Here is a 72,089-nt window from a genome sequence, read left to right as displayed (position 1 = left end):
AAACAAATCCATGTGAAGTAATTCCAAAGGTCGATGAGTGGACATTTGACTTTTATTTGGATGAGTGTTTGCCACTTGCTTCCCGGCTTGACAAGAGCTACACAATTTGTTCTTCTCAAACTTCACATCTTTTAAGCCACGAACTAAGTCATGCTTGGTTAACCGATTGAGTTGCTTCATTCCAACATGACCAAGTCTTCTATGCCATAACCAACCTAGTGAAGCTTTTGAGAATAGGCAAGTTGTGAGCTTTGCCTCATTAGAAGAGAAATCAACAAGATAAAGATTTTCATGTCTAAAACCTTTAAACTTAAGATTGCTACCATCAACACTAGAGATAATAACATCTTCAACCGTGAAATTGCAACAAAATCCTAAATCACATAATTGAGCTACGGAAAGTAAATTAAAATTCAAGGACTCAACCAAGAGCACATTTGATATAGAATGATCATTTGAGATAGCAATTTTACCCAAACCTTTAACCTTTCCTTTGCGATTATCTCCAAATGTGATACTATCATAATTTGAGCAATCTTCCTCACTCATTTGGGTAAACATTTTCATATCTCCGGTCATGTGTTGAGTGCATCCACTATCTAACACCCAATGATTCCCTCCCGCCTTGTAGTTTACCTAAAAAGGAAATCAATCTCTTTTAGGTACCCAAACTTGCTTGGGTCCTTGGATGTTAGTGACCAAGGTCTTTGGCACCCAAATAGCTTTCTTTTTGTTTCCAACAATTGAAGTACCAACGAATTTAGCATGAACACCTTTTGCATTATGAGAAAGAACATAACAATGCTCAAAACAAGTGGAGGATACATTTTTGAACTTGGGACAATTTTTCTTAACATGTCCCTTTTTGTGACACTTGTGACACACTTTGTCACATTCTTTCACAAACAATGTCTTTTGCTTTACAAAAGCATTCTTTCCTTTCTTGGGAACATATCCAAGACCTTCACGGTTAAGAGAGCATCGTTGACTTCCCAATATGAAATTTAATTTGGCCTTACCACCATATGCTTTTTCTAGGTCATGAGTTAGAGTGTTTACTCTATCTACTAACACTTCATTCTCAACAATAATTTTTGATTCATCAAGAGCAATGTTATCATTGAGAGAAATTTTGCATTTATCACAAATAGAGTTAGTAGATAGTGATTCACTTGTAATACTATCAAATAAGTCACAAGTGACTCCACTATCCTTAGTGACCACCTTAACTTCATGCACAATAGATGACTTTTGAGCATCCGCAAGCTTCTCACAATTTTCTTTTAGGTCATTGTGAGAGGTCTTGAGCTCCTCAAAAGACACTTGAAGGTTTTTATACAATTCCTTCAAGGTCTTAAATTTTTCTTTTTCTTTGTGCATGTAGTCATCGGCCTCACCTAACATTCTAACAAGATCATCATATGAATAGCCATCATCATCAACATCATCGATATCATCATCATCTTTTATATCATTTAAATCGGTGATGATTTTTACCTTAGCATCTCCCTTTGCCATGAGACAATGGGGGGATGAGAAAAGTGAGGGAGCTTCCTTTATGGCAATTCCGGCATTAAGCTTGGATGAGGTGTCATCATCATCATCATCCGAGCTATCATCCGAGTCCCATTCAACTAAGTAGGCTTTGCCATCTTTCTTCTTGTTAAAGTATTTCTTTTTCTTCTTGTCACTTTCATCTTTGCCCTTCTTCTTCTTGCTTGGGCAATTCATGGCAATGTGACCGGGTTCCCCACACTCAAAACACTTTCTATCATTGAAAGCACTTCTTCTAGATGTTTGACCTCTTCTAGGTTGACCTCTCTTCATCTTCATGAATTTATTGAATTTCCTTACAAATAGAGCCATGTCACCATCACTCTCACTTTCATTTTCTTCATCATTACTCTCTTCCTTTTCAATTGCCTTTGAGGCTTTAGCTTTTAGAGCAATTGATTCATTTTTCACCTTCTTTGCCAAACTTAAAGCATCGGCTTGTGACTTCTTAAATATATCTTGAGTGAGAATTTCTCCCAATACTTCGGTTGGAGAAGTTGTAGATAGATCACTTCTTACTAACATTGTCACAATGGTCTCATATTTCTCCGGAAGTGATCTAAGGAACTTGTGAGTGAAATCCACATCCGGTACATTAAAACCAAGTCCCTTGAGTTCATTTACTATCTCATTTAACCGATTGAACATATCGGATACACTCTCATCTTCTTTCATAATAAATTGCTCAAACTTCCCTTTGCACACATATAGTTTGGCACTCTTCACAATTATAGTTCCTTCATGAATTTCCATTAGCTTAATCCAAATCTCATGAGCGGTTGTGAGATTCTTGATACGATTGAACTCATTTATATCAAGAGCATCATAAAAGACATTCATGGCTTGATCATTTGTGAGGATATTCTCATTATCACTAACGGATGGTTCATCTTCTTTCAACACAACAAATCCATCCCTGACAATTGGCCAAATTTTTCCACCCATTGCTCTAAGATGCATTGACATTCTTATTTTCCAATAGTCATAATTATTCCCATCAAAATGCGGTGGCTTCCCAATGTGCACATTGTTGTTACTAGCCATTTTGTTCCACTCCGGGATGATTAGATCCACAAACAATGGAGTCCTCGGCTCCGATACCACTTGTAGGATCTAGGACACCGGCTAGAGGGGGGGTGAATAGGCGGTTTTGACTAAAATCAAAAACACTAGGTAAATTTAATCAATATAACAAGAGGAATAAATTATCTAGTGACAATAAGTAAACAATGTGTGAGAAACAACTACGGTGATTGAATACTTGAGGAACAATATGCAAAACACTAATTACTTGCAAAGCAATAAGTAATGCAAGAAGGTAGAGACACCGAAATTTATCCCGTGGTATCAGTGATTTGCCGATCACCCCTAATCCACGTTGAGGTGGACTTCAAGCTCTCACTTGCTCCTCTATCAAGTCACGGCTTGATCTTTGAGCCAAGTGGACAAGAAATCACTCAATACCTCGATTCCACTAATGTCACCTTTGCCGCTCCGGCGAGGTAGGCGCAAACCCCTCACAATCAACACCGCGGCTTCTCCACAATCTTCTTGGAGAGCTCGACGGAGACAATCACCTGAGCCGTCTAGGAGGCGGCAACCTCTAAGAGTAACAAGCCAATGACGCTTGCTCGGTATACCACCTAGTGCCTCAAGAATCACCAAATGATGCAAATGCACTAGGAACTCTCAATCTCTCACTAGAATGCAATCTCAAGCAAAGAGTGTGAGAGAGTGAGTTGGAGGATCACAAATGAGCTCAATGTGTGCAAGGAATGGCCAAGAGAGGTCTCTCACACGAGCTACCCTTCTATTTATACCCCTCCATCAAAATCCAACCGTTATGTGCAGAAAGCACATGTTCTGCGCACACGCGGACGGTCCGCGCCCTAGGGCCGGACGGTCCGCCGTACACATAACGACTATAATTCCCGTTTGAAAACTACCAGAACTGTCAGAAAAGGTAGGTCCAGACTGTCCGCCTGGCCTCCAAGGCCGGACCGTCCGCGACCTGGCAGCATGAGACACCTGAGCCTCGAACCAAGAACAGTTAACACGCGCGGACCGTCCGCCTATAAATCCGGACGGTCCGCGACCTGAGATAGTACTGTCCGGACTAGTCCCCCGGACAGTCCGTAGTACAAATCAAAGAAATCGCACAGTCCCTGATCAAAAAACATTTTGACACCTGCGGACTGTTCGCCCTGCATGGCCGGACGGTCCGCACTATAATTCAGGGACTGACCCGAAACCAGCCTTCTCTGGTCAGGACTGCGGACGGTCCGCGCCCTAAGGCCCGGACGGTCCACAGTGCAAAGTAACAAGGTGGCCCCCCGAAGAAGTCAGTCTTCGGACCCTCTGGTGGATCGCGGACAGTCCGCCCTCAAGGCCCGGACGGTTCGCGCATCCAAGACTTTGCAATTTTCAAACTTGTTTTTGAAAGAACTTTTAACTCACGAGTTTTGAAGCGCTGTTAGTCCTCATGCAAATGCAACTACTTGATGCTCTATGAGGCACTAAGTTTCACAAGATCAAAGTCATTGACCCCTCTTAATAGTACAGCTATCTAGCCTACTAATTCGGTCAGGTATCTTCTCTAAACTCCTCAAGACCGGCAAAAACAAAACCTATATTATACCTTTGCCTTTATCTGATCCACAACCAATGTTTATGATTCTCCAACATTTCCTGTTTTATGTGGTCCAACCCTGCATTCTTATTTCTCGAAGAATCGTTAGTCCACAAGCAGTTGTCATTAATTACCAAAACATCACCAAAGGGGCCTAGATGATTCACGGGGTTGCCCTCGGGCGAGTCATGACTGCCTGTCCCACCCGAGGGTGGCCTCAGGCGAGTCGTGACTGACTGTCCAGCCAGGGCTTAGCCTCGGTTCAGTTGTGACCGCGTCTCCAGCTAGGGGTTGGCCTCGGGCGAGTCGTGACTGCCTGTCTCGCCCGAGAATGGCCTCGGGGCGAGTCGTGGCTGCCTGTCCCGCTCAGGCTTAGCCTTGAACGAGTCGTGATTGTGTCTCCCGCCTGAGGGTCGCCTCGGGCGAGTCATGACTGCCTCTCCCACCCGAGGATGGCCTTGGGCGAGTCATGACAGCCTCTCCCCCTGAGGATGGCCTCGAGTGAATCGTGACTGCCTCTCCCACCCAGGGTTGCCCTCGGGCGAATCATTGCTGGCTTTCTTGCCTGGGGTTGGCTCAGGCGAGTCGTTACTGCCAGTACCGCCCGGGGTTGTCCTCGGGTGAGTCGTGTCTGCTTGTCCTACCCAAGGGTGGCCATGGGAGAGTCGTGGCTGCTTGTCCCACCTAGGCATGGCCTCGGGTGAGTCGTGCATGTGTCTCCTGCCCAAGAGTGTCCTAGGACAAGTCGTGACTGTTTGTCCCATGTAGGCTTGGCCTCAAGCGAGTCCTCACTGTCTCTCCCACCCGAGAGTGGCCTCGGGCAAGTCATGATTGCGTCTCTCACCTAGGCTTGGCCTCGAGCGACTCGTGACTGCCTATCCCATCTGGGCCTGGCCTCGAGCGAGTCATGACTGCGTCTCATGCCCAAAGGTGGCCTCGGGCGAGTCGTGACTGCGTCTCCTGCCTGGGCTTGGCCTCGGATGAGTCATGATTGTGTCTCCTGCCCGAGGTTGGCCTCGGGCGAGTCGTGATTGCATCTCCCGCCCGGGCTTGGCCTTGGGCGATTCTTGACAGTCTCTCCCACCCGAGAATGGCCTTGAGCGAGTCGTGACTACGTATCCCGCTGGGGGTTGGCCTCGGGCGAGTGGTGACTACCTGTCCTGCCTAAGGATGGCCACGGGCGAGTCGTGACTACTCCCGCCGGGGTTGTTCTCGAGTGAGTCGTGACTGCCTATCCCACCCGAGGATGGCCTCAAGCGAGTCGTGGCTAACTGTCCAGGCAGGGCTTGGTCTCGGGTGAGTCGTGATTGTGTCTCCCATTGGGGGTTGGCTTCTGGCGAATCGTGACTGCCTGTCTCGCCAGAGGATGGCCTCGGGCTAGTCGTGGCTGCCTGTCCTGCCTGGGCTTGGCCTAGGGAGAGTCGTGACTGCCTCTCTGACCTGAGGGTTGCCTTGGGCGGACTGCCTATTCTGTCTTGGCTTGGCCTCGGGCGAGTTGTAACTTTGTATCCCACCAGGGTTGGCCTCGGGCGAGTCGTAACTGTGTATCCCACCCGAGGGGTTGGCCTCGGGCGAGTAGTGACTGTCTGTCCCGCCCGCGGATGACCTCAGGCGAGTCATTATTGCTTGTCCCACATGGGCTTGGCCTCGGACGAGCCATGACTGTGTCTCCCGCCCGAGAGTGGCCTAGGAAGAATCGTGGCTTCCTGTCCCGTTTTGGCTTTGCCTCGGGCGAGTCATAATTGCCCCTCCCACTAGGGGTTGGCCTCGGGCGAGTCGTTACTGCTTCTCCCACCCGATGGTGGTGGTGCACGTGGGGGCGGTGGAGGTAGGCCGATCGTGGGGGCGGCGCTCTCATCTCCTCGAGGAAGCTGTCACCGCAGGATGAGAGGGAGACAAGGAGGCACTACATATTTGTGACATGTCTTTAATTGGATACACCTACAAAACAATTATAAATATTGCATAAAAAATAAAATACATGCAAACAATAACCGTGTAAATTTCAAACTCATATTTACCGTGTCATGGTCTAGGTAAAGTAAAACCCTTCATTCAGCACTACATATCTGTGACATGTCTTTAATTGGATATAGCTCATTTGTTTTAGTTTCAACATCACCGTCTCACTTTATAAAGTTGAACCAAAAAGCATTTTCTATGTGGACACGACCTCTAGATCGACACTTTAGATGATCTTGAGATTTTATTAAATTTATGCAATAGTCTATCACCTGCAAGTGTGTAAGTTGTTAAAAAATACAGGGTGGGTAAAAAATATACATACTAGGGTTACCAAATGAAAAACTAAGCATGAATTATCTCATTACCTAGATATCGTAGTTGAGGTTGAATGTAATCCAACATGAGTCGAGTAGGCTAGTGGGTGGGAGTCTAGGCGTTCTGTTCAAGGCATCTAGGGTTCGATCCCTGAGATGGTAGCAATTTTTTATGATGCGAGCGGAACAATAACGGAGGGGGAGGGCAGAACGAGGTGGAAGCCTACCCCTTACATTCTTCATAGTAGTAGAGATTTTTGTCAAAATATGTGCTCAATTACTATTGAAAGGGAAATAGGGTTAACCATTTCCTATAATTAATTTTGGTGGTTGACGATCAACACAAACACATGGACTAACTAGTTTGTCTAGAATTCATGTATTACAGGTGTATAAGGTTCAACACAAACTAAGATAGAATTCAGTTAAGGGACATAATTTAATTGGAGCAAAGAACTTGAGTGTGCTGAAAAATGGCGCACCAGACTGTCCGGTGTGCCACCGGACAGTGTTCGGTGCACCAGGCCGTACAACTCCAAACCAGCCACTCTCGGGAATTCTAGGGCGTGCTCCACTATAATTCAACGGACTGTCTAGTGTGCCACTGGATTGTCCGGTGAGCCAGCGGAGCAACGGCTCCCTGCGCGCAAACGGTCACCTACCGCCGTGAACAGTGCATGTCAGAAGTCAGAGCGTAGAAGTCAGAGGGCACTAGACTGTCCGGTGTGGCACCGGACTGTCCGATGCAGCAAGACGACAAAGGCTCCAATGGTTGACTAGCTCTGAACCCTAACGGTTGCGCTGACGTGGCGCACACCGGACAGTGGCGCACCGGACTGTACGGTACGCCCATCGCCAGCAGCCTTCACCAATGGCTATGGAAGTGGTTGGGGGCTATAAATACCCCCAACCACCTCATTCATATCCATCCAAGTGTTCTGAACATCACATTCAATACAAGAGCAAAAGACTCCACTCCAAGACACATCCAATAGATCAAATCCTCTCCAAGCCACCAAATCAACTTAATTCCATTAGGGACTTGGGAGAGGGTGTTTTGTGTTCTTTTGTTGCTCTTGTCGCTTGGATTGGCCTTTTTATTTTCCCTTCTATTTCTCAAGTGACTTGTAATCGAAGCAAGAGACACCTAAGTGTGTGGTGTCCTAGCGGGGTCTAAGTGACCCATGAGATTAAGGAAAAGGCTCATTCGGTCTAAGTAATCGTTTGAGAGAGGGAAAGGGTTGAAATAGACCTGGTCTTTGTGACCTCCTCAACGGTGACTAGGTTCTTTGGAACCAAACCTCGGTAAAACAAATCATCGTGTTCACTCGCTTTGATTCTTGTTTGATTTGTTTCCCCCTCTCTAACATTTCCTTGCTAGTGTGATTTTTGAGTTGGCTCCCATACGTCATCTAATCCTTGAGCAACTCCTAGCAAGAAAGATATTCTTTTGGACTTGAATTTAATTCTAACGCTAACCCCCGACCTTAGTGTGTGTTTAAGTTTATAAATTTCAGGTTTCACCTATTCACCCCCCTCTAGGTGACTTTCAATTGGTATTAGAGCCAGTACTTCATTAAGAGTCTAACCAACTCGAAGTGATGTCTGGAGATCACGCCAAGAGGGAGATCATGACCGGCGAAAAGGTCGCAAGCTCGGGGAGGACTCTCTCAAGGGAGTCCAGCAACAAACACAAGGAGGAATCCTCTTCCTCCATCAAGTCACATTGGAGAGGTGACAAGAAGAAGAAGATGAAGAAGGTGGTCTACTACGAGACTGACTCTTCGTCACCCTCCACATCAAGCTCTGAGTCGTTCACTACTTCTAAGCGCCATGAGCGAAAGAAGTATAGTAAGATGCCCCTATGTTATCCCCGCATTTCAAAGCACGCTCCATTACTTTCCCTACCCCTAGGAAAACCACCATATTTTGATGGTGAAGATTATTGTATGTGGAGTGATAAAATGAGGTACCATCTAACATCACACCACGAAAGCATTTGGGATATTATTGAGTTTGGAGCGCATGTACCAAAGGTGGGGGACAAGGACTACGACTCGGATGAGACCGCTCAAATTAGACACTTTAACTTCCAAGCCACGTCTATACTCCTCGCCTCCTTGTGTCGAGAGGAGTATAACAAGGTGCAAGGGTTAAAGAGCGCCAAATAAATTTGGGACTTCCTCAAAACTGCGCACGAAGGGGACGAGGTGACCAAGATCACCAAGCGCGAGACGATCGAGGGAGAACTCGATCGATTCGTCCTCAACAAAGGAGAAGAGTCGCAAGCGATGTACAATCGGCTCAAGACCATGGTGAACCAAGTGCGCAACATCGGGAGCACCAAATGGGATGACCATGAAATGGTCAAGGTTATTCTAAGATCTCTCGTATTTTGTAATCCTACTCAAGTTTAATTAATACTTGGGGATCCTAGATATAAACTATGGGGGACAGATATCCCCTGGGTCCACTGGAAGGCTAAAAGACCTCGCGAAAGGCCTGCGGGCCCAATAATTCGCAAGGTCATTCCTTCGTGGGCTTGGGGAGGCACGTCCGGTAAAGTGGATTGACATAAGATTGGATTGACGCGGGCCCAGACGGCCCGATGAGTTCGAACGGCAACCGCAACAAGGATCCGACCTTCCCGCGCAGGGGCCCCATACATCGGAACAGAACAGAGATAGGTTGGCGGAATTATAGGAAGATAGGCTCAGTCGGTTCACTATTACTTAGGCTCACATTGTTATCATATCCACATGTAATGCCCCACGGTCGAGTATATAAGGCCTAGGGGGCATCCCCTCAAAAATATATCTCACTACTTAGCCATCCACCCAGTTCTCTAACATCCTCGATACTAGAGAACCCCCTTGTAACCCACCACACAAAGTATTCATGCTAGGACGTAGGGTATTACGCATCTCAAAGCGGCCCGAACCTGTACAAAATTGTTCACTGTCTCTCGTGCATCTAGCGCGAACCATCGAGCTACAGTCGGTAACACCGTCCTACTCCAAAAAGCACCTCGAGGGGCAACCCTGGGTGCGCGGTCGGACCCAAAACACCGACAGCTAGCGCGCCAGGTAGGGGGTGTGTCACTGATCCAAGCTAGCTCAATGGCCATCACTTTCCAGCGCAAGATCGTCCTCCGCCCCGGGTCCACATTCTGCTTCGGAACCATCTCATCCGTGGCAGATGAAGAAGGAACTCTACATCGCATCGCGGATCCACCGGAGAGAGCCTTCCTCAACAAACTCTGGAAAAGCCGGAGTGAAGCAGGAAAAAGCGCAGCCTCCGGCGCCCCGAACAAAGACTCCAGGGGCAGAGGGTCCGTCAACCCGGAGAACTCCGCAATCCACCTCTTCCATAGAGACGTGGACATAGATCACTAGGAGAAAGGAGGCGAACAAGGTCAAGGATCGTCAAACTGCTCTTCTGGTACCTCCGCCCTCAAAGGAGAACAGAAAGAAGCTCGTCACTACAATGGTTCCGTTCTACCCCGACGTCCTCTTCATTGGGGGAAGAGTAGAATCGAATCCTGTCTCCGACGATGAACCAACCGCGCCAGGAGAAGAACGTCTTCAGTGGGAATCTCGCCGACGAAAGAACCGACGCTGAAATATTCGGCGACATCACGAAGCCGGAGAGCGGGACCCGGCGCTGCCCGTGTCACGAGATGAGGTCTCAGAGATGGGAGAGACTCCAGAAGAACGGGTCTTCAGAGAAAGGAGGAATTCCCGACGACGTGATCGTCGGCAAGCTCAAGAGCAGGCTGAGCAGGAAGCGAGACAACGCCGAGAGAATCCACTTTTTGGACGAAACCTGAACCCCGACTTCGCCCGAGCCATGAATACACCGAGTGAGGTCGGTGGAGTATTGGCTCGGATAGCGATGGCCTCCCCCGGACTTCGGACGCCGAGGGCTATCGGCAGCTGTTCACTCGGGCAGCTAATCACCTTCTACCTCTCGCTCATCCACCGAGTGACCTACGACACGCCATCAACAGCCGGCGAGACGCACAGAGCTCCATCAACGCCTCGCGCGAACGAAAACACAAGAACAAGATCCGGCGCCGAGAAGAATATGACCGGGATCACGACATCCCTGCGTGGAGTCAGGCCACCAGAACTGAGTCGGCAATGGCTTCGACTGGCGGCACGACCCGGGGACGGTCGAGGCACCATGACAACAACTCCCCTCCACAGGACAAACATAATCATCAACGACAGGAGGACACATGTGGAGTATCGGCGCTCACTCCATGCCTCAGGGCCATTCAATGGCCCCCTAGCTTCAAAGTCTCCAACGTCGACAAGTACGATCTTAAGCAGGATCCGGGAGGCTAGTTGGCCATCTACACCACCGCCACCCGAGCTGCTGGGGCAACCGAAGATGTGATGACCGCATACTTGCCTATCGTCCTCGAGCAGGATGCACTGCAATGGAAGCTTATGTGGATGGCGTGGTGATCAAGACAGAAAACTCAGAAAATTTCATTGAAGATTTACAGCTGGTTTTCAATAGTCTGCGACAGTATCGATGGAAGCTTAATCCTAAAAAGTGTCTTTGGAGTACCAGCGGAAAAATTGCTTGGGTTTATTATCATGAGAATGGAGGCACCACGATCACAGAAGAAAGTACAAAGACTTACTGGATGCATGGCAGCCTTAAGCAGGTTCATATCAAGGCTGGGAGAAAAAGGCCTACCGTTCTACAAGTTGCTCAAGAAGCTGGACAAGTTCCAGTGGACTTCAGAGGCTCAGGAAGCTCTAGAAGCACTGAAGAAATTCCTGACAACACCACCAGTGCTAAAGCCGCCGCGCCGAGCCACACCGAGTCAACCAGCCGAAGATCTGCTGTTATACATCTCTTGCATGACTCACGTGGTAAGCACCGTGTTGGTAGTCGAGCGAGCAGAAGAAGAACATGCATACCCAGTACAACACCCCATCTATTTCATCAGTGAAGTCCTGGGTCCCTCAAAGAAGAAATATCCTCAAGTTCAAAAACTATTGTACGCAGTACTTCTAACTGCACGCAAGCTCCGTCACTACTTTGACGATCACAAAGTCATAGTGGTCACTGGATTTCCAATAGGGGATATTCTCCACAATAAAGAAGCCATCAGAAGAATAGCCAAGTGGGCCTGCGAGCTGGGAGCTCACGACATTGAGTTTCGGCCTCGTACTACAATCAAGACTCAAGCACTAGTTGACTTCGTATCAGGATGGACCGAGCAACAAGTGCCAGATAACCCGGAGACTACAGAAGTATGACAGATGTATTTCGATGGCTCGTTGAAGTTGTAGGGGGCAGGCGCAGGGATCCTCTTCATTGCACCTAGAGGTGAACAACTCAAATATGCTTTTTAGTTATTATTCTCAGCGTCCAATAATGCAGCAGAATATGAAGCTTTGATTCATGGACTGAACATTGCCATATCGCTGGGCATCAAGAGACTGATGGTATATGGGGATTCACTGGTGGTCATAAGTCAGATAAGCAAAGAGTGATGTAGCCGAGTTAGTCCAGAGGTGCGAAGCTTGTCAATACTTATCAAAACAACAGCATTTACCAGCACAACAACTGCAAACCATACCTGTAACATGGTCATTCGCGTGCTGGGGACTGGATATGATTGGACCCTTCAAGAAGACTCAAGGAGGATACACTCATGTACTGGTTGCTATCGGCAAATTCACTAAGTGGATAGAGTTCAAGCTCATTGCTTCTCTAACTTCAGCTAAGGCAGTGGAATTCATACAGGACATAATATTCAGGTTCGGAATATCGAACAACATCATAACCGACCTAGGATCCAATTTCACTAGTTCGGAGCTCTTTGATTTCTGCGAACAAAAAAGCATCCAGATCAAATATGCATCAGTGGCACACCCAAGAGCCAACGGGCAGGTAGAAAGAGCCAACGAAATGATATTGGAAGCACTCAGAAAGAAAGTCTTCGACAAGAATGAAAAGTTCGCAGGAAAGTGGATCAGAGAGTTGCCGTATGTGGTCTGGAGCTTAAGAACTCAACCCAGCCGAGCTTTGCATGGAAACACTCCCTTCTTCATGGTTTATGGTTCGGAGGCAGTGCTACCTGCTGATCTCAAGTTTGGGGCACCAAGATTGATCTTCGAAAACATAGCTGAAGCTGAAGCTACTAGACTGAAGGATGTTGATATACTAGAAGAAGAACGGTTGAATACAGTGATTCAGTCAGCAAGATACCAGCAGACTCTGAGGCGCTATCATGATAAGGCCATACGACATCGGTCCTTCGCAGTGGGAGATCTTGTCCTCCGCCGAATTCTAACGGGGAGAGATGGCACAAATTGTTGCCACTATGGGAAGGGCCATTCATAGTAGCAGAAGCCACACGGCCTGGATCATATCGTCTTACTCAAATGGATGGCACGGAAATAGGGAACTCATGGAATATAGAGCATCTCAGGAAGTTTTACCCCTAGCTAGATTTCAAAAGCTATTGGGACGACATTGTATTCTGTAACTGGGAGATACACCATCAATAAAATGACTTCATTCTCAAAGGCACTCAAATTGTTTATTGTCAATCTGCATACTTACTCGACTCAGGGTGACCACTATACCCTACAAACGGGGCAATCGACTTAAGTCGGCAACGACTTAAGGCGGTGTGACATGCTCACGCTTACTTAACCCAAGGTGACCACTATACCCTACAAACGGAGCAATCGGCTTAAGTCGGCAATGACTTAAGGCGGTGTGACATGCTCATGCTTACTTAACTCAGGGTGACCACTATGCCCTACTAACGGAGCAATCGGCTTAAGTCAATAATGACTTAATGCGGTGTGACATGCTCACGCTTACTTAACTCAGGGTGACCACTATGCCCTACTAACGGAGCAATCGACTTAAGTCGGCAATGACTTAAGGAGATGTGACATGCTCACGTTTACTTAACTCAGGGTGACCACTAGACCCTACCAACGGAGCAGTCGGTTTAAGTCAGTAGTAACTTAAATTGGCATGACATGCTCGCGACTACTCGATTCAGCATAAGCACGTTTGCGAATTGCTTGTCTTAGGGCGGTCTCTATGCCCCGTGAAATAGGAAGAAGTTTCAAAACCATCACACTGCACTTACTTCTGCAATCATAACGACTGTTGAATTCAAACAACAGAAAAATAATAATAGCTTTTAGTACCGAGAACATTTTCTAACAGAATATTCGAGCACATTGACCACATACGCAATGCATTCAGTGTTTCTACTTAGTAACATTTTTCTCAGGAGCAACTGATGAAGAAGGGCGACTTGAGGAGTCAGGAGCAGCGTTGACATCAGCAATTATGTCGTCAGGAACAATCACACCCGGTCTTCTCATCAAGATCCGCCCCACGCGACTGGCTTTGTCCATAGACTTGTCGCGCTGAGCCTTCAAAGTGGTGGAGGTGTCTTTAGCAGCCTTGATAGCCAGCCGAGCAGCTTCTAACTCCTGGACGACTGATCTTTTGGAAGCGCGCAGATCCTTGATGACAGAATCTTTGCTTGACACCAATTGCCTAACACGAATGAGTTCATCCTAGGACTCTTGCAGCTTGTAACGATGATTATCCAAGTCTGCCATGGTAAAGCGATGGCTCCTCTCCAAGATAGTCAAAGAATTGTTGGCGTCGCGATACAACCTATCAAGGTTATCGCAAGAAGCTACAAGGGCACATTTTTCTTCCTGCAGACAAGAATCAGCTCTCAAATACCCAGCGGGCAGTAAGAACACAGCAGAGAAAGTCAAAGCAAACTTACCTCATTAGCACCCTTTCAGAGTCAAGCTGAGCACTGAGAGAGGAATTCAATAAGTTGGCGTCGTCTAAAGAAGCAGAAACTCGAGCCAAGTCCATCTGACCTTGAGAGTACTTCTTCTCGAGCTCAGAGTACCGCCGGACCATATCTAGCAAGAAATGGTTGAAGAAGGACACTCAGTAAAAAGCAGACTAATCAAGTGGCCAAAGAGGAAACAGAGGCACTAACCAGCATTTGTCATCTCCAACTCAAATACCCACCGCTGAAGTAGCACTGGATTCCAATGCATCAGAGACAGAGCTCCTTCTAGGACAGAAGCACCCTGTGATCTCAGCTGATCAGCCATCTCATCAGCCAAAGCCTGGTATTGAAAACAAGTGAGTGCAAAGACAATATTTCGCCCGAAGTTTAGCCAGATTAGGAAAAACCAAGTTACCTAAAGATTGGAGAAGAATGAAGGAAGCCCCAAATCATGAGAAACCAGTTGGTGACTCGATGAGGGAATATCAGCCGAGGCAATCTAAAGAGCATCATTGGGGATCAACTCAACATCACCAGCAGGAATCAAAACTCTAGCGTCGGGTGTGTCAGTCTCTAAGGCGACTTCCTAATTTGAAGCACGTGCTGCTGCCATGCAATCAGAATGTGGAGGAGAAGACCCGAAGTGGACATCCATGGAGGTATGAGAAGGGGAGCCCGCTCGGACACCCTCGGGGGCTGGGTCGCAGCCTTCATTTCCCATCGGAGCCGGATCACCACCAGCAGCACCCTCGGGGGCTGGGTTGTAGCTCGCACTACCCACCCAGGCCGGATCATTGCCGGCAACACCCTCGGGGGCTGGGTAATCGTTGGCGCCATCCTTGGGGACCGAGTTCTCTGCAACAGCCACCTCTAAGGCTAAAGGATTCTCAGTTACCTCCATGGGAATGGAGCAACCTAGACCAACTTCGTGACTTTGAAGATGACACTCCAAGGTCGATGAGGCTCGAGATGCTGCTCAGGATAACTCTAACCCCACATCCGGAATGTCAGTGCAAACGTCCATCATACCACCATCTGTTGGCTCGGACAGCAGATCTTCAGGAACCATATCCTCGAGAGCCTGATCAAAATTTGCTATGGACAACTCTTGCAGACCAACGAGTGCAGACAAGGCTGGAGAAGGAATATCACTACTCCCCCCACTGACCAGGTAGCGCCGACTGTTTTTCCGAATTAAGGGGATTTCCTCCTCTTCTTCCTCATCCTCGTCAACAATACGAACAACACACCCATTGGGGTCAGCTCTGGCCGGATTGCACCCATTGGGATCAGCATCGTCAAGGTCACACCCATTGGGGTCAGCGTTAGCAGGGTCACACCCATTGGGTTCAGCTCCAGTAAAAAGTTCCACTGACACTTCCTTAGCAGCAGGAGCAGAAGGGTCAGCATCCTGATTCAAACATGACACTCGCCGAAGCCTCCTCTTTTTCTTCTTCTTCCCCTCGGCAGGAGCAGTTGGATGACTGGCCGGGCGAAGGCGCTTTGGGCAAGCACCATCAGATTTTTGAGCAGTCAAGGTATTTTTAGGCTCGGGGACAGTTGCAATAGATATGGTTTCAGCAGGGACGGAGTCAGATGAATCCTCAGCCAACATGTCCAGCATAACACTTATCTCTGCATCACTCGGGTTTATAGGCATTTCAAAGTGAACTTGCCTTTCATCTTTGGGGAGATCACCAAGTGAAGCAACCAGAGCCTCGACTTCTTTGGGAGAGGGTCGCACTCTAAGACCCAGGCCACTGTTGCTAGCAGGAGGATTGGACACAAAACTAAAAAAGTTTTGGAAGGTGGCAGATTCTAGGTAGAATATGCAACAGGAGCACCAATATTCGACACTTTGCCTCTAAGGATCATCTCCAGCCGGCTTACCAAATCCATAGCAGGAATCCTCCTGTTGGTAACCCGGGTTGAGTCACTGACACCACTATACAAATAAGCCGGGTATGCTCTGTCCTTCAGTGGCTGAATGTTCATAAAAACAAAGTCTGCAACTACATCTTCGGTAGTCAGACCTCTCTCCTTCAACAAACTAACTTCGGCAAGCAGAACCCTAGCCTCAGCTATCTCCAAGTCTGTGGGGGGATTCAGTCCAACTTGGAGCACGAACATCCGGCTGTCTCCCTGACCGAGAGGGCAGGGACTTGCCACGATTCTCCACAATAAACCACTCCAAGCGCCATCCTTTGATGCTGTCCTTGAGTGGGATGTCGAGGTACTCTGTCTTCCTCCCACGGCGCATCTCCAAACTCGCGCCACCCACGAGCTGGTGCTGCCCCCCGGTCATTCCAGGCCGACAATGATATAGGTACTTCCACAAGCCAAAATGCGGCAAAATTCGGAGATACGCTTCACACAAGTGAACAAAAATAGAAACTTGCAGAATGGAGTTGGGATTCAGATGAGTCAGATTCAGATGGTAGAAATCAAGGAGACCGCGAAAGAAAGGAGAAATAGGAAGAGCAAGGCCGCGGATGAGAAAAGGAACGTAAATAACAGACTCGTGGGTGTTCTCCGTCGGGACAGTAACCCCACGACAGATCCGCCAAGTGCAAAGCTCCTTTGGGGGAAGAACTCCGACAGAGACAAGATGAAGAAGGTCCGAATTGGAAACAACAGACATGTGATTACCTGCGAAAGGTAATTGACTGTTGGGATCGATGGGAGGAATAATCACAGCGGCGGAATTCTGGCTCTTTCGCTTGGGCGCCATCTCAATCTCGCCGGCGAACTGAGCGGAAGCGAGATCAAAGGGAAACAGAGGAGGTCTGGAAGCAGAAAGTAAGGCTAGGGCTCAGAAAGCAGAGGCGTGCGACGACGTGGTACAAATGGGGGTTTCCCGGGCCAAGCACCAATTCTAAAAGTGCCCAGCCATCACTTGGCTGTTACTTCTAAAACGCCGACGTGGCTCGATATAACTTAGCGGTTATTTCTAAAATGCTGACGTCACCGGTCTTCACTCGGCTGTTACTTCTAAAATGCCGACATGGCTCGATATAACTCGGCTGAAACGCTGACGTCACCGGTCTTCACTCGGCTGTTACTTCTAAAACACCGACATGGCTCAATATAACTCGGCTAAAGCGCTGATGTCACTGGTCTTCACTCGGCTGTTATTTCTAAAACGCCAACATGGCTCAGTATAACTCGGCCGTTACTTCTAAAATGCCGACGTCACTCGTAATCACTCGACCGTTATATCTAAAACACCGAGATGGCTCAAAAGGACTCGGTTACTTTAAACACAAATACTATCGATCGGGCAATTGCAAAAGAAATGCAAGAAAAGCAAGAAACGCGCACAAAACGAGGAGAAGTCTTCTTCATTATATAAGGAGGGGAAGTATTTTCACAAACTTAAAAACCAACTCATTACGAGTTGATTTTCTTCCCACTGTTCAGTACACTACACTAATACATTACATTTCACTATGCTATACTACTAACTACTACTACATTATTCTACTAATACTACTTCTACTACTATACTAACATCTAAGCCAGTGGTGCCTAGCCACTGGCCTTGCCGCTGCCACTGCCACCCTTGCCGTTGCCGCTGCCGCCGTCGCCCTTGCCATCGCCCTTGCTGCCGTCGCCACCGCCATCGCCCTTGCCCCCGTCGTCGCCGTCGCCCTCACCGCCGTCGTCGCCGTCGCTCCCCTCCTCGGACGAGTCAGAGGAGTCCCCCTCGTCCGAGGAGACCTCCGACTCATCCGAGCCCTCGAGCCCAGCGCGCTCGACGACCCGGATGTATGTCCACACCTCCGCCGCAATCCCCCGGGAATCATCTGAGTCGTCAGACGATGCCGGGGGAGAGGCGTGGACCGACGACCCTTCAAACTCGGAGGAGAACTCCTCCTCCGAGTACTCGGAATCGCCGAAGTCCTTCGAGGGAGGAGTCGGCTCGCGCTTCCGTTTGTCGCTGAAGTGGTGCGAGAAACTTCCGCCCTTCTTACTCTTGCCCATGGTGGAGTAGAAGAGAAGAGAATAAGCAACAAGCAGCAGAAAGATCTGTGAAGACGATAGTGAAGCAAGCACACTATTTATAGAAGAAGGCAACCACTCACCAACTACCACGGTCACCGAACAGTCGCAAATATTCAATAAGCAATTCAAACCGTCTAGAAACAAGTCAGGCGGCTGGCGCCGTCCCACGTAACACGACACCCATTGGGACTCAAGTCAACTGCTTGGACGATATGATTACACTCGCGGTCACGTCAAGTTACTACTCAGGAGCAGTTTGCTAAACGCTCAGCGCACCAAGCCGTCCCTTGCCTACACCCATTGGGGGGGACGTCCAGAAATTTTCAATAGATTTTCCCAAGCAGTCACATCCGCACAGTATACGCAATGAATGTATCAAGATAGAAGGAAGATATCGACAGAGATCAGAGGAAAGCCAAAAATAGCCAATGAGGTACAAGTCTAATCAACAGAAACATTGAAGCACGAAGTGATATGAAGACTAGCAAAATGCCATCTACCGAACGTCCAATCTGTCGCAGATCAAATAAATTTCAGACCTAACAAGATATGGGCAGATCGCATGCTCGATCTCGAAGGCAAAACTGTATGCTGGCCTCTAAAGCATAAAGTTGATGATATAATGCTGATTTCTAAGGCATTCGACGAAAAGGAAAGGATGATTTCTAAAAAACAGCGTGAGATGAAGACCTTCGAGTGGATTATTTTCAGTAATCCACTCAAAGCTCGGGGGCTACACCAATCATCAACCCCAAAAGACAGAATGCTGATTTCTAAAGCATAAGATGAAAATAAAACAATGCTGACTTCTAAAAGCATGAGTTGAAGATAAAAATAATTTCTGAGAAGACTTGAAATGAAGACCTTCGAGTGGATTATTTTCAAAAATCCATTCGAATCTCGGGGGCTACACCCATTGGGTGCACCTTCGGTGCACCCAATGAATCTTGAATTCCAAAGAGCAGAATGCTGATCTCCAAAGCATAAACCCGAGACAGAGCACCGATTTTTGAGGAATAAAGCGAAGGCCGATGAATAATGGCGGAAGAAAACAACAGAAGATCGTTTTTACCGAGTCACTCAGAGTTCAGAAGCAACGGCTCGATAGACTTATTTTCAAGGCATTCCTTATCAAAATAAAAAACTGCAAGCTGGACCTAGAATCTTTGGGCCATTTATTTCAAAATCAACCCAAAGATTGGGGGCTTGTGGGGGACAGATATCCCCCGGGTCCACTGGAAGGCTAAAAGACCTCGCGAAAGGCCTACGGGCCCAATAATTCACAAGGTCATCCCTTCGTGGGCCTAGGGAGGCACGTCCGGTAAAGTGGATTGACACAAGATTGGATTGACGCAGGCCCATACGGCCCGATGAGTTTGAACGGCAACCGCAACAAGGATCCGACCTTCCCGCGTAGGGGCCCCATACATCGGAATAGAGCGGAGATAGGTCGGCGGAATTATAGGAAGATAGGCTCAGTCGGTTCACTATTACTTAGGCTCACATTGTTATCATATCCACATGTAATGCCCCACGGTCGAGTATATAAGGCCTAGGGGGCATCCCCTCAAAAATATATCTCACTACTTAGCCATCCACCCAGTTCTCTAACATCTTCGATACTAGAGAACCCCCTTGTAACCCACCACACAAAGTATTCACGCCAGGACGTAGGGTATTACGCATCTCAAAGCGGCCCGAACCTGTACAAAATTGTTCAGTCTCTCGTGCATCTAGCACGAACCATCGAGCTACAGTCGGTAACACCGTCCTACTCCAAAAAGCACCTCGAGGGGCAACCCTGGGTGTGCAGTCGGACCCAAAACACCGACATAAACTAATGTCTCCCGAGGAAGTTATTGGCAAGTTTGTGAGCTATGAATTAATGATCAAAGACTCCAAACACATTGTCAACTTGGAGCAAGGCGCCACCTCCACACCCGAGGTGCAACCCGTTGCATTCAAAGCAATGGAAGAAAAGGAGGAGTCTACACCAAGTAGGTTTCCAATCGACGCCTCCATGCTCGACAATGAGGAGATGGCGCTCATCATCAAAAGCTTCCGCCAAATCCTTAAACAAACGAGGGGATAAGACTATAAGTCCTGCTCCAAGAGGGTGTGTTACCGTTGTGGTAAGTCCGGTCATTTCATAGCTAAATGTCCAATTTCTAGTGAAAGTGACAGGGTTGAAGACAAGAAGGGGGAGAAGAAGGAGAAGAAGAGATACTACAAGAAGAAGGTGTCGGGAATGGGACTCCGACGAGAGCTCCACCGACTCCTCCTCCGAAAAGGACGCCGCCAACATCGCCATCAACAAAGGCCTTCTCTTCCCAAACATCGGCCACAAATGTCTTATGGCTAAGGACGGCAAGAAGAAGAAGGTACACATTAGAGCCACCCCCAAATATACAACATCTAGTGATGAGGGTAGCTCTAGCGATAATGAAGATGATTTACTTGCTCTTTTTGCCAACCTTAACATGGACCAAAAGAAAAAAATTAAATGAATTAATAGAAACCATTAACGAGAAGGATGATCTCTTGAAAAGCCAAGAGGACTTCCTAGTTAAAGAGAACAAAAAATTTGTTAAATTAAAAAATGCGTATGCTCAGGAAATAGAAAAATGTGAAAATTTATCTAAGGAGCTTAGCATATGGCATGATTCAATTTCTAGTCTTAAAAGTGAAAATGCTAATTTAGTCTCTAAGATTGAAAAATTGAATGTTTGCAATGATTCTATTTTCTGTCTTAGAGATGAGAATGCTAGATTAAATTCTAAGATAGAAGAATTAAATGCCTACAAACCATCTACATCTACTATTGAGCATGTTCCCATTTGTACTAGATGTAGAGATATTAATGTTGATGCTATAGATGATCACATTGCCATCATTAAGAAACAAAATGATCACATAGCTACATTAAATGCTAAAATTGCCGAGCATAAGCACGAAAATGAAAAATTTAAATTTGCTCGTAGCATGCTTTATAATGGGAGACGCCCAGGCATTAAGGATGGCATTGGTTTCCAACAGGGGAGCAATGGCAAGCTTAATGCCCCCAAGAATTTGTCTAACTTTGTCAAGGGTAAGGCTCCCATGGTTCAGGACAGAGATGGCTATATTTTATATCCTGCAAACTATCATGAACACAAGATTAGGAAAATTCATGCTAGGAAACCTCACAATGTTTCTCATCATGCATTTATGTATAAAAATGAAGCTTCTAGCTCTAGGCATACCACTCATGTTAAAATGCTTAGAAAGAAAATTCCTACTGCATCAAATGAGCATAATATTTCATTTAAGACTTTTGATGCTTCATATGTTTTAACTAACAAATCAGGCAAAATAGTTGCCAAATATGTTGGGGGCAAACACAAGAATCCCAAGACTTGTGTTTGGGTACCCAAGGTGCTTGTTTCTAATGTAAAAGGACTCAAAACCGTTTGGGTACCTAAGAACAAGGCCTAAATTTGTTTTGTAGGTTTATGCATCCGGTGGTTCAAGTTGGATAATCGATAGCGGGTGCACAAACCACATGACAGGGGAGAAAAGGTTGTTCTCCTCCTATGAGAAAAATGAAGATCCCCAAAGAGCTATCACATTCAGGGATGAAAATCAAGGTTTGGTCAAAGGTTTGGGTAAAATAGCTATATCTCCTGACCATTCTATTTCCAAAGTTTTTCTTGTAGATTCATTAGATTACAATTTGCTTTCTATTTCTCAATTATGAAAAATGGGCTACAACTGTCTTTTTACTGATACAAGTGTTACTGTCTTTAGAAGAAGTGATGATTCAATAGCTTTTAAGGGAGTGCTAGATGGTTAGCTATACTTAGTTGATTTTAATGATAATCAAGCTGAACTAGACACTTGTTTAATCGCTAAGACTAATATGGGCTAGCTCTGGCATCGCCGACTTGCCCATGTTGGAATGAAGAATCTTCATAAGCTTTTAAAAGGAGAGCACATTTTAGGACTAACAAATGTTCATTTTGAGAGAGATAGAATTTGTAGCGCATGTCAAGCAGGAAAGCAGGTTGGAGTCCATCATCCACACAAGAACATAATGACGACTGACAGGCCGCTCGAGCTACTCCGCATGGATCTTTTCGGCCTGATCGCTTACATAAGCATCGACGAGAGTAAGTACTGTCTAGTTATTGTGGATGATTATTCTTGCTTCACTTGGGTGTTCTTTTTGCAGGAAAAATCTCAAACCCAAGAGACATTAAAGAGATTCTTAAGACAGGCTCAAAATGAGTTCGGATTAAGAATCAAAAAGATAAGAAGCGACAATGGGACAGAGTTCAAGAATTCACAAATCGAAGGCTTTCTTGAGGAGGAGGGCATCAAGCATGAGTTCTCTTCACCCTACACACCTCAACAAAATGGTGTAGTGGAGAGGAAAAATAGAACTCTACTGGACATGGCAAGAACCATGCTTGATGAATACAAGACACCAGACCGGTTCTGGGCTGAGGCAATTTACACCGCCTGCTACTCCATCAAACGGTTATATCTTCACCAAATCCTCAAAAAGACATAGTATGAACTCCTCTTTAGTAAATGTTTAATATTTTAAAGTCTTTGGGAGTAAATGCTTCTTATTAAAAGAGGTAGAAATTCTAAATTTGCTCCTAAGGATGTTGAAGGCTTTTTACTAGGGTATGATTCAAACACAAGGGCATATAGAGTCTTTAACAAATCCACTGGATTAGTTGAAGTTTCTTGTGACATTGTGTTTGATGAGACTAATGGCTCCCAAGTGGAGCAAGTTGACCTTGATGAACTAGATGATGAAGAGGCTCCGTGCGTTGCGCTAAGGAACATGTCCATTAGAGGTGTGTGTCATAAGGAATCCGAAGAGCCTCCACAAGCACAAGATCAACCATCATCTTCCATGCAAGCATCTCCACCAACTCAAGAGGAGGATCAGGCTCAAGATAATGAAGATGAAGATCAAGAGGATGAGCCACCTCAAGAGGAGGACATGGGTCAAGGGGGAGATAACGATGATCAAGACAAGGAACATGATCAAGAAATAAGGGATCAAAGACCACCACACCCAAGGGTGATAGGAATGGGGGTGCCCGATCTTCCGTTAGGTGAAGATAACTATCGATTTGGTGGAGATGTCACACAGACGATCCAGCTTCCAATCAACATGACTAGAACCCCGCAATCGCAGCACCACTTCTCTGGTTATCAACCGTGCGCTTCACGATTGACCTCACCACGAAGGCTAATTCTTGCCTGCGAATCAAGGACACAAGCAAGAACAAGAAAGAACACAATCTAGAATATTGCGGATGAATGATTAAGCTCACAAGTTGGGGTCTCACAAACCGATCTACAACGACTGTTCTCGACTGATCTAAACTTAAGCAAAACCCAACCCTAATGTGACGGCGGCTGCTGAATAAATAGAGTATTAGGGCGTGCGTGACCCTTGGACTCGCCCCTAATGGGCTCCGACGCGATACACGGGCCAATGGCCCAACAGACGGTGTCGCAGCACCAAAACAGAATCTGAACTCTGACTTGTTTCGACGATCCCGTTGACTTCGGACGAACTTTATGATGGAACCAGTTGGGTTGGTTAGATAATCTCCTTATCTTTCCAACCATATCAAGTCCGTCGCAATCGGAGTCCGGATGCATCTTGGGCGTCCATTTTAGTGCAGACTGGTCCTGGAACCCGAGATGGAGTCGCAGCCGAGTCGGACTTGATCTCCTTCCTGTTGTGGCGCCCTTGCTGCTCTTCCTCAATACCTAGGCCTTTCCCAAGTCCTTGATGATCCACTCCAAAGTTCCTAATCATCAAAACATCCATGGCCCCAAGCGTAAGCTCTGAAACACAATTGACTAGGGTAGAACGTACCTGGAGATTTAGGTGTCGTGCACGCGATCGTGTTATCGGTCCATTCATTGTATGTATAGAAGTGATGTCCTCATCATCCTCCTCCTCTTGAACTGGAGCCATCCTCGACTCGATCTCATCTTCGTCACCCATATATGGTTTCAAATCTGAAATGTTAAAGGTGGAACTAACCCGAAAATCTGGAGGCAACTCAGGTGGTAATCGAGGGGGTATGTCAGAGGGAAACACATCCATGTCCTCATCATCCTCCCCCTCTTGAAGTGGAGTCGTCCTCGACTCAAGCTCATCTTCTTTTCCCAAATATGGCTTTAAATCTGAAATATTAAATGGTCCAACAGCATGGTTGGGCAAGCTCGCTCTAGGAATCAAATTAATCTGGTGCTCAATCCCACGAATGGGAGGAAGTCCTGGAGGAAACTCAGAGGAAAAAACATCTCAGAGCTACTGCAAAAGGTTAGTCACAGATGCAGGCAATGTGCTAGCAATATCATCAATAGAAAAGAAAGCATCTTTGCAAACCAAGGCATAGCAACAAGCATCAGTAGCATGAGTTTCAAGAAGATCAGATTTAGTAGCAAGCATGACAGGAGCTTTCAATTTAATTTGTTGCTAAATTTCAGTCTCATTAGTTGGTTCTTTATGGGTACTTGCAGCTCTATCTTTATCAGCTTGTACAATTTCAGTAAGAGTCAAAGGCAGCAAAGTAATGTTTTTATCTTTATGCCTAAAAGTGTATGTATTACTCCTACCATGGTGACATGCATCAGTACCATATTCCCAAGGTCTACCCAACAAAAGAGAACAAGCTTCCATAGGTACTACATCGCAATCCGCATAATCAGAATACATACCAATGGAGAAATGCACTCGTACCATGTGTGTTACCTTAACCTTGCCTGAATCATTGATCCACTGAATGCGGTATGGATGTGGCCGTGGACGTGTGGTCAAGCCAAGCTTCTTGAACAAATCTGAACTCACCAAATTATTGCAACTTCCACTATCAATAATAACATGTGCACGCCGATTCTCGATGGAGAAGAAAGTCTGGAACAAATTATTGTGTTGCTGCTTCTCTGATGGTTCAGTCTGAGAACTAAGAACACGCTGCACCATGATGCTTCGAAGGTTCACCGTAGCATCAGCACCAAGTATGGCATCATCATTAGCAGCAACATCACTGGAGTCATCATCGTCACCCTCATCGTCGGAAGCACTAATGTAGCCATCATCCGTAGCAATGTATGTTCGCTGACTCGGGCAATCCTTCTTCACGTGACCAATCCCATGACAGCGGTGGCAAACAATACCCGAAGAACGACCACTGGAAGGTGCTGGTGAATTCTGTTTCTTGGCGGGTACCTGCAAAGGAAGGTTACCAACATGTGCAGCAGGTGTCGAGGGAGTATGACTCGAGGCAGGTGTGTGCGTCCGTGATGCAGAGGAGGCACCAAAAGTAGCCCTAGGTCGATGTTGGCGTCCCTGCAATTCTTTCTCTGCAAGCATAGCAAACTGGAACAACTTGTTGACAGTGTTAAAATCTTTGTAATCCACAATGTCCTGAATGTCACGCCGCAAACCTGAATAAAAACGGCAAAGAGCGTCCTCATGTCCCTCTACTATCCCACAACGTTGCAATCCCTTCTGAAGCTCAGCATAATAATCTTGAACAGATTTATCCCCATGCTCTAAACGCATCAATTTCTTACGCAATTCTCTATGATAAGATGGGGGAACAAATCTATCGTGCATAGCTACCTTAAGATCTTCCCAAGTCGTAGGTGCTCTACCATCTCCAACTAGACTAGTCCACCAGACAATAGCAAAATCTTTAAATTCACTAGTGGCTTGTCTAACTTGATGTCGTTCAGGTACAAGGTGGGCAACAAATTTCTGTTCTATCGTCATCTCCCAATCAAGATATCCCTCAGCATCATAATGACCCGAAAAAGATGGTATAGAAAATTTAATCTTAGCATAAGGGTCGTCAGGAGCACGATTGTTATTACCTTGCTGACGGTGTGGCATACCTTCTGTGTTTTGATGAAGACGATGATGGAACCGCAAATCTCTGGTGACGCTTCATCATAATTACCTTCATCAATCACCGCATCATCGAGAAGACGTGGACGAGGAGGTGGTGGTGGCGGTGCTTGTTGTTGCGTCTCTAACACAGCAAGTCTGTCGACGATCTGGAACAATCGTCGATCTAGCCTCTCATAAGTCCTGCCAAGGTCCATGTTAATGAAGGCATCATGCACTGACTTGTGGACCGTCTCCTCCATTTGCTCCTTCAGGAGCTTGTTGTTTGCCTCAAGATCTTGGCGGTTAACACATTCATCGAAGTCTGTAGGGATCCTTGCTTCTTCGTCGTCGCTTGCCATCGAAACACAAAAACATGAAACAAATGGTGAAGGTTATCCCTAATAATCTCACTACACGCTCCTCTCGGGTGGAACATAGGAACACGCTCTAATGTATCTTACCAAGCTCTTACAAGTGTCTGACGAAATACAAGCAAAGAATGGTACAATCGGAGGCTGGTTCGTGATACTTACCAAGAGGTAGTGAAACCACGATTGCAAGGTCAAATATGTATTGATCAGAAGATATAGTATGTGGAGCTGTAGGACAGGCACAATATGTATGTGAATGTGGAACAAAATCAAGTGCAGATTAGCGAAGTTCAATAAGTGTCCAAAGCACAAGTCACAATTGCTGGCTAAGACGTATCCTATCGAAGCACAACAAGATAAAAGTAACAAACTAGCAGAATAGCAGTTCTATAAATAGCGCAGATTTTTCAGCACTAGTAGAAATCAAAGGCGCGTTTCCAAAGGAGTACCAGCAAACGAGCTCGAAATATTCTGAATTTTTTATCACTGATCCAAAATCACAATTGATGGAAGCACACAAAATTTCACTTGAAACAGAGTTGTATTGTGGCCTAGAGAAATTCACAAAGTATCTCTAAAATTCCTGAAAACACTTAAACAATTTTTTAATTATCTTCCTGATTTTTTTGAATTTTTTTACCGAACCAAACAGGCCGTAGGTGAGTTTGGGTCACCCCAGAATGGAGTCAGGAATCTGCTGTAAACATTTGAGATCAAACGGAGCACCGAGCGAAAAGTTATGCCCGTTTTATGGAAGGTATCTCAAGTTATGGTTTTTCAGGGCACAAATTGGTAGGAACCGTAGCGGCGGCTATAGAGCACAAGGGCACAAACCTCCCTGGTATAAGCAATAGGTAAGCGCCAGATGATGAAACAAGGAGGGGCTGCAATGCAATGCGGCTTGTAACCTAATCTAGGGCTAGCGTGGCGAGAATTCACACAAGGCGGCTAGCGAGGGCAAATCGAGTAATGTGGTGTCTCGACTTGTAATCTGGGAAAGGTGGATGGGATAGCGGCGGAACTAAATAACAGCGATGGAGCGGTTGAACTACGATGATGACACGACCTAAACCAGCAACAAGACTCGACACAGACACAAACTCAACAAAGCAATCTGAAACGAAATTGCAAGGCTAAACAAGGGTTCTAGGACAGCGGAATATTTTTTTTCTATGGCAATTATCTGGAGTTATAGGATGAAAAACCTAAACTAAACTAGGGTAAGCCTGACGGTAATACCTGAGTCTTTGAATACCACTTAATAGGAACGGGGGTGCCCGATCTTCCGTCAGGTGAAGATAACTATCGATTTGGTGGAGATGTCACACAGACGATCCGACTTCCAATCAACATGACTAGAACCCCGCAATCGCTGCACCACTTCTCCTCTGGTTATCAACCGTGCGCTGCACGATTGACCTCGCCACGAAGGCTAATCCTTGTCTGCGAATCGAAGACACAAGCAAGAACAAGAAAGAACACAATCTAGAATATTGCGGATGAATGATTAAGCTCACAAGTTGGGGTCTCACAAACCGATCTACGGCGACTGTTCTCGACAGATCTAAACATAAGCAAAACCCAACCCTAATGTGACGGCGGCTGCTGAATAAATAGAGTATTAGGGCGTGCGTGACCCCTGGACTCGCCCCTAATGGGCTCCGACGCGATACACGGGCCAACGGCCCAACAGACGGTGTCGCAGCACCAAAACAGAATCTGAACTCTGACTTGTTTCGACGATTACCGTTAGACTCCGGATGAATTTTAAGGTGGAACCAGTTGGGTTGGTTAGATAATCTCCTTATCTTTCCAACCATATCAAGTCCATCGCAATCGGAGTCCGGATGCATCTTGGGCGTCCATTTTAGTGCAGACTGGTCCTGGAACCCGAGATGGAGTCGCAGCCGAGTCGGACTTGATCTCCTTCCTGTTGTGGTGCCCTTGCTGCTCTTCCTCAATACTTAGGCCTTTCCCAAGTCCTTGATGATCCACTCCAAAGTTCCTAATCATCAAAACATCCATGGCCCCAAGCGTAAACTCTGAAACACAATTGACTAGGGTAGAACGTACCTGGAGATTTAGCTGTCGTGCACGCAATCGTGTTATGGGTCCATTCATTGTATGTATAGAAGTGATGTCCTCATCAAAGGGTCCACCAAGCAATTCAAAGAGATCACCCCGTCAACTCCATCCTTAGTGACATTCATAAGGGGTAACCACTAGGTCTCGAGTTGCTCACTTCTGTGAACATTATTCTTTTGTTACCTCTATTGAGCCATACAAGATAGAGGATGCACTAAGAGATCCGGACTAGGTGGTGGCAATGTAAGAGGAGCTCAACAAATTCACAAGTAATGAGGTATGGCATTTAGTTCCACGTACTAATCAAAATGTTGTAGGTACCAAATGGGTATTTCGCAACAAGCAAGATGAGCATGGTATGGTGACAATGAACAAAGCCCGACTTGTGGCCAAAGGTTAATTACAAATTGAAGGTTTGGATTCGATGAAACTTATGTACCCATAGCTATGATTGATTCAATTCGTATATTACTTGCCTATGCTACTTGCCATGGCTTCAAGCTTTATCAAATGGACGTGAAGAGTGCCTTCCTCAATGGACCCATCAAGGAAGAGGTCTATGTTGAGCAACCTCCCGGCTTTGAAGATAGTGAGTACCCTAACCATGTTTACAAACTCTCAAAGGCGCTTTATGGGCTCAAGCAAGCCCCAAGAGCATGGTATGCATGCTTGAGAGATTTTCTTATCACTAATTGAGAGCACCTAGAGGGGGGGTGAATAGGTGATCCTATAAAAACTTAAAACTTAAAGCCACAAAACTTGATTAAGTGTTAGCACAATGAAATCAAGTGGCTAAGGACCGAGCTCTTGTGAAACACAATAGTCACAGTGAGAACAAGCACAAGAGACACGATGATTTATCCCGTGGTTCGGCCAAGTATAACACTTGCCTACTCCATGTTGTGGCGTCCCAATGGACGAGAGTTGCACTCAACTCCTCTCAAGTGATCCAATGATCAACTTGAATACCACGATGTTCTTCTTTCTTTACTCTTTCCCGTTTGCGAGGAATCTCCACAACTTGGAGTATCTCGCCCTTACAATAAGGATCAAAGTGAAAACACTAGAGTAAGGGAGGGAAGCAACACACACAAATCCACAGCAATACGCACACACACAGCCAAGACTTGAGCTCAAATGAATAGCACAAAGTTCACCACTAGAATGGAGCTCAAATCACTAAGAAAGTCAATCGAGTGCGTGAAGACTGAGCGTGAATGATTAAGAATGCTCAAAGTATGCTTGGGTGTCTCCTCCATGCGCCTAGGGGTCCCTTTTATAGCCCCAAGGCAGCTAGGAGCCGTTGGAGGCATTCTTGGAAGGCAATTCTTGCCTTCTGTTGGGTGGCACACCGGACAGTCCGGTGCACCACCGGACATCCCCTGTTCACTGTCCGGTGCAGATCACCTTCCTAAATTGGTGTAGCCGACCGTTGAAGACTTGGAGCCGTTGGCGCACCGGACACTGTCCGGTGCACACCGGACAGTCCGGTGCCCCCATCAGACCGTTGGCTCGGCCACGCGTCACGCGCGGATTGCGCGGCCGACCGTTGGCTCACCGGACAGTCCGGTGCACCACCGGACAGTCCGGTGATTTTTAGCCGTACGCCGCCGACGAATTCCCGAGAGCGGCCAATTGACCAGAAGCCAGCCTGGCGCACTAGACACTGTCCGGTGCACCACCGGACAGTCCAGCGCACCAAGACTGCACTAAGTCATGGCTGCTCCAATCAAGTCTTTTTCTTTTTCTGTTTTCTCTGATTCTAGCACTTATACAAATATGTTAGTACACAAAAAACAATGTACTAAGTCTAGAATCATACCTTCTTGATGATTTGCACTTCATCCACCATTTTGCACAATTTACACTTAAACCATTTGTGTTGGGCACTTAATCACCAAAATACATAGAAATGGCCCAAGGGCACATTTCCCTTTCACTAATGGCTTCAAAGTCGGTAAAGCCGATCCCACTCTCTTCACTAAAACTATTGCAAAAGACTTGTTTATATGCCAAATCTATGTTGATGACATTATATTTGGGTCTACTAACAAGTCATCTTGTGAAGAGTTTAGTAGGATCATGATACAAATGTTCAAGATGTCTATGATGGGGTTGAAGTATTTTCTTGGATTCCAAATCAAGCAACTCCAAGATGGCACCTTCATCAACCAAACTAAGTACATTCAAGATATACTTAAAAAGTTTGGGATGAAGAATGACAAAACCATCAAGACACCCATGGGAACCAATGAGCATCTCGACCTCGACACGGGAGGTAAGTCTGTGGATCAAAAGGTACACCGGTCGATGATAGGATCTTTACTCTACTTATGTGCATCTCGACCGAATATTATGTTTTATGTATGCATGTGTGCAAGGTTCCAGGCAAATCCTAAGGAAGTTCACCTTAGGGTCGTGGAAAGAATCATGCGATATTTAGTTTACACTCCTAAGTTTGGGCTTTGGTACCCCAAGGGATCTACCTTTGAGCTAATTGGGTATTCCGATGCCGATTATGCCGGATGTAAAATAGATAGGAAGAGCACATCAGGGACTTGTCAGTTTCTGGGAAGATCCCTAGTGTCATGGGCTTCAAAGAAACAAAACTCTGTAGCTCTTTCCACCGCCGAAGTCGAGTACATTGCCGCAGGCCATTGTTGCGCGCAATTACTATGGATGAGGCAAACCCTTAGGGACTATGGCTATAAATTGAGCAAAGTCCCTCTCCTATGTGATAAGGAGAGTGCAATCCACATCACGGATAATCCCGTTGAACACAGCCGCACTAAACACATAGACATCCGGTATCACTTTCTGAGAGATCACCAACAAAAGGGGGATATCGAAATTGCTCATGTAACACCCACAACCAATTAGATGATATCTTTACCAAGCCACTAGATGAGAAAACCTTTAGCAAACTTAGGAATGAGCTAAATATACTTGATTCTCCGAATTTTGGTTGAAACATTGCACACATAGCTCATGCATATACCTTTTGCTCATATCTCTTTCATTTGGTACAGATGCATATTTCTTATTCTTCTTGTGCCAAGACTACGACTAATGTGTTTTCAAGTGTATTCCAATACTAAGTCATAGATTGAAAGGGAAATGAAGTCTTCGGCAAAGACAAGGCTTCCACTCGATAACTCTGACGGTATCATTTACCCTTTGCCGTTGTCCCTCCACACTCTCAATTGGTATAATCCTTCATTCTTATTTACTTTTACCAATAGGGAGAGAATATTAGGCACCATAAGGGGAGAAAAATGAAACAGGGCTCTCAAGTTCTCCATTTTCGGCGATTAATACCAAAGGGGGATAAAGTATTAAGCCAAGAGCAAAGCAAAAGGACCACACTACCATTTCAAAAATTTCTAAAATAAGTATTTCAATTGGTTTTTTTATCAAAATGAATTTTCAATTGGAATGTGAAGAGAATTTGTCAATTGGTATCTTCAAAACTTCACATTAAGTATGAAAGAATTTCAAATAGAATATTTGCAATTGGTATCTAACTCTCAACTCACATGTGAAAGAAAAAATTCAATTAGTATCTACTTCAAAATCCTCTTGAAAGCTAAGGGGAGAATTTCATTCAGGGGGAGCTTTTAAGTAGTCAAAGGAAAAGCATTTGAAACAGGGGGAGAAATTTCAAAATCCTAAAAATGCTTCTTGCAATCATATTCCTATACCTTTGTCAATTTGCAAAAGTTTTTGAAAAGATTTCCAAAAAATTTGCAAAAACAAAACACGTGGTGCAAATGTGGTCCAAAATGTTAAATAAAAGAAAGGCAATCCATTCACTATTATTCTTAGTGATACTTTCAATTGGTTTAACTCCATGTAACCTATGCACACTCAACATAAATGCAAACTAGTTACATTTCAGCATTTTATATTTGCTTTGGTTTGTGTTGGCATCAATCACCAAAAAGGGGAGATTGAAAGGGAAATAAGGTTAACTATTTCCTATAATTAATTTTGGTGGTTGACGATCAACACAAACACATGGACTAACTAGTTTGTCTAGAATTCATGTATTATAGGTGCATAAGGTTCAATACAAACCAAGATAGAATTCAATTAGGGGACACAATTTAATTGGAGCAAAGAACTTGAGCGTGCTGAAAAATGGCGCACTGGACTATCCGATGTGCCACCGGACAGTGTCTGGAGCACCAGGCCGTACGACTCCAAACCAGCCACTCTCGGGATTTCCAAGGCGCGCTCCACTATAATTTATCAGACTGTCCGGTGTGCCACCGAACTGTCCGGTGAGCCAGCGGAGCAACGGCTCCCTGCGCGCCAACGATCATTTGCCGCCGTGAACAGTGCATGTCGGAAGTCAGAGCGTAGAAGTTAGAGGGCACCGGACTGTCCGGTGCAGCAAGACGACAAAGGCTCCAACGGTTGACCAGCTCCGAACCCTAACGGTTGCGCTGACATGGCGCGCACCGGACAGTGGCGCACCGGACAGTCCGATGCGCCCATCGCCAGCAGCCTTCACCAACGGCTATGGAAGTGGTTGGGGGCTATAAATACCCCCAACCACCTCATTCATATCCATCCAAGTGTTCTAAACATCACATTCAATACAAGAGCAAAAGACTCCACTCCAAGACACATCCAATAGATCAAATCATCTCCAAGCCACCAAATCAACTCAATTCCATTAGGGACTTGAGAGAGGGTGTTTTGTGTTCTTTTGTTGCTCTTGTCGCTTGGATTGGCCTGTTTCTTTTCCCTTCTATTTATCAAGTGACTTATAATCGAAGCAAGAGACACCTAAGTGTGTGGTGGTCCTTGCGGGGTCTAAGTGACCCGCGAGATTAAGGAAAAGGCTCACTCGGTCTAAGTGACCGTTTGAGAGAGGGAAATGGTTGAAATAGACCTGATCTTTGTGACCTCCTCAACGGGGACTAGGTTCTTTGGAACTGAACCTCAGTAAAACAAATCATCGTGTTTACTCTCTTTGATTCTTGTTTGATTTGTTTTCCCCTCTCTAACATTTCCTTGCTAGTGTGATTTTGAGTTGGCTCCCATACGTCATCCAATCCTTGAGCAACTCCTAGCAAGAAAGATATTATTTTGGACTTGAATTTAGTTCTAACGCTAACCACCGACCTTAGCGTGTGTTTAAGTTTATAAATTTCAGATTTCGCCTATTCACCCCCCTCTAGGCGACTTTCAACTATCTGTAAAAATGATTAATAATGAAATCGGGTAGAATGGACTACTTGTACCCAAACCCGAATTTTCCGGGTACCCGGTTTTTTTGGGTTTAGCTAAGTTCGGGTATATATTCGGGTACTGTTTCTGAAAACCTAAATTTTTGAAAGCCCAAAATACGTGACCCGAAAATTCGGGCTAACCCGAATGCCCAGTCCTAGTAGATCCTGCCAAAGAAAGCCCATTTTTGCAGCGTAACTTTTATGTTTTAACCTTTTAAACAACATGTTTATTCCTCTAATGAAACTACTTGGTCTATCAAAGGGGAGGGTCAGCAATGACCCAGGGGCGAAGCTAGAAGAAAGAATAAACACGACGCTCATGACGTAGCTAGGTAGCGAACACACAATACGTAGTCCCTTAGAACCCACTACTCGCAAAGACTTGAGAACTTCCTCTCTCTCGTCTGTTTGTAACCCCTACTACGAGCATTGAGCAACAAGGTGTCGGTAGCACGAGCCATCAAAGACTGGATGTAGGGACGTTCTGTCTAAACTAGTATAAATCTTGCGCCCACTTAGCACACCATCCGGATCCTGAACGCGTAATAATAAATTTACTTGTCAGAACTTTAAGTATGGCTTTGAAGTTTTCATTTTTTGCACAAAAAATTTAAATAAAACAAGTTGGACAAACTTAGTGCAAAGGGTCTGTTGGGCACCAAATAGGCCGTGCGGACGGTCCGCGGTCCGGACAGTCCACACTGGTGGGGCGGACGGTCCACGCGCGCTGAAAGTCGCTTAGAGGGGGGTGGATAGGCGGAAACGGAAATTTACAAACTTTAAGCACACTTCAAGCCGGGGTTAGCGTTAGAATAAAATCCGAGTCCGGGAGAGAGGGGAAAAACAAATCAACCAAGAAAGTAAAGCGGATGACATGGTGATTTGTTTTACCAAGGTTCGGTTCCAATGAACCTAGTCCCCGTTGAGATGGTCACAAAGACCGGGTCTCTTTCAACCATTTCCCTCTCTCAAACGGTCACCTAGACCGAGTGAGCTTTCTCCTTAATCAAACGGTTCACTTAGACCCTGCAAGGACCACTACACACTTAGTGTCTCTTGCCTTGATTACAAGTCACTTGGAGAACAAGAATGAGGAAGAAGAAAGCGATCCAAGAACAAGAGCTCAAAGAACACAAGCAAAAACTCTCTCTCTAGTCACTAGGAGTTTAGAGTGAATTTGGGACTTGAAGAGGCTTTGATTCTTTGGAATTGTGTCTTGTATTGATTGCACTAGCTCTTGTATTGAATGAGATGTCTGAAAAACTTGGATGCTTGGAGTGGTGGTGGTTGGGGGGTATTTATAGCCCTCAACCACCACATAGCCGTTGGGGAGACTGTCTGTCGATGGGCGCACCGGACAGTCCAGTGCGCCAGCCACGTAACCCAACCGTTAGGGTTCTGAAGATTCTGACCATTGGAGCGCTGACTTCATGTCGCACCGAATAGTCCGGTGCGGCATCGGACATGTGCTGTTCACTGTCCGGTGCGCCTCTGAAGCCTGCCCTGACTTCTGTGCGAACTGTTCACGCATTGTTCACGCTTTTGCAGATGACCGTTGCACTGGATAGCCGTTACTCCGCTGGCACACCGGACGGTCCGGTGGCACATCAGACGGTCCGGTGAATTATAACGGAGTACGCCCTGAGAAACCCGAAGGTGAGGAGTTCGCATCTGTACGACCCTGGGCACCAGACACTGTCCGGTGGCACACCGGAAAGTCCCGTGCGCCAGACCAAGGTTCTCTTCGGTTTCTTTTGCTCCTTTCTTTTGAACCCTAACTTTGTTCTTTTTATTAGTTTGTGTTGAACCTTTGGCACCTGTAGAATATATAATCTAGAGCAAACTAGTTAGTCCAATTATTTGTGTTGGGCATTCAACCACCAAAATCATTTAGGAAAAGGTTGAACCCTATTTCCCATTCAATCTCCCCCTTTTGGTGATTGATGCCAACACAAACCAAAGCAAATATATAAGTGCAGAATTGAACTAGTTTGCAAAATGTAAGTGCAAAGGTTACTTAGAATTAAACAATTTATACTTTTATTAGATATGCATGGTTGCTTTTTTTTATTTAACATTTTGGACCACATTTGCACCACTTGTTTTGTTTTTGCAAATTCTTTTGGGAAATCTTTTCAAAGTCTTTTTGCAAATAGTCAAAGGTATATGAGTAAGATTTTGAGAAGCATTTTCAAGTTTTGAAATTTTCTCCCCCAGTTTCAAATGCTTTTCCTTTGACTAAACAAAACTCCCCCTGAATGAAATTCTCCTCTTAGTGTTCAAGAGGGTTTTACCAATTTTTGTAAATACCAACTGAAAGAGATCAAATACATTTTGATACCAATTTGAAAAATTCTTTGAAAATTTTGAATTTGGTGGTGGTGCGGTCCTTTTGCTTTGGGCTAATACTCTCTCCCCCTTTGGCATGAATCGCCAAAAACGGAGACTTTGTGAGCCCTTTTTACTTTCTCCCTCATTGGTATAAATAAATATGAGTGAGAGATTATACCAAAGAGAGAGTGATGTGGAGTGAGGGCGAAGGGTAAATGATACCGATAGAGTGGAGTGGAAGCCTTGTCTTCGTAGAAGACTCCATTTCCCTTTCAATCTATGACTTAGTAGAAATACTCTTAAAAACACATTAGTCATAGCCTTGGTACACAAATAATAAGATTTATGCATTTGTACCAAAGTGAAAGAGATATGATCAAAGGTATATAAATGAGCTATGTGTACAATGTTTCAATCAAAATTCTGAGAATCAAGAATGTTTAGCTCATTCCTAAGTTTGGTAAAGGTTTTCTCATCTAATGGTTTGGTAAAGATATCGGCTAATTGTTCTTTGGTGCTAACATAAGCTATCTCGATATCCCCCCTTTGTTGGTGATCCCCCAAAAAGTGATACAGAATGTCTATGTGCTTAGTGCTGCTGTGTTCAACGGGTTTATCCACCATGTGGATTGCACTCTCATTGTCACATAGGAGAGGGACTTTGCTCAATTTGTAGCCATAGTCCCTGAGGGTTTGCCTCATCCAAAGCAATTGCGCGCAACAATGACCTATGGCAATATATTTGGCTTCGGCGGTAGAAAGAGCTACTGAGTTTTGTTTCTTTGAAGCCCAAGACACCACAGATCTCCCCAGAAACTGACAAGTCCCTGATGTGCTCTTCCTATCAATTTTACACCCTGCCCAATCAGCATCTGAATATCCTATTAAATCAAAGGTGGATCCCTTGGGGTACCAAAGACCAAACTTAGGAGTATAAACTAAATATCTCATGATTCTTTTCACGGCCCTAAGGTGAACTTCCTTAGGATCGGCTTGGAACCTTGCACACATGCATACGGAAAGCATAATATCCGGTCGAGATGCACATAAATAGAGTAAAGATCCTATCACCGACCAGTATACCTTTTGATCTACAGATTTACCTCCTGTGTCGAGGTCGATATGCCCATTAGTTCCCATGGGTGTCTTGATGGGCTTGGCATCCTTCATTCCAAACTTGGTGAGTATGTCTTGAATATACTTGGTTTGGCTTATGAAGGTGCCTTCTTGGAGTTGCTTGACTTGAAATCCTAGGAAATACTTCAACCCCCCCATCATAGACATCTCGAATTTTTTAATCATGATCCTACTAAACTCTTCACATGTAGATTTGTTAGTAGACCCAAATATGATATCATCAACATAAATTTGGCATACAAACAAATCTTTTGCAATGGTTTTAGTAAAGAGTGTAGGATCGACTTTACCAACTTTGAAGCCATTAGTGATAAGGAAATCTCTCAGGCATTCATACCATGCTCTTGGGGCTTGCTTGAGCCCATAAAGCGCCTTTAAGAGTTTATACACATGGTTAGGGTACTCACTATCTTCAAAGCCGGGAGGTTGCTCAACATAGACCTCTTCCTTGATTGGTCCATTGAGGATGACACTTTTCACGTCCATTTGATAAAGCTTGAAGCCATGGTAAGTAGCATAGGCAAGTAATATGCGAATTGATTCAAGCCTAGCTACGGCTGCATAGGTTTCACCGAAATCCAAACCTTCGACTTGTGAATATCCCTTGGCCACAAGTCGGGCTTTGTTCATTGTCACCACACCATGCTCATCTTGCTTGTTGCGGAATACCCATTTGGTACCTACAACATTTTGATTAGGACGTGGAACTAAATGTCATACCTCATTCCTCATGAAGTTGTTGAGTTCCTCTTGCATTGCCAGCACCCAATCCGAATCTCTTAGTGCATCCTCTACCTTGTATGGCTCAATAGAGGAAACAAAAGAGTAATGTTCACAAAAATGAGCGACTCGAGATCGAGTGGTTACCCCCTTATAAGTATCACCGAGGATGGAGTTCACGGGGTGATCTCTTTGAATCGCTTGGTGGACTCTTAGGTGTGGCAGTCTTTGATCCTGTACTTCTTGATCATCTTCCTTGTCTTGATTAACTTCATCTCCCCCTTGATCAACGTCCTCCTCTTGAGGTGGCTCATCCTCTTAATCTTCATCTTCATTGTCTTGAGCCTGATCCTCATCTTGAGTTGGTGGAGATGCTTGATTTGAAGATGATGGTTGATCTTGTGGTTGTGTAGACTCTTCGGATTCCTTAGGACACACATCCCCAATGGACATGTTCCTTAGCGCGACGCACGGAGCCTCTTCATCATCTAGCTCATCAAGATCAACTTGCTCTACTTGAGAGCCATTAGTCTCATCAAACATAATGTCACAAGAAACCTCAACTAATCCAGTGGATTTGTTGAAGACTCTATATGCCCTTGTGTTTGAGTCATAACCAAGTAAAAAGCCTTCTACAACCTTAGGAGCAAATTTAGATTTTCTACCTCTTTTAACAAGAATAAAGCATTTGCTACCAAAGACTCTAAAATATGAAACATTGGGCTTTTTACTGGTGAGGAGTTCGTATGATGTCTTCTTGAGGATTCGATGAAGGTAGAGCCGGTTGTTAGAGTAGCAAGCAGTGTTGATTGCTTCCGCCCAAACCGGTCCGGTGTCTTGTACTCATCAAGCATGGTTCTTGCCATGTCCAGTAGAGTTCTATTCTTCCTCTCCACTACACCATTTTGTTGAGGTGTGTAGAGAGAAGAGAACTCATGCTTGATGCCCTCCTCCTCAAGAAAGCCTTCAATTTGTGAGTTCTTGAACTCTGTCCTGTTGTCGCTTCTTATTTTCTTGATTCTTAATCCAAACTCATTTTGAGCCCATCTCAAGAATCCCTTTAAAGTCTCTTGGGTTTGAGATTTTTCCTGTAAAAAGAATACCCAAGTAAAGCGAGAATAGTCATCCACAATTACAAGACAGTACTTACTCCCGCCGATGCTTATGTAAGCTATCGAGCCGAATAAATCCATGTGGAGTAACTCCAGTGGCCTGTCCGTTGTCATGATGTTTTTGTGTGGATGATGGGAGGCAACTTGTTTTCCTGCTTGACATGTGCTACAAATCCTGTCTTTCTCAAAATGAACATTTGTTAGTCCCAAAATGTGTTCTCCCTTTAGAAGCTTGTGAAGATTCTTCATCCCAACATGGCCTAGTTGGCGATGCCAGAGCCATCCTATATTAGTCTTAGCAATTAAGCAAGTATCGAGTTCAGCTCTATTAAAATCAACTAAGTATAGCTGACCCTCTAATACTCCCTTAAATGCTACTGAATCATCACTTCTTCTAAAGACAGTAACACTTACATCCGTAAAAAGACAGTTGTAACCCATTTTGCATAATTGAGATACAGAAAGCAAATTGTAATCTAAAGAATCTACAAGAAAAACATTGGAAATAGAATGGTTAGGTGATATAGCAATTTTACCAAATCCTTTGACCAAACCTTGATTTCCATCCCCGAATGTGATAACTCGTGGGGGATCATCGTTTTTCTCGTAGGAGGAGAACATTCTCTTCTCCCCTGTCGTGTGGTTTGTGCATCCGTTATCAATAATCCAACTTGAGCCCCCGGATGCATAAAACTGCAAAACAAGTTTAGGCCTTGTTCTTAGGTACCCAAACAGTCTTGGGTCCTTTTACGTTAGAAACAAGCACCTTGGGTACCCAAACACAAGTCTTTGACCCCTTGTGTTTGCCCCCAACATATTTGACAACTATTTTGCCTGATTTGTTAGTAAGCACATAAGAAGCATCAAAAGTCTTAAACGAAACATTAGGCTCATTTGATGCAGTAGGAGTTTTCCTTTTAGGCAATTTAACATGGGTTGATTGCCTAGAGCTAGATGCCTCATTCTTATACATAAAAGCATGATGGGAAACAAAATGAGATTTTCTAGCATGAATTCTCCTAATCTTATGCTTAGAATAGCCAGCAGGATATAAAATGTAACCCTCGTTATCCTGAGCCATGGGAGCTTTGCCCTTAACAAAGTTAGACAATCTTTTAGGGGCACTAAGGTTGACATTGCTTCCCTGTTGGAAACCAATACCATCCTTGATGCCAGAGCGTCTCCCATTATAGAGCATGCTTCTAGCAAATTTAATTTTTTTATTTTCTATCTCATGCTCATTGATTTTGGCAGTTAGTTGAGCTATGTGATCATTTTGTTGTTTAATTAAACCTAGGTGATCATTAATAGTATCAACATTAATGTCTCTACATCTAGTACAAATAGAGATATGGCTAACAGTAGATGTAGAGGGTTTGTAAGCATTTAACTCATCAATCTTAGCATGTAAACTAGCATTCTCATTTCTAAGATTGGAAATAGAATCATTGTAAACATTTAAATCTCTAGCCTTGGAAATTAAATTCGCATTCTTAGTTTTAAGGCTACCAATTGATTCATTCAGCTTATCAATCTTAGCAATTAAATTAGCATTTTCTTTTCTAAGATTGGCAATTGAATCATGACAATCATTTGATTTTTCTACCTTAGCGATTAAACTAATATTCTCACTTCTAAGGTTAGAAATGTTGTCATGGAAAATGCTAAACTCTTTAGTCAAGTTTTCATTTTCTCTACTTTCTGAGCATAAGCATTCTTTACCTTAACATGTTTTTTATTTTCCTTAATAAGGAATTCTTCTTGGCTATCCAAGAGTTCATCCTTCTCATGAATAGCTCCTATCAATTCATTTAATTTTTCTTTTTGTTGCATGTTAAGGTTGGCAAAAAGACTAAGCAAGTTATCTTCATCATCACTAGAATTATCCTCATCACTAGATGTAGTATACTTGGGGATGGTTCTAGCTTGTACCTTCTTTTTCTTGCTGTCCTTTGCCATGAGGCACTTGTGGCCGACGTTGGGGAAGAGAAGTCCCTTGTTGACGGTGATGTTGGCGGCGTCCTCGTCGGAGGAGGAGTCGGTGGAGCTCATGTCGGAGTCCCATTCCCGACATACGTGGGCATCGCCGCCCTTCTTCTTGTGGTATATTTTCTTCTCCTTCTTCTTCCCTCTCTTATCGTCGCCCCTGTCAGTGTCACTAGAAATAGGACATTTTGCAATAAAATGACCGGGCTTACCACATTTGTAGCACACTTTCTTGGAGCGGGGTTTGTAGTCCTTGCCCTTCCTTTGTTTGAGGATTTGACGGAAGCTCTTGATGATGAGTGCCATCTCCTCGTTGTTGAGCTTGGAGGCGTCGATGGGGAGCCTACTTGATGTAGACTCTTCTTTCTTCTCCTATGTTGCTTTGAATGCGACGGGTTGCACCTCGGGAGTGGAGGTGCCGCCTTGCTCGACGATTTGTTTTGAGCCTTTGATCATCAACTCAAAGCTCACAAACTTTCCTATTGCTTCCTCGGGAGACATTAACTTATATCTAGGATCACCACGAATTAATTGAACTTGAGTGGGATTACGAAAAACAAGTGAGCTAAGAATAATTTTGACCATTTCATGGTAATCCCACTTGGTGCTCCCGTGCTTGCGCACTTGGTTCACTAAGGTCTTGAGCCGGTTGTACATGGCTTGTGGCTCCTCTCCTTGGTTGAGGATGAATCGACCGAGCTCCCCCTCGATCGTCCCCCGCTTGGTGATCTTGGTCACCTCATCCCCTTCATGCGCGGTCTTTAGTACATCCCAAATCTCTTTGGCACTTTTTAGCCCTTGCACCTTATTATATTCCTCTCGACACAAGGAGGCGAGAAGTATAGAAGTTGCTTGGGAGTCAAAGTGTCGGATTTGGGCGACCTCGTCCGAATCATATCCTTCATCCCCTATGGATGGTACCTGCGCTCCAAACTCAACAATATTCCATATACTAGCGTGGAGTGAGGTTAGGTGACGCCTCATTTTATCACTCCACATATAGAGATGGCAATGGGTACCCACGACCTGATACCCGATGGGTATTTACTCCATTAGAGTATGTATGTGGGCTAAATATTCTACCCGTGAGTCTGTTATTGGGCAAAAATCTTCACCCAATGGGTAAACGGGTATTAGAACGTCCCGCCTTCACCCATACCCGTTAACCCATGGGTATAAAATACCCAATATAAACTTAGCCCAATCATGAACTTGGACTTTAGTCATCCATCGTTTTTTACTATTTAACAACCTTTTAGGCCATAATGTCATAGAAGGCTTAACAACAATTTAATGACCATGTAATGTAACATGTAATATGCTATGTAATACTATCCTAGTGTTACTACTTTATCCAATTATCTTTGGCGTGTTGAATGGATGGTTAAATGATACTAGAAATTTTGTGATGGTACTTAGATGGACATACTTGAAATTTGTATAATATAATATTTTGATAGATGTTTAATTTTTGTGGGTACGGGTGACCCGATGGGTGACCCATACCCACATGGGTATGGGTATGGGGGTAAATCCATACCCACCAGTGTATATGGGTGACCCGATGGGGTTGTTTTTGTGTCGTGGGTATGGGTATGGGGTAGTAATACCCGGTGGGTATTTACCCATTGCCATCTCTATCCACATACAATAATCTTCACCATCGAAAACTGGTGGTTTGCCTAGTGGGACGAAAAGTAAAGGAGTGCGTTTGGAAATGCGAGGATAGCGTAAGGGGATCTTACTAAACTTCTTGCGCTCTTGGCGCTTAGAAGTGACAGACGCGACGTCGGAGCCGGAGGTGGAGGATGACGAAGAATCGGTCTCGTAGTAGACCACTTTCTTCATCTTTTTCTTCTTGTCGCCACTCCAATGCGACTTGACGCAGGGAGGTGATTCCTCCCTTCCCTTGGCGCCAGACTCCTTTGACGGAGCCTTCCCGTGGCTTGGCCCTGTTTCCATCTCCCTCTTGGCGGAGCCTCCCGACATCACTTCGAGTGGTTAGACTCTAAATGAAGTACCAGGCTCTAATACCAATTGAAATTCGCCTAGAGGGGGGGTTGGATAGGCGGAAACTGAAATTTACAAACTTTAAGCACACTTCAAATTGGGGTTAGCGTTAGAATAAAATCCGAGTCCGGAAGAGAGGGAAAAACAATTCAACCAAGAAAGTAATGCGGATGACACGGTGATTTGTTTTACCAAGGTTCGGTTCCAATGAACCTAGTCCCTGTTGAGGTGGTCACAAAGACCGGGTCTCTTTCAACCCTTTCCCTCTCTCAAACGGTCACCTAGACCGAGTGAGCTTTCTCCTTAATCAAACGGGTCACTTAGACCCTGCAAGGACCACTACACACTTAGTGTCTCTTGCCTTGATTACAAGTCACTTGGAGAACAAGAATGAGGAAGAAGAAAGCGATCCAAGAATAAGAGCTCAAAGAACACGAGTAAAAACTCTCTCTCTAGTCACTAGGAGTTTGGAGTGAATTTGGGACTTGGAGAGGCTTTGATTCTTTTGAATTGTGTCTTGTATTGATTGCACTAGATCCTATATTGAATGAGATGTCTGAAAAACTTGGATGCTTGGAGTGGTGGTGGTTGGGGGGGTATTTATAGCCCTTAACCACCACATAGCCGTTGGGGAGGCTGTCTGTCGATGGGCGCACCGGACAGTCCGGTGTGCCACCGGACACTGTCCGGTGTGCTAGCCACGTCACCCAACCGTTTAGGGTTCTGAAGATTCTGACCGTTGGAGCGCTGACTTCATGTCGCACCAGACAGTCCGGTGCGGCACCGGACATGTGCTGTTCACTGTCTGGTGTGCCTCTGACGCCTGCTCTGACTTCTGCGCACACTGTTCACGCTTTTGCAGACGACCGTTGCGCTGGATAGCCGTTACTCCGCTGGCACACCGAACAGTCCGGTGCGCCAGACCAAGGTTCTCTTCGGTTTCTTTTGCTCCTTTCTTTTGAACCCTAACTTTGATCTTTTTATTGGTTTGTGTTGAACCTTTGGCACCTATAGAATATATAATCAAGAGCAAACTAGTTAGTCCAATTATTTGTGTTGGGCATTCAACCACCAAAATCATTTATGAAAAGGTTGAACCCTATTTCCCTTTCACGCGCAGAATCAGTTAGGGTTCCAAGTTCTGAAAGGGAAATGTGCCCTTGGGCCATTTCTAAGTGTTTTGGTGATTCAGTGTCCAACACAAGTACTTAAGTGATAAACTATGCCAAATTGTGGATAAGGTGCAAATCAATATAAAGGTATGATTCTAGACTTAGTACATTGGTTTTTGTGTACTAACATGTTTGTCTAAGTGTTAGAATTAGAGGAATTCAACTGGAAAAGCTTGGCTCGATGCAGCCAAAAGTCTGCTCAGTCTGGGTGCACCGGACTGTCCGGTGGTGCACCGGACAGTGTCCGGTGCGCCAGGCTGGATCTGGCGAACTGGCTGCTCTCGGGACTTCGAAGGCGGCGTACGACTATAAATCACCGGACTGTCCGGTGGTGCACCGGACTGTCCGGTGAGCCAACAGTCGGCCGCAGAATCCGCGCGCGACGCGTGGCAAGTGCCAACGGTCGGAAGGGACACCGGACTGTCCGGTGTGCACCGGACAGTGTCCGGTGCGCCAACGGCTCCAAGACTGCAACGGTCGGCTTCGCCAAATAAGGAAAGAGATCCGCACCAGACAGTGTCCGGTGGTGCACCGGACTCTCCGGTGCGCCAGGCGACAGAAGGCAAGAATTGCCTTCCTGGAATGCTCTCAATGGCTCCTAGCTGCCTTGGGGCTATAAAAGAGACCTCTAGGCGCATGGAGGAGTACACCAAGTATTCTCTAAGCATTCCTAAGCACCAAGACTTCAATTTCGCGCATTTGATTCTTTGTGATAGCAACTAGAGCTCCATTTGAGTTGTGAACTCACCGGGTTGTGTTGTGAGCTCTTGTTGTGACTTGTGTGCGTGTTGGTACTCTGATTTTGTGTCTTGTGTGCGTTGCTCATCCCTCCCTTACTCCGTGCTTCTTTGTGAACTTCAAAGTGTAAGGGCGAGAGGCTCCAAGTTGTGGTGATTCCTCACAAGCGGGATATAGTAAAGTGAAAGCAAAACACCATGGTATTCAAGTGGGTCTTTGGACCGCTTGAAAGGGGTTGATTGCAACCCTCATTCGTTGGGACGCCACAACGTGGAGTAGGCAAGTGTTGGACTTGGCCGAACCATGGGATAAACCACTGTGCCATCTCTGTGTTGATCACTTTGTGGTCATCGTGTTGTGCAAGTTCTCCTCTCTAGCCACTTGGCTTAAGTGTGCTAACTCCTAATCAAGTTTTGTGGATTAAGTTTCAAGTGTTTTACAGGATCACCTATTCACCCCCCTCTAGGTGCTCTCAATTGGTATCGGAGCCGTTCTCTTCAAGAAAGGGACTAATCGCACGAAGAGATGGATCCTAAGGGCAAGGGGATGGTGGTCAACGATAAGGAGAATGAGTCCTTTGTCAATGATCCAAAGGAGGACAAGCCTACTGACTTGGGCTCAAGCCACAAAAGAAAAGGTGGGAGGAAGAAGAAAACAAGGCGCATCAAAGAGATAGTCTACTACGACAGCGACGAATCCTCTTCTTCCCAAAAGGACGACGACAACGACTATGAGAAAAGAAGACAGTTAATTCAAACTTCTCTTTTGATTATTCTCGTATTCCTCAAAGCACCAATGCTCATTTACTCTCCATTCAACATGGTAAACCTCCTCATTTTGATGGAGAGGACTACGGATTTTGGAGTCACAAAATGCGTAGTCACTTGTTCTCTCTCCATCCTAGTATATGGGAGATAGTAGAGAGTGGAATGAAATTTGATAGCTCGGATAGTCCTTTGTTTATCAATGAACAGATTCATAAAAATGCACAAGCTACTACTGTGTTGTTAGCCTCATTGTGCAGGGACGAGTACCATAAGGTGAGCGGTTTGGACAATGCCAAGCAGATCTGGGACACCCTCAAGATCTCACATGAGGGGAACGACGTCACCATGCTCACCAAGATGGAGTTGGTGGAAGGCGAACTCAGGAGATTCACGATGATAAGAGGGGAGGAGCCAACCCAAACGTACAACAGGCTCAAGACCATCGTCAACAAAATAAGGAGCTATGGAAGCACGCGATGGACGGACCACGACGTCGTCCGCCTAATGCTAAGGTCCTTTACTGTACTTGATCCACATCTGGTAAACAATATTCGTGAAAATCCTAGGTACACCAAGATGTCGCCCGAAGAAATTCTTGGGAAATTTGTAAGCGAGCGGATGATGATCAAGGAGGCGAGATACGTGGATGATGCATTGAATGGCCCAATCCACGAGCCTCAAACTATTGCTCTCAAAGCGACAAGGAGCAAGGAGGCACTACCTAGCAAGGTGGCGCAAATTGAGGCAGCCGGGCTTAATGAGGAAGAAATGGCCCTTATCATCAAGCGGTTCAAGACGGCGCTAAAGGGTTGCAAGGAGCACCCCAACAAGAACAAGACGAAGGGGAAGCGCTCCTGCTTCAAATGTGGTAAGATTGGTCATTTTATCGCTAATTGTCCCGATAATGATAGTGACCAGGAAAAGAAGAGTGGAAAGTGGGAAAAGAAGAAGAACTACAAGAAGGCGAAGGGCGAGGCACATCTTGGAAAGGAGTGGGATTCGGATTGCTCCTCGTCCGACTCCGACAACGAAGGACTCGCCGCCACTGCCTTCAACAAGTCATCCCTCTTCCCCAACGAGCATCACACATGCCTCATGGCAAAGGAGAAGAAGGTATGTACTCAAAACAATACTACTTATGCTTCTTCAAGCAAGGATGAGTCTAGTGATGATGATGAAATAGACTATTCATGCTTATTCAAGGGCTTAGATAGAACTAAGATTGATAAGATTAATGAATTGATTGATGCTTTGAATGATAAGAATAGATTACTAGAAAAACAAGAGGACCTTTTATATGAAGAGCATGATAAATTTGTTAGTGCACAAAATTCTCTTGCTCTAGAAGCTAAAAGGAATGAAATGCTTTCTTGTGAACTATCTACTTGTCATGAAACCATTTCTACTTTAAAAGGTGTTAATGATGATTTAAATGCTAAACTAGAAGTAGCAAATAAATCTAACTCTTGTGTAGAACATGTTATGATTTGCAATAGGTGCAAAGATTTTAATGTTGATGCTTGTAGTGAACACCTAGTTTGCATTTCTAAATTAAATGACGAAGTGGCTAGTCTTAATGCCCAACTTAAAACTAGCAAGAGTGAATTTGACAAGCTAAAATTTGCAAGGGATGCCTACACGATTGGTAGACACCCCTCAATTAAGGATGGTCTTGGCTTCAAGAGGGAAGTCAAGAACTTGACAAGCCATAAGGCTTCCATCTCCGCCAAGGAGAAAGGGAAGGCCCCTATGGCTAGTAGTGCTCAAAAGAACCATGCCTTCATGTATCATGATAGGAGACATTCTAGAAATGTTTATAGAAGTTATGATGCTTTTGATTCTCATGCCATGGTTGCTTCTAGTTCTTCTATTATGCATGATAGAAATTTATCTAGGAGAAATGTTATTAATCACATGCCTAGAAGAAATGTTGTTCATGTTTCTAGGAAAATAATAAATGAACCTTCTACAATTTATCATGCTTGCAATGCTTCATTCGCGATTTGTAGAAAGGATAGGAAAGTGATTGCTAGGAAACTAGGGGCAAAATGCAAGGGAGATAAAACTTGCATTTAGATCCCTAAGGATATTGTCACTAACCTTGTAGGACCCAACAAGAGTTGGGTACCTAAGACCCAAGCCTAAATTTGCCTTGCAGGTTTATGCATCCGGGGGATCAAGCTGGATTATCGACAGCGGATGCACAAACCACATGACGGGGGAGAAGAAGATGTTCACCTCCTACGTCAAGAATAAAGATTCCCAAGATCAATCATATTCGGTGACGGGAATCAAGGCAAGGTTAAAGGCTTAGGCAAGATTGCAATCTCAAATGAGCACTCTATTTCTAATGTATTCTTAGTAGAGTCGCTTGGATATAATTTGTTATCCGTAAGTCAATTATGTAATATGGGATATAATTGTCTATTCACAAATGTAGATGTGTCTGTCTTTAGAAGAAGTGATGGTTCATTAGCTTTTAAGGGTGTATTAGACGGTAAACTCTATTTAGTTGATTTTGCAAAAGAGGAGGCCGGTTTAGATGCATGCTTAATTGCTAAGACTAGCATGGGCTGGCTGTGGCATCGCCGTTTGGCACATGTGGGGATGAAGAACCTTCACAAGCTTCTAAAGGGAGAACACGTGATAGGTCTAACTAATGTTACTTTCGAAAAAGATAGACCTTGTGCAGCTTGTCAAGCAGGGAAGCAGGTGGGAAGCTCTCATCATGCCAAAAATGTGATGACAACAACAACACCCCTGGAGTTACTTCATATGGACCTCTTCGGACCCGTCGCCTATCTGAGCATAGGAGGAAGTAAGTATGGTCTTGTTATAGTTGATGATTTTTCCCGCTTCACTTGGGTATTCTTTTTGCAGGATAAATCTGAAACCCAAGGGACCCTCAAGCGCTTCCTAAGGAGAGCTCAAAACGAGTTTGAGCTCAAGGTGAAGAAGATAAGGAGCGACAATGGGTCTGAATTCAAGAACCTTCAAGTGAAGGAGTATCTTGAGGAGGAAGGAATCAAGCACGAGTTCTCCGCCCCCTACACACCACAGCAAAATGGTGTGGTAGAGAGGAAGAACAGGACGCTTATAAACATGGCGAGGACGATGCTTGGAGAGTTCAAGACCCCCGAGCGCTTTTGGTCGGAAGCCGTGAACACGGCTTGTCACGCCATCAACCGGGTCTACCTTCATCGCCTCCTCAAGAAGACTTCGTATGAGCTACTAACCGGTAACAAACCCAATGTTTCATATTTCCGAGTTTTTGGGAGTAAATGCTACATTCTAGTGAAGAAGGGTAGGAATTCCAAATTGCTCCCAAAGCGGTAGAAGGGTTTTTGTTAGATTATGACTCAAATACAAAGGCATATAGGGTCTTCAACAAATCATCGGGTTTGGTTGAAGTCTCTAGCGACGTTGTATTTGATGAGACTAATGGCTCTCCAAGAGAGCAAGTTGTTGATCTTGATGATGTAGAAGAAGAAGACGTTCCAACGGCCGCAATGCGCACCATGGCGATTGGAGATGTGAGGCCAATGGAACAAAAGGAGCAAGATCAACCTTCTTCCTCAACAATGGTGCATCCCCCAACTCAAGACGATGAACAGGTTCATCAAGAGGAGACATGTGATCAAGGGGGAGCACAAAATGATCATGTAATGGAGGAAGAAGCACAACAGACACCTCCAACTCAAGTCCGAGCGATGATTCAAAGGGATCATCCCGTCGACCAGATTTTAGGTGACATTAGCAAGGGAGTAACTACTCGGTCTCGATTAGTTAATTTTTGTGAGCATTACTCCTTTGTCTCTTCTATTGAGCCTTTCAGGGTAGAGGAGGCCTTGCTAGATCCAGACTGGGTGTTGGCCATGCAAGAGGAGCTCAATAACTTCAAGAGAAATGAAGTTTGGACACTGGTGCCTCGTCCCAAGCAAAATGTTGTGGGAACCAAGTGGGTGTTTTGCAACAAACAAGACGAGCACGGGGTGGTGACAAGAAACAAGGCACGACTTGTGGCAAAAGGTTATGCCCAAGTCGCAGGTTTGGACTTTGAGGAGACTTTTGCTCCTGTGGCCAGGTTAGAGTCAATTCGCATACTGTTAGCCTATGCTACTCACCATTCTTTCAGGTTGTTCCAAATGGATGTGAAGAGCGCTTTCCTCAACAGGCCAATCAAGGAGGAGGTGTATGTGGAGCAATGTCACACCCGTTTCCAAAGGGCAGAGCCGGGTGCATAGCATATGTGTGCCAGGATCTATTTCCACACATATGTTGACGTCACAAGTGTAATATATCAAAAGAACAATGCATAAAAGCGTAAATAACGATTATATTAACATATTACACTTCGAACAGACATAATGTCTTAACCTTTATTCATCAAAGTACAGCGAGACATGGACATCCATCCACAGGAAGATGACCGGGGGTATCACTAGACTAGCATCCATGGAGTTCAGCATCATATCTTCATCTGCAACTTCTAATCAAAATTAAGAAAGGGTGAACTCACTTATGGTCGGGGCTCAGCAAGTGGGGGAAAAACTAATGCAAGTCTAACAAGGTGAGGCTGAGGTTGAGCAGTAAGCATTTTAGTTGGTCAACATTTTATTAACAACACATGTCTTACTAATAAGTGTGAATCCCAAGTATTCCCATTAAACAAAGGCATAAGAATATATCAACAACACTTAAGTGAAACCACTTAAGCAAACCATTGGCAGATCATCGGATCTCGATTTATTTCCATCTTCAAGTTCAATTATCATGTGAGGAGTCCAGGCTGCTCATAACCGTGAGCACGGCTGATATATCAGTTTTACACTCTGCAGAGGTGGCACTGTTTTCCCGGGTGGTCACTCCATGTTCCAATTAATATGCAATAATCTTGTTTAACCATCGGGTTAACAACAATAATGTAAACTTACCATTTGGAACATTAATATCATAAACTAATATCATAAACAGGAGTGACTGCATAAAGTTAAGTTGTAGCAATAGCATAGCTACGAATGTAAAGTATAATTCCCAAGTTTGATCAAGGAATAAGGTTGGAAAGGTTATCTAAATAGGTAACCTGTCAAATTATGCATATATATCCAAAAGAATAAACTTTATTAAATGTATTGTTTGGGATCAAACAGAGTATGCAGAGGGAGAAGTCCACTTGCCTTGCTTATTGAAAACTTGAGGCTCTTCCACGGATCTGAATAGATCTTGATTCTTAACTACTAGATCAACCACTGAATATCACACAAACAAACAAGAAGAACAAACACCACTCAATAACATACCACATTCACCATACGTAAAGCTACGAAAAGAGCGTTCGTTTTTCAAAACATCGTAAGTAATGGTTATAATAAGAGGGTATTCGTTTCAAAAATGTGTGATCTATACTTTATAAAACAAGACATGAGCTTAAAATATCTTAATTAAAATATACAAATATTAGGTTCACCAAATAAATCTTTTATAAAATGTCATACGTGATATGTCTAATATTAAGGGTTTATAAGACGATAAAACACATTATAATGATATTAAACCTTCTTAACCTTTTAGAAAAGATATATGTTAATGGGTTATGAAACACATTATCAAACATTACTTTTATAAAAAGCTCATAAATAGCTTAAACAACTTTTTATATGAAAAGATCATAATTATATTATTAATCACCTATTTAAGACGAGTTAGGTTATGGGCCTTAAGTGGATTTTCATGCAAAAGATAATGAATAAATAAATATCTTTTATTTTTATTAGAAGGTACATGTCTATATATTCTTTATTAAGAAAGCTATATACAAAACAATATGTAAACTAACATTTTAATTATAAAAAAGAACATGAACACTAATTTCATTAGTTTATTCTTTAGGAAAAGCTAAGTGATATATATATATAAATAATATGGACTCAATTTGATGGAAAATATTAATCATGTCTAGAAAACTAATTATCATTTTAAATTAGAAACAGTGGTATAATTCTTTAATAAGAAAAAATATATTTGACATTATATAAACTATTATTTTAGTTTACAAAAGCAGGTACACTAGTTAATCATATCCATTCTAACACTTATTTTAGAAAAAGCTCTATATTACTTTTAAACATTGCGAGACATAATATATCATCATTTATAAGAATTTGAAGATAAGGCTAAATCAAGTTTTATGGGAGATATAATTAAACATATATTTATCTTTTTTTTATTAAGATATATATGGTCTATAGTTTCTTTTAAATTTCCATCTTAGAAGGCTATACTTAAACATCTATAATGAACATTGCTATATTATGGAAACCTGATATATATTGAAAAGACCATTTTAATATACAATCGTAATTCAAATTAAACTATAGAAATAAGTGAACTGTTGGAAACACTAATAAAAATGTGTATCACATAATTATAAAACTAACAAAACCATTTCTAATTTATTTAGATTCCTAGTATATTTATTTTATAATTAATTGTAACAGGGACCTACATATAAATAAAGGTACACTATGAGGGATAGCTAGTAAATTTTTCAATTTTTTTGTGTAAAGATAACAGATACAAATCAGATTAAAATTACGAAAATACGTACGGATGTAAACAACAATTGAAAAGGTTAATCACATAATTTGGCCAAACTGTCTCTAAATTATTTAGATTCCAAATAATCAAAAATATTTCTAATGCATGGCTAGATCCTATTTAACCGTAAAATATAGTAGATTGCAATTGTCGTCTTCTACCTTATACCAATCGCAGAGAATGGGGCAGGGAAGTAGACGTTGGTGTCGGGCCGTAGAGGAATTCTCCGGCGTGGGCGAGCTAGGCGTAGAGGCTCGACGATGAGATGCGAGTTACCAGCGCTTCATACGGCGAGAAGCAAGCCGACTTACAGAGTACGGCGACGGAAGCTCGGAAGGCTAGAACGACAACAGCAAACGGCACAGCGCGCAGGACACTGAGTCCGGCGAGCAGACCAGCGACGAGCTCTGGGCGTGGACGAGAACGACGGCCGGAGGTGAGTGATGGCAACGGAGAACCTCACGCCGGGGACTGGGCAGGGAACAACGGTTGGGCGAGATTGACGCGGTGCCGACGAGTAGAGTAGCAAGGCACGATGACGCCGGCGAGCAGAGATGAGGGGTGAGGGAGGAGATCAGGAGAGGCTCAGCACGGCCTCCATTTATAGGCGATGGAGGAGAGGGAATCACTATAGAATTAGTGCTGATTGAATTCGTCGACGACTAAAACGTACCATTAATGATGATTGAATATCGACAGGAAAAACGCATGCGTCATCAACGTGAGGAGGTTGGTAGCTGACGCGGCGGCGAGCTCATGCGTGGTGGGCGCGGGTTGGACTGCAGTCGCGAGCAGGTGCGTTCGGGAGTCCATGCGGCGACGGCGATACGAACCTGAGCGAGCAAACAGGAGACCGTATAGGAGAGAAGACGAGCAACCACAGTTGTGGATCCCACTTGCAAGTGATAGAGAGCGAGGTAAAAAAATACGTGTGTATGGGATGCTGAATGAGCAAGCGTCCAAGACTTGGGGCCCACCTTCCATGAAGCAAAGCCAGGTTTGAGAAAATGACGTGTGTTTTTTTAATTTCGAAATTAAATTTTCTTTTTGTTAAATAACAGATATATAATAAATATAAATATATTCCTAAAAACTCAGAATAAAACCTTTAATGCATATTTTTAAAAAAACGTTGTAGCAACTCATTATATTTTTATGGAAAGATTCACACTAAGAAATAAATCCAAACAAAAATATTTAGGATAGAATAAATTCGAGAGTATTAATAAAAATATTTATTTCATCGAACAAATTATTATTATTTTATGAAATGGGGTTTTTCACACCAATTTAAATCCAAAGATTAGATCCCAAAATTAAATCAAACAAACACATGTTTCGGGATGAATGCATTCAAACACTTGGTAATCTTTTACTATTTAAGAAATTGTTTATTTTCAATTATATCACCATATCATTATTTGGAAACATAAATATTTCTCCTTTTTATTGGAAATAATAATTCAAACAAGGTTGTTTTCATTTTATGGATTTAGGGTGTTACAAAATCTACCTCCCTAAAAAGAATCTCGTCCTCGAGATTCAGGAAGGCTAGCACGAAAGCAAAGGAGATACATGGTTATTTGTAGATTCTTAGTTCACATTGAACTCTTCTAATATTAAGGAACTTCCTTTCTTCTTTGCTCCGCAATGTATACTAATCAAGCGACCTTCATTATCATACTTATAAAATGGTTGGTCTTCTGAGTTATTGCTTAGGTCATGCTTGGCAACTTTCTTCTCTAGTTGGTCTAGACGCTTCTTGGGGCATTCGCGAATAAGATGTCCTTCGTTTTTGCAGTAGTAGCAAGCACCTCTTGCTTTGAGTTCTTTGCGAGTCAACTTTGCTTGACCAACAGGGGGTGAGGGTTCATTGGGTGTCTGTATCTCATGTAGATGAGCCTGACTTGATTCTTCTGTTTGAGTATCCATGTGTTTCGTGGCTTTCGCTTGAGGTGGACTAATCATGTATCCAAACATTTTTCTATTCCTTTTGTTGTTCTTCATTCCATTCATCGAATATCTCTGTGACTCATTTTTCTCGTTCATAGTTGTTAAGGTAGGAATATTGTCGTTGGCATCATTTACTTCATTTCCATTGGGGTTCATCATCTAGTCAGAGGGTAAAAGAGTTAGTGAGACAGGCTGCATAAAGAGGCTTGTATGACATTAAGATAAAGATCTAGCACAACTTTTTGATTTCCAAAATAAGATTAGTTAAGGATGATTTCCGATTCCACCTAGCTTCATCATACTACAAGAGTGTACAAGTGTTATAATCCTTAACAAAGATCTTTTGAACTTTATAGATTTCAGGGCATGATATCCAAATCATCTTTCTGATCCAACAGTATTTCTTTGAGCACAATTTGAGAGAAAGACTTGAGCGGGACTTTAGGGCAACTAGAATAGAGCATCACATTGTTTGCATATAACGGATGACAACATACTTTATTTCCTTATAAAGAGGCAAAACACAATAGGTGCGAAAGATTCTCCAAATTTATTCATATATCACTTAGCACAATTACAAATCTTGGAAGGGGCAACACTTTGACGTTTTTTTTTGTGAGACATACTCCTTCTTCTAGCTAAACAATATATTATTCTTCCTTGATAGATGTACCAATCTGAGCTAGAGGTCGATTGTCTTCAACTACTATTCTTTCTCCAGACGGGGTTTCCAAACACATGGTTCTCTCAGTATGTTGGATTACTGCCTTAGTTCTTTGTAACCAATTATTTCCAAGAATCACATCCTTTCCCATTGATTCCATCACTATAGGATCAGCTTGAAAATCTATACCATTGATTTTAACACTTACTTTCGGACATATGTAGTTCACTAACATTTTCCTTTCGGGTGCACTGATGATCTTCCTTGATCTCAAGGGACACTTAAAGATACCATACTTTGTTGCAAACTGGGCACTGATAAAAGATTGTGTTATACGAGGATCATACAACACAGTGGCGATAGTTGTGTGAATGACTAGTGTTCCAAAAATTACTGCCTCATCATATGGACTGGTTCCTGTCACTGCATAACTTATCTTTCCTGTGGTCTCTTTTCGTTGTTTATTCTTTGTTGATGCATGGGTTTGAGGGTGTTGTCTTTTCTTTTGGACCTTATTGATCTCCACATCTTTCTTAGGACAACCATTAACAAGATGGCCGGTATCACCACAGCCAAAGCAAGCACGACTTGATAAGTTACATGGTGGAGTTGTCTTTACTGAGTCGGTAGAAGTTTCTGTGCATTTTTGTTCACATTCTATGTCTGAAGACTGAGATAGCTTCATCTCGGTGGTGATCTGAAGTGAACTCTTCTCTAGACAATTACGGAAGTAAAGACCTTCACGTCCACATTGATAACAAGCTTTTCTTGAAGTTATTTCTTGACTTTTTCCATGTTTCCCTTTTTGTTTCTTGGACCTGATGCGACGACGAGGCTGAAACTGTGTGCAGGTAATAGTCCATCCATCAATGTAACACTCCTGTATTTCTTCTTGGGGCTGGGCATCCCTGTGATGTTTCCTTTTTGGAATACTTTGCAATTCATCAACTGAATGTGCATTAGGTATGAGAGACTCTGCTATTAGTTGTTCAGGGGGAGACATTTGTCTGTTTATGCCAGAAAATAAAATCCGGTTCTTCTGTTTTGTAGCTTCACTTTCGTTTGTACAGATCTAGCGACAAGGAATTCCATAATACTCGCAACAACAACATGTTCCAGGGTTACTTGTCTGTTGGTTTGGTTGTGCATCCTTTTGGGTCTTGAATGTCTGTTCATCATCTGTTTTATTTATAGTGTTGTTTTGACTTGCCAACACACCACATTCTTTGCATTTAGTGACATCACTTGTAGTTGACATTCCAAGGTCTGACATCTGTATGGGTATGGAAGAATGGAAGGGACGAAAGGGTTGAGCAAAGACAGATTATAGAGAGCAGAGAAAACCATCTATCTAAGGTTTTACCTAGCTAACTGATGTCATTGTGGACAAAAGTCACACAATACACCAACAATCATTTCAAAGAAGCAAATCAAACATGAACACAAAGGACAATGAACTCAAGCATACCAGCACATCACAATCCAATTGTACTCACTCAACCAAAACAAAAGGTGAGACACGGTTTGGAATAAGAAAGATATTATAACATCAAGGAGTTGGGTAAGAATTATCAAGGAGTTAGACAAGACATATTTGTCGGTGGTCAATAGTGAAATAAGATAATCATGAACTATTAAAGTCAGAATAAATGGTACAACCAAGGATATAAAGTGAGTTAGGGAGAAAGCATTATCAAGGAGTAGAGAGCCAAAGGTTTCATACATCAGGGTAGATATTGCGCAAGGGTGGCAATACAATGGCACGAAAGCAAAAGTGTAAGAATTCAATAGGGAGAAAGCATTATCAAGGAGAAAAGTAGAGAGGCAAAAGTTTAATATATCAAGGTAGATATTGCGCAAGGATGGCAATACCATGGCAAGAAAACAAGAGTAGAAGTCAAGGGTTATATAGCAATATTAGGGATTAGAAAACCACTTATAATATAAAATCGCCTTTACCGATCTAGTCGAAAATCTTAATACTAAAGAACAATCCTATCAACCTAACCAAGAAGTCAAATAATAGATCCAGGGAATCCATAACAAAACTTCTTGTGGAGTGGGGATAAGACAAAGAATAGGGCATCGTCGATAGCCTCGAAAGAGTTTCTTCTAGCAATCTTCGCTTCAAGTTCCGCAATCCTAGCTTGATCATCTTGCAATGCTTCTCATTAGAATCTTCTGATAGACGAAGAATCAGATAAGTAGAGTTGAAAATAAAAGAGACGGGTCATGATATAAAGTAAGTTTTTATGGAGGAAAATATATCAGGCTTTGAAAGACTAACTGGGCTTTCCATTTCTAACTAATCTAGCGACCTACGGTCACATTGGCTTTGATACCACTTCTGTCACACCCAGTTCCAGAGGGCAGAGCCGGGTGCATAGCATATGTGTGCCAGGATCTATTTCCACACATATGTTGACGTCACAAGTGTAATATATCAAAAGAACAATGCATAAAAGCGTAAATAACGATTATATTAACATATTACACTTCGAACAGACATAATGTCTTAACCTTTATTCATCAAAGTACAGCGAGACATGGACATCCATCCATAGGAAGATGACCGGGGGTATCACTAGACTAGCATCCATGGAGTTCAGCATCATATCTTCATCTGCAACTTCTAATCAAAATTAAGAAAGGGTGAACTCACTTATGGTCGGGGCTCAGCAAGTGGGGGAAAAACTAATGCAAGTCTAACAAGGTGAGGCTGAGGTTGAGCAGTAAGCATTTTAGTTGGTCAACATTTTATTAACAACACATGTCTTACTAATAAGTGTGAATCCCAAGTATTCCCATTAAACAAAGGCATAAGAATATATCAACAACACTTAAGTGAAACCACTTAAGCAAACCATTGGCAGATCATCGGATCTCGATTTATTTCCATCTTCAAGTTCAATTATCATGTGAGGAGTCCAGGCTGCTCATAACCGTGAGCACGGCTGATATATCAGTTTTACACTCTGCAGAGGTGGCACTGTTTTCCCGGGTGGTCACTCCATGTTCCAATTAATATGCAATAATCTTGTTTAACCATCGGGTTAACAACAATAATGTAAACTTACCATTTGGAACATTAATATCATAAACTAATATCATAAACAGGAGTGACTGCATAAAGTTAAGTTGTAGCAATAGCATAGCTACGAATGTAAAGTATAATTCCCAAGTTTGATCAAGGAATAAGGTTGGAAAGGTTATCTAAATAGGTAACCTGTCAAATTATGCATATATATCCAAAAGAATAAACTTTATTAATTGTATTGTTTGGGATCAAACAGAGTATGCAGAGGGAGAAGTCCACTTGCCTTGCTTATTGAAAACTTGAGGCTCTTCCACGGATCTGAATAGATCTTGATTCTTAACTACTAGATCAACCACTGAATATCACACAAACAAACAAGAAGAACAAACACCACTCAATAACATACCACATTCACCATACGTAAAGCTACGAAAAGAGCGTTCGTTTTTCAAAACATCGTAAGTAATGGTTATAATAAGAGGGTATTCGTTTCAAAAATGTGTGATCTATACTTTATAAAACAAGACATGAGCTTAAAATATCTTAATTAAAATATACAAATATTAGGTTCACCAAATAAATCTTTTATAAAATGTCATACGTGATATGTCTAATATTAAGGGTTTATAAGACGATAAAACACATTATAACGATATTAAACCTTCTTAACCTTTTAGAAAAGATATATGTTAATGGGTTATGAAACACATTATCAAACATTACTTTTATAAAAAGCTCATAAATAGCTTAAACAACTTTTTATATGAAAAGATCATAATTATATTATTAATCACCTATTTAAGACGAGTTAGGTTATGGGCCTTAAGTGGATTTTCATGCAAAAGATAATGAATAAATAAATATCTTTTATTTTTATTAGAAGGTACATGTCTATATATTCTTTATTAAGAAAGCTATATACAAAACAATATGTAAACTAACATTTTAATTATAAAAAAGAACATGAACACTAATTTCATTAGTTTATTCTTTAGGAAAAGCTAAGTGATATATATATATAAATAATATAGACTCAATTTGATGGAAAATATTAATCATGTCTAGAAAACTAATTATCATTTTAAATTAGAAACAGTGGTATAATTCTTTAATAAGAAAAAATATATTTGACATTATATAAACTATTATTTTAGTTTACAAAAGCAGGTACACTAGTTAATCATATCCATTCTAACACTTATTTTAGAAAAAGCTCTATATTACTTTTAAACATTGCGAGACATAATATATCATCATTTATAAGAATTTGAAGATAAGGCTAAATCAAGTTTTATGGGAGATATAATTAAACATATATTTATCTTTTTTTTATTAAGATATATATGGTCTATAGTTTCTTTTAAATTTCCATCTTAGAAGGCTATACTTAAACATCTATAATGAACATTGCTATATTATGGAAACCTGATATATATTGAAAAGACCATTTTAATATACAATCGTAATTCAAATTAAACTATAGAAATAAGTGAACTGTTGGAAACACTAATAAAAATGTGTATCACATAATTATAAAACTAACAAAACCATTTCTAATTTATTTAGATTCCTAGTATATTTATTTTATAATTAATTGTAACAGGGACCTACATATAAATAAAGGTACACTATGAGGGGTAGCTAGTAAATTTTTCAATTTTTTTGTGTAAAGATAACAGATACAAATCAGATTAAAATTACGAAAATACGTACGGATGTAAACAACAATTGAAAAGGTTAATCACATAATTTGGCCAAACTGTCTCTAAATTATTTAGATTCCAAATAATCAAAAATATTTCTAATGCATGGCTAGATCCTATTTAACCGTAAAATATAGTAGATTGCAATTGTCGTCTTCTACCTTATACCAATCGCAGAGAATGGGGCAGGGAAGTAGACGTTGGTGTCGGGCCGTAGAGGAATTCTCCGGCGTGGGCGAGCTAGGCGTAGAGGCTCGACGATGAGATGCGAGTTACCAGCGCTTCATACGGCGAGAAGCAAGCCGACTTACAGAGTACGGCGACGGAAGCTCGGAAGGCTAGAACGACAACAGCAAACGGCACAGCGCGCAGGACACTGAGTCCGGCGAGCAGACCAGCGACGAGCTCTGGGCGTGGACGAGAACGACGGCCGGAGGTGAGTGATGGCAACGGAGAACCTCACGCCGGGGACTGGGCAGGGAACAACGGTTGGGCGAGATTGACGCGGTGCCGACGAGTAGAGTAGCAAGGCACGATGACGCCGGCGAGCAGAGATGAGGGGTGAGGGAGGAGATCAGGAGAGGCTCAGCACGGCCTCCATTTATAGGCGATGGAGGAGAGGGAATCACTATAGAATTAGTGCTGATTGAATTCGTCGACGACTAAAACGTACCATTAATGATGATTGAATATCGACAGGAAAAACGCATGCGTCATCAACGTGAGGAGGTTGGTAGCTGACGCGGCGGCGAGCTCATGCGTGGTGGGCGCGGGTTGGACTGCAGTCGCGAGCAGGTGCGTTCGGGAGTCCATGCGGCGACGGCGATACGAACCTGAGCGAGCAAACAGGAGACCGTATAGGAGAGAAGACGAGCAACCACAGTTGTGGATCCCACTTGCAAGTGATAGAGAGCGAGGTAAAAAAATACGTGTGTATGGGATGCTGAATGAGCAAGCGTCCAAGACTTGGGGCCCACCTTCCATGAAGCAAAGCCAGGTTTGAGAAAATGACGTGTGTTTTTTTAATTTCGAAATTAAATTTTCTTTTTGTTAAATAACAGATATATAATAAATATAAATATATTCCTAAAAACTCAGAATAAAACCTTTAATGCATATTTTTAAAAAAACGTTGTAGCAACTCATTATATTTTTATGGAAAGATTCACACTAAGAAATAAATCCAAACAAAAATATTTAGGATAGAATAAATTCGAGAGTATTAATAAAAATATTTATTTCATCGAACAAATTATTATTATTTTATGAAATGGGGTTTTTCACACCAATTTAAATCCAAAGATTAGATCCCAAAATTAAATCAAACAAACACATGTTTCGGGATGAATGCATTCAAACACTTGGTAATCTTTTACTATTTAAGAAATTGTTTATTTTCAATTATATCACCATATCATTATTTGGAAACATAAATATTTCTCCTTTTTATTGGAAATAATAATTCAAACAAGGTTGTTTTCATTTTATGGATTTAGGGTGTTACAAGCAACCCCCTGGCTTCGAGGATGAACGGTACCCCAACCACGTGTGTAAGCTCTCTAAGGCGCTCTATGGACTTAAGCAAGCCCCAAGAGCATGGTATGAATGCCTTAGAGACTTTTTAATTGCTAATGCTTTTAAGGTTGGGAAAGCCGATCCGACTCTATTTACTAAGACTTGTGATGGTGACCTTTTTGTGTGCCAAATTTATGTTGATTGCATAATATTTGGTTCTACTAACCAAAAGTCTTGTGAAGAGTTTAGCAGGGTGATGACTCAAAAGTTTGAGATGTCAATGATGGGCGAGTTAAGCTACTTCCTTGGGTTCCAAGTGAAACAACTCAAGGATGGGACCTTCATCTCCCAAACGAAGTACACGCAAGACTTGATCAAGCGGTTTGGGATGAAGGACGCCAAGCCCGCAAAGACTCCAATGGGAACCGACGGACACACCGACCTCAACAAAGGAGGTAAGTCCGTTGATCAAAAGGCATACCGGTCTATGATAGGGTCTTTACTTTATTTATGTGCTAGTAGACCGGATATTATGCTTAGCGTATGCATGTGTGCTAGATTTCAATCCGATCCAAGGGAATGTCACTTAGTGTCGGTGAAGCGAATTCTTAGATATTTAGTCGCTACGCCTTGTTTCGGGATCTAGTATCCAAAGGGGTCTACCTTTGACTTAATTGGATATTCAGACTCCGACTATGTTGGATGTAAGGTCGATAGGAAGAGTACCTCGGGGACGTGCCAATTCTTAGGAAGGTTCTTGGTGTCGTGGAGCTCTAAGAAACAAACTTTCGTTGACCTATCCACCGCTGAGGCCGAGTATGTTGCCGCAGGACAGTGTTGCGCGCAACTACTTTAGATGAGGCAAACCCTTAGGGACTTTGGCTACAATCTGAGCAAAGTCCCACTCCTATGTGATAATGAGAGTGTTATCCGCATGGCGGATAATCCTATTGAACACAACCGCACAAAGCACATTGACATCCGGCATCACTTTTTGAGAGACCACCAGCAAAAGGGAGATATCGAAGTGTTTCATGTTAGCTCCGAGAACCAGCGAGCCGATATCTTTACCAAGCCTTTAGATGAGCAGACCTTTTGCAAGTTGCGTAGTGAGCTAAATGTCTTAGATTCGTGGAACTTGGATTGATACATGTGTTTATGCCTTGATCATGTTCCTTAATGCATTTTGTTGTTTACTTATGGTGCTCAAGTTGTACAAGCACTCCCCGGACCTCACAAGTCCATTTGCAAGTGATGCACATATTTAGGGGGAGATGTGCTACAACTTGACCCTTTGAGACTAACTGTGTATTTGAGTTTGCTTACTTTAGTCTCAAAGGAGGTTTGAAAGGGAAAGGTGGACTAGAACCATGCAAGACTTCCACTGCACTCCGATGAAAGAGTAACTAATTCCAAGTTCATCTTTGTACTCTTATTGCCTTTTTACTCTTAGTTGAAGATTTTGGTGAGGCAATGGGGTTAAAGGGCCAAGATTGATCCCGTTTTGGTGCTTGATGCCAAAGGGGGAGAAAATAAGGCCAAAGCAACAAATGGATCAGCTACCACTTGAGAATTCTGAAAAAGTAGAGTTAGAGTTTTTGTTTGTCAAAATACTCTTATTTGTCTCTTATTGTCAAAAGTTGGTCTCTTGTGGGGAGAATATTTGATTATGGGAAATAGGGTTGGTCTCTTGTGGGGAGAATATTTGATTATGGGAAATAGGGGGAGTTTTTGAAATCTTTGAATCAATTTGTCTTTGGACAACTCTCTTTATACCTCAACAAGTGTGTTTGACTTAGATATAGGAATTGAGTTTGATTTGCAAAAACAAATCAAGTGGTGGCAAAGAATGATCCATATATGCCAAATTTGAATCAAAACAATTTTGTGTTTTCATTTGCATTGATGTTGCACTTCTTTTAGTTGCTTTTTATTGTGTTGGCATAAATCACCAAAAAGGGGGAGATTGAAAGGGAAATGTGCCCTTGGGCCATTTCTAAGTGTTTTGGTGATTCAGTGTCCAACACAAGTACTTAAGTGATAAACTATGCCAAATTGTGGATAAGGTGCAAATCAATATAAAGGTATGATTCTAGACTTAGTACATTGGTTTTTGTGTACTAACATGTTTGTCTAAGTGTTAGAATCAGAGGAACTTCAACTGGAAAAGCTTGGCTCGAAGCAGCCAAAAGTCTGCTCAGTCTGGGTGCACCGGACAGTGTCCGGTGCGCCAGGCTGGATCTGGCGAACTGGCTGCTCTCGGGACTTCGACGGTGGCATACGGCTATAAATCACCGGACTGTCCGATGAGCCAACAGTCGGCCGCAGAATCCGCGCGCGACGTGTGGCAAGTGCCAACGATCGGAAGGGACACCGGACTGTCCGGTGTGCACCGGACAGTGTCTGGTGCGCCAACGGCTCCAAGACTGCAACGGTCGGCTTCGCCAAATAAGGAAAGAGATCCGCACCGGACTGTCCGGTGCGCCAGGCGACAGAAGGCAAGAATTGCCTTCCTGGAATGCTCTCAACGACTTCTAGCTGCCTTGGGGCTATAAAAGAGACCTCTAGGCGCATGGAGTACACCAAGTATTCTCTAAGCATTCCTAAGCACCAAGACTTCAATTCCGCGCATTTGATTCTTTGTGATAGCAACTAGAGCTCCATTTGAGTTGTGAACTCGCCGGGTTGTGTTGTGAGCTCTTGTTGTGACTTGTGTGCGTGTTGGTACTCTGATTTTGTGTCTTGTGTGCGTTGCTCATCCCTCCCTTACTCCGTGCTTCTTTGTGAACTTCAAAGTGTAAGGGCGAGAGGCTCCAAGTTGTGGAGATTCCTCGCAAGCAGGATATAGTAAAGTGAAAGCAAAACACCGTGGTATTCAAGTGGGTCTTTGGACCGCTTGAAAGGGGTTGATTGCAACCCTCGTCCGCTGGGACGCCACAACGTGGAGTAGGCAAGTGTTGGACTTGGCCGAACCACGGGATAAACCACTGTGCCATCTCTGTGTTGATCTCTTTGTGGTCATCATGTTGTGCAAGTTCTCCTCTCTAGCCACTTGGCTTAAGTGTGCTAACTCCTAATCAAGTTTTGTGGATTAAGTTTCAAGTGTTTTACAGGATCACCTATTCACCCCCCTCTAGGTGCTCTCAAGTTCTTGCTATGGCTGTTGGCTAAATTCGCGGAATTAACTCGGGAGAATTGTTTGTAACGGGTCTAGCCCCCCTTCTCTATAAATACAGAGGAATACGGGCGATTAAATCATCAACAATCGAATCAATAATCAGTTTATCTCTTGTTTTTACCTTAGGCATTAGGAGTAGTTCTAGTGTAGCCTCTCAATCCCCAAATTTTTCGCTTCTCTTCGGCTCTACGTCGATCAAAGGTGTCTAGGTCGGCCTGCTGACCCTAGACAACTGAAAGGGAAATGTGCCCTTGGGCAATTTCAATAATGTTTTGGTGATTAAGTGCCCAACACGATTAATTAAGTTCGTATGTGCCAAGTAAAGTGAGAAGTGCAAATCAAAGAAAAAGGTACGTTTCTAGACTTAGTACATTATTTTGAGTACTAATGTGTTTTGCCTAAGTACTAGAAACAGTGAGAAAAGAATTGGAAAAAGAGTTGGCTATGTACAACAAACTCCAGCTCGGCTTGGCACACCGGACTGTCCGGTGGTGCACCGGACAGTGTCTGGTGCGCCAGACTGGTCCGCGTGAACTCGCCGCTCTCGGGACTCGATGGCTGCGTACGGCTAAAAATCATCGGACCGTCCAGTGAGTCATCCGCGGCGAACTCGTCGCCCTCGGGAAAAGCAAAGGGGTGACGTGGCTATAATTCACTGGACTTTCTGGTGGTGCACCGGACTGTCCGGTGAGCCAACGGTCGCCTGCGCTAACGGTCGGTCGCGCAATCTTCGCGCGACACGTGGGCTGCTCCAACGGTCAGCTGATGCACCAGACTGTCCGGTGTGCACCGGACAATGTCCAGTGCGCCAGTCAGCCCAGAGGAGCAATGGTCGGATATGCCAAATTTGGAAGGAGATCGCGCACCGGACCGTCTACAGGACCTGTCCGGTGGCGCACCGGACTGTCCGGTGTACCACTCGACAGAAGGCAAGGATAGCCTTCCATTTTGATCTCCAACGGCTCCTAGCTTCCTTAGGGCTATAAAAGGGACCCCTGGGCGCATGGAGGAGTCACCCAAGAATTCACTAAGTATTCTAAGGCATCTAGACTCTGCTCCCACGCATTCGCTTCGTTGTGTTAGAGATTTGAGCTCCATTCGAGTTGAGAACTCCCCGTGTTGTCATTTGAGCTTGAGTCTTCACTTGTGTGCGTGGGTGTGCTGCATATTTGAGTCTTGTGTGTGTTGCTTCTCCCAACCTTACTCCGTGTATTCTTTGTGATCAATATTGTAAGGGCGAGAGGCTCCAACTTGTGGAGATTCCTCGCAAACGGGAAGAAAACTATAAGGAAGAAAGCCGTGGTATTCAAGTTGATCATTGGATCACTTGAAAGGGGTTGAGTGCAACCCTCGTCCATTGGGACACCACAACGTGGAAGTAGGCAAGTGTTACTTGGCCGAACCACGGGATAAAATCACGTGTCTCTTGTGATTGCTTTCTCTGTGATTGTTTTGTCCACAAAAACTTGCTTCTCAACTACTTAGTCGCACTAACACTTCTATAACTAAGTTTTGTGGCTATTTAGTGTTGAATTTTACAGGATCACCTATTCACCCCCCCTCTAGGTGCTCTCAATTGGTATCAGAGTCGTACTCTTCATCTAAGGAACGAACCGCCCGAAGAGATGGATCCTAAGGGAAAGGGGATGGTGGTCAATGACAAGGAGAAGGAGGCCCTCTTCAACGAGCCAAGGGACGACAAGCCCACTGACTCAGGATCGAGTCACAAGAAGAGGGACGGAAAGAAGAAGAGGCACATCAAGAAGATCATTTACTATGACAGCGATGCCTCCTCTTCTTCACCAAGAGACGACGACGATGACTCTTCATCGAAAAAGAGAACGGTTAATCAAAACTACTCTTTTGACTATTCTCGCATGTCGTACAATTCAAATGCACATCTACTTTCAATTCCCCTTGGAAAACCTCCACACTTTGATGGAGAGGACTATTCGTTTTGGAGTCATAAAATGCATAGTCATTTATTCTCTCTCCATCCTAGTATTTGTGAAATTATAGAGAATGGGATGCATTTCGATAGTATGGATAACCCTGTGATTATTATTGAGCAAATCCATAAGAATGCCCAAGCTACTACTGTGTTGTTAGCATCTCTTTGCAGGGACGAGTATAACAAAGTAAGTGGCTTGGACAACGCCAAGCAAATCTGGGACACCCTCAAGATCTCACATGAGGGAAATGATGCTACAATGATTACCAAAATGGAACTGGTGGAAGGCGAGCTAAGGAGATTCGCCATGATCAGGGGAGAAGAGCCAACACAAACCTACAACAGGCTCAAGACCCTGGTCAACAAGATTAGAAGCTATGGAAGCACAAGATGGAGGGACCACGATGTCGTCCAACTCATGCTCAGGTCCTTTACTGTTATTGACCCCCATCTTGTGAATCTTATCCGTGAAAATCCCAGGTACACAAAGATGACGCCCGAGGAGATACTCGGAAAATTTGTAAGCGGGCGCATGATGGTTAAGGAGGCAAGTTATGTAGATGACGCCTTAAACGGCCCTCTGCCCGTCTACGAGCCGCAGCCCATTGCGCTCAAGGCAACTAGCAGCAAGGAGGCACTACCAAGCAAGGTAGCTCAAGTGGAGGCTGTCGGCCTCAACGAAGATGAGATGGCGCTTATCATCAAGCGCTTCAAGACCGCACTTAAATGACACAAGGAGTACCCCAACAAGAACAAAACAAAGGGAAAACGCTCCTGCTTCAAATGCGGTAAGACTGGTCACTTTATTGCAAATTGTCCCGATAATGATAGTGACCATGGACAAGAAAAGAGCGGGAAGAAGGAGAAAAAGAAGAGCTACAAGAAGGCAAAGGGCGAGGCGCACCTTGGAAAGGAATGGGACTTAGACTACTCCTCTTCCGACTCCGACGACGAAGGACTCACTGCCTCGGCCTTCAACAAGTCTTCTCTCTTCCCCAATGAACGCCATACATGTCTTATGGCCAAGGAAAAGAAGGTACATGTTCAAGATACCCCTAAGTACACTACTTCTAGCGATGATGATTCTTCCGATGATGAAGTAGATTACTCTAGTTTATTTAAAGGTTTAGATAGAGCTAAAATAGAAAAAATTAATGAATTAATTGATGCTCTAAATGAAAAGGATAGTTGATTTTTTAAAGAGGAGGCCGATCTAGATGCATGCTTAATAGCTAAGACTAGTATGGGCTGGCTGTGGCATCGCCGTCTAGCACATGTTGGGATGAAGAACCTTCATAAACTTCTAAAGGGAGAACATGTGTTAGGACTAACCAATGTTTGTTTCGAGAAAGATAGACCTTGTGCAGCTTGTTAGGCAGGGAAACAGGTGGGGAGCACTCATCACAGCAAGAATGTGATGACAACATAAAGACAACTGGAGCTTCTTCACATGGACCTCTTCGGACCGTTGCCTACCTTAGCATCGAGGGAAGTAAGTATGGTCTTGTAATTGTTGATGATTTTTCCCGCTTCACTTGGACGTTCTTTTTGTAGGATAAATCAGAAACCCAAGGTACCCTAAAGCGCTTTCTAAGGAGGGCTCAAAACGAATTTGAGCTCAAGGTGAAAAAGATAAGAAGCGACAACGGGTTCGAGTTCAAGAATCTCCAAGTAGAGGAATATCTTGAGGAAGAAGGCGTCAAGCATGAGTTTTCCGCTCCCTACACACCACAACAAAACGATGTGGTAGAGAGGAAGAACAGGACGCTTATCGACTTGGCGAGAACGATGCTTGGAGAATTCAAGACGCCCGAGCGATTTTGGTCGAAAGCTGTGAACAAAGCTTGCCACGCCATAAACCGGCTCTACCTACATCGCCTTCTCAAGAAGACCTCGTATGAACTCCTTACCGGTAGCAAACCCAACGTTTCTTACTTTCGTGTATTTGGGAGCAAATGTTACATTCTAGTGAAGAAAGGTAGACATTCTAAATTTGCTCCCAAGGCAGTAGAAAGGGTTTTTACTAGGGTATGACTCAAATACAAAGGCGTATAGAGTCTTCAACAAATCATCGGGTTTGGTTGAAGTCTCTAGCGACGTTGTATTTGATGAGACTAATGGCTCTCCAAGAGAGCAAGTTGATCTTGATGACATAGATGAAGATGATGTTCCGACGGCCGCAATGCGCACGATGGCGATAGGTGATGTGCGACCACAGGAACAACAAGAGCAAGATCAGACATCTTCCTCCACAATGGTGCATCCTCCAACTCAAGACGGTGAACAGGTACCTCAAGAAGAGGGACATGATCAAGGGGGAGCATAGGAAGAACAAGTGATGGAGGAAGAAGCACCACAGGACCCTCCAACTCAAGTCCAAGCGACGATCCAAAGAAATCACCCTGTTGACCAGATTCTAGGTGACATAAGCAAGGGAGTAACTACTTGCTCAAGATTAGCTAACTTCTGTGAGCATTACTCGTTTGTCTCTTCTATTGAGCCTTTCAGGGTAGAAGAGGCCTTGCAGGATCCGGATTGGGTGTTGGTCATGCAGGAAGAGCTCAACAACTTCAAGAGAAATGAAGTTTGGACCCTGGTGTCACGTCCCAAGCAAAATGTTGTGGGAACCAAGTGGGTGTTCCGCAATAAGCAAGACGAGCACGGGGTGGTGACAAGAAACAAGGCTCGACTTGTGGCAAAAGGTTATGCCCAAGTCGCAGGTTTGGATTTCGAGGAGACTTTTGCTCCTGTGGCTAGGCTAGTGTTGGGGGTCTGCTTCGTAGCAGAAGGTCCTGTAAGAAGAAACACCTTTGGAAGATCAACACGCAAATAACACCGAAGCTACCTTACAGGGAACTTCGGCATAACGACATGCCTAAGACGAAGGGTTGCACCGACTTAAAGATGAAAAGACAGATTGACCCTTGATAGTTTGTGTCATGAATGTAATCAATTGTAAAGGGTATAAATGTAATTTCACACAGGCTGCGCCCTGTGCCTATAAATAGATTAACAGTACCCCCGTACTGTTCACGCTGATTTGTACTCGCTCGTGAATCACGCTTGTACTATCTCCTTCTGTCAAGCCGAAGGTACAAATGTAATTCTGCATTATTTCTGTTTATTCATGATAATATAATAGAAGATGAGTTAATAATGTTACATAATCATTCATGTTGTTTTTTATGTTTCACATGCTTCTTCTTTCATTAATGTATACTGCGATCATGAAGATATGTCCTTCATGACCTTCGTCTGAAGATCATTATATCCTAAGGGAAATAATGCTTCGAAGGACGAAGGGCCTTAACCTTTAACATTTTGTGTTGCCTTGTTCTTAATTCATAGCATTTGAGAACAAGTCCCCAACATTGGCGCCCACCGTTCGGTGAACTCACTTCCACTCTTGAGTTGATGGCTTCGTTCAGCAACCAAGCCAAAGCGTCTTCGGCTATGAAGCTGGTGCTTTCGATAACAGGCGGCTTAGGTTCAGAGCCAGCTAACAAGAAGCAGAAGAAGGAAGCACAGAGAAGGGTGCAGCATGTTGGGGTGCAGGGACCCTTCATCAAGTCAAAATGGTCTCACATCCCAATCACCTTCTCCCAGGAGAACCTTCAGCTCAAAGATTACCCTCATAATGATGCTATGGTCATATCTTGTGTCATTAAGGGATTTCTGGTCCACAATGTTCTGGTTGATACATGCAGTGCAATGGATATCATATTTGCTAAGGCCTTCAGACAGATGCAAGAGCTAGAAGATAAGATTCATGATGCTACACATCCTTTATGTGGCTTCGGAGGAAGGCAAATTGTAGCACTTGGCAAAATCACAATGCCAGTAACCTTCGGCTTTGTTCACAATACAAGGACTGAATAGGTTGTGTTTGACATTGTTGATATGGAGTACCCCTACAATGCAATCATTGGTCGTGGGACACTTAATGCTTTCGAAGCAATACTTCATCCAGCATATCTATGCATGAAGATACCTTTGGAACAAGGGCCCATTGTTGTTCATGGCAGTCAAGAAGCTGCCAGGAAGCCCGAAGGAAACTGGACAGATTCAAAGGCAATCCATAACATAGATGGAGCCGAAGCCTGTGAGCAGTATCGATACAAAAGAGAGAAGGCTGCTTCGGCGGATCAGCTGAAGCCTATGCTTCTATGTGAAGATATAGCAGAACAAAAGGTACTGCTGGGGTCTCAGTTATCTGAAGAGCAGGAAAAGAATTTGCTATGATTTCTATTCAACAACAAAGATGTCTTTGCTTGGTCAGCCAATGATCTTTGCGGTGTCAACAGAGATGTCATTGAGCATTCACTCAATGTGGATCCATCTTTCAGGCCAAGAAAACAAAGGCTTCGGAAAATGTCTGATGACAAAGCTGAAGGTGCTCGGAACGAAGTAAAGAGGCTTCTTAGCGCTGGAGTTATCAGAGAGGTCAAATACCCATAGTGGCTAGCTAATACTGTTATGGTGAAGAAGGCCAATGGTAAATGGAGAATGTGCATTGATTTTACAGATCTTAACAAAGCTTGTCCAAAAGATGAGTTCCCATTGCCAAGGATAGATTCTCTAGTAGATGCAGCAGCTTCGTCAGAGCTCATGAGTCTACTAGATTGTTACTTAGGCTACCACCAAATCTGGATGAAGAAGGAAGATGAGTCAAAAACTAGCTTCATAACCCCCAGTGGCACATATTGCTATCTTCGGATGCCTGAGGGGCTCAAAAATGCTGGAGGAAGCTTCAGCAGAATGACAGCCAGAGTCCTTCATTCTCAAATAGGCAAGAATGTGTTGACTTATGTTGATGATATCATAGTTAAAAGCACGAAGCAAGAAAATCACATTGCTGATTTGCAAGAGACATTTGCCAACTTCAGGCAAGCTGGTTTGAAGTTGAATCCAGAAAAATGTGTTTTTGGGGTAAAGGGCAAGTTCCTTGGTTGTCTAGTATCAACGAAGGGAATTGAAGCTAACCCAAGCAAGATTGAAGCTATCCTTCGTATGGAACCGCCAAGCACAAAGAAAGGAGCTCAACGGCTGGCAGGTAGATTAGCATCATTGAACAGATTTATATCCAGATCAGCAGAAAGAAATCCGCCTTTCTTTGAAATACTAAAGTCAGCCGAAGTCTTCCAATGGGGTCCGACTCGGCAAAAGGCCTTCGAAGAGTTGAAGCAATATTTGATTGATTTAACAACGTTAACTCCACCTTCGCCAGGGGCTCCATTGCTCTTATATGTCGCAGCTTCACATTCTGCAGTAAGTGCGGCACTTGTACAGGAGAAGCTAGATGGCCAAGTCAAAAGGCAAGCTCTAGTGTACTTCGTCTCCGAAGTTTTGAATCCGTCAAAGAAAAATTACACAGAATTGGAAAAGGTGCTATATGTTGTGTTAATGGCCTCCAGAAAGCTTCGGCATTATTTTCAAGCATATCACATAATTGTTCCTTCGTCACAGCCTCTGAAGGATATTATGAGGAACAGAGAAGCTGCTGGAAGAATTGGGAAATGGACTGCAGAACTTAATGAATTCACCATTGATTATGTGCATAGATCCTCAATCCAGTCCCAAGCGTTAGCAGACTTCATCGCTGATTGGATGCCAGGGGCTCACGAAGAAGA

The sequence above is a fragment of the Zea mays genome, chromosome 2, assembly GCF_902167145.1.
Source record: "Zea mays cultivar B73 chromosome 2, Zm-B73-REFERENCE-NAM-5.0, whole genome shotgun sequence".
Lineage (NCBI taxonomy): Eukaryota > Viridiplantae > Streptophyta > Magnoliopsida > Poales > Poaceae > Zea > Zea mays.
This window is presented reverse-complemented; position numbering follows the sequence as displayed.